General features: G+C 48.7%; 1 protein-coding gene across 1 annotated transcript; it reads right to left on the reverse strand.

Moving 5' to 3' along the window:
• Positions 1-10,935: 10,935 nt before the first annotated feature.
• On the reverse strand, positions 10,936-15,051 carry LOC115082646 (bromodomain adjacent to zinc finger domain protein 2A-like). The gene is made up of 3 exons (XM_029586848.1): positions 14,900-15,051; positions 14,107-14,250; positions 10,936-13,448 (listed from the first exon to the last, which is right to left on the reverse strand). Exons 1-3 carry the CDS (start codon positions 14,995-14,997, stop codon positions 13,280-13,282), a joined length of 411 nt encoding a protein of 136 aa, XP_029442708.1. The 5' UTR covers positions 14,998-15,051; the 3' UTR covers positions 10,936-13,279.
• Positions 15,052-71,732: the final 56,681 nt, after the last annotated feature.

Below are 71,732 nucleotides of genomic sequence, written 5' to 3' on the forward strand. Positions count from 1 at the left end.
GGCCAATTTAGGGGTGGTTGGATGTGCTTGACTCCTTTCAGGAAGCGGGAGACATCCGGGTGAGAGGATATGCTGCCGCTCTCGCTCTTGGTTCCATAGCATGACAAGGCCGCCACCTGTACCTTGATGTAGTTGAGGGACAATCCCTTCTGTAGTCCGTTCTGTAGGAATTCCAAAATTGCAGGAATTTTGACTGTGTGTGGTATGATGTCGTAGTGCTCACACCAGGATTCGAATACTCTCCAAATCCTTATGTATGTTAGGGATGTGGAGAACTTGGGTGCTTGGAGTAGGGTGTCAATTACTACCCCAGAGTATCCTCTCCTCCTTAGGCGAGTCCTCTCAATGGCCAGACCGTAAGAGAGAATCAAGCTGGATCCTCGTGGAGGATCGGTCCCTGTTGGAGCAGGTCTCTGTGTGGAGGTAGCGGCAGGGGGTTCCCTGCCCGCAGTCTTCGCATATCTGCGTACCATGGTCTTCTAGGCCAGTCCAGGGCCATTAGAAGTACTGGCCTCCTGTGGTGTTTTATCTTGTGGATGATTGTGCCCAATAGGGGCCACAGCGGGAAGGTGTATAATAGTCTCCTGTGGCCAGGTCTGTACCAGGGTATCGATTCCCTGGGACTGGGGTTCCCGCCTGCGGCTGAAGAAACTGGGTACCTGGGCGTTGGACCGGCTTGCCAGGAGGTCCATGGTTGGTGTTCCCCAACAGTTTACTATCAATTGGAATGCTGTGGTTGACAGTTTCCATTCTCCTGGATCTAGATTCTCTCTGCTGAAACATTGTCTTTCCCGGCAATGTGGACGGCCGAGATCTCTTGGAAATTCACTTCCGCCGATGACATTAGGGGGTCTACTTCTAGGGACACCTGTTGGCTTCTGGTTCCTCCCTGATGGTTGATGTATGCCACTGTTTTCTGGCATTGTCCGACATTACTCTGACCCCTTTGCCTCAGAGTTTGTGACCGAACCTTAGGCAGGCTAGCCTGACTGCCCGGGCTTCTAGGCGATTGATATTCCATCCAGACTCTTCTTTGTTCCATTGCCCTTGGGCGGTTAGCTCCTGGCAGTGTGCTCCCCATCCTCGTAGGCTGGCATCCGTGGTGAGTAGGATCCAGGTTGGGGAGGATAGTCTCTTTCCCTGGCTCAGATGGGCTTCTTGTAGCCATCGTAGTTGGGCCCGAACTCTGTCCGGGAGATGAAGCCGTACGGTGTAGTTCTGGGACAGTGGATTCCATCGTGATAGTAGTGAGCGTTGTAGGGGTCTCATGTGAGCCCGTGCCCATGGGACTACCTCCAGTGTGGATGCCATGAGGCCAAAAACTTGTAGGTAATCCCATGCTGTGGGGCGAGGTTCACTCAACAGGGTTCATAACTGGGTCATCAGTTTTGATCTCCTTGTCGGTGTCAGGATGACCTTGTCTTGTTTGGTGTCGAACCGGACTCCCAGGTATTCTAGAGATTGGAAAGGCTGCAGGCAGCTCTTGTTTGTGTTGACCACCTACCCGAGGCTCTCCAGTAGAGTTTTGACTCTGTTGGTTGCCTGGTGGCTTTCCTCTGGGGATTTCGCTCTGATCAGCAAATAGTCTAGATAAGGGTGTACGCCGGATTCCTTCCTTCCTCAGGGTTGCTGCCACCACCACTATGATCTTGGTGAACATCCGGGGTGAGTGGCTAACCCGAAAGGTAGTGCCCAGAACTGGTAGTGACGGTCCAGGATCGAGAAGCGTAGAAAACGCCGATGCTCTTGATGGATCGGAATGTATAGGTAGGCTTCCGACAGATCCAGGGAGGTAAGGAACTCTCCCGGTTGTATCGCCCTTATTACCGAACATAGGGTTTCCATGCAGAAGCAGGGAATCTTCAGGTAACGGTTGACCGCCTTGAGGTCCAGGATAGGTCTGAACGTTTCTTCCTTCTTGGGAACGATAAAATAGATGGAATAATGGCCAGTATTTATTTGTTGTGGAGGCACCGGTGTTATAGCCTCTAAGGCTAGTAATCTGATCAGTGTAGCTTCCACTGCCATTCTCTTGGAAGGGTCGTGGCAGGGAGATTCCACAAACTTGTCCGGAGGGAGTTGGTGGAAATCCAGGTAATATCCCTCTCGAATAATGGAGAGGACCCACTTGTCCGAAGTTATCTCAACCCATCTTTGGTAGAATAGGGCCAGTCTGCCCCCTATGGCTTCTTCCTTTGGATGGGTCAGCTGATCTTCATTGTGGGGTATGGCTGGGGCCTGAGCCCAAGCTGGCTCCCCTTTTATGGTGCTTGTTCCGAAAGGACTGGCTCCGGCCTGCGGGGTGGGCCGCTTGATATGAGCTTCTGTATGGGTTGAAGCGCTGTGATCCTCTGCCCCTGGAGGTCCGGGGGAAGGATGGCTGGTTTCTCTTATTCCTGTCCTCTGGTAGCCACGGCAGTGGGGACTCGCCCCACTTGTTGGCTAGTTTCTCTAGTTCGCTTCCGAACAGGAGTGTTCCCTTGAAAGGCATCCTTGTGAGTCTCGTTTTGGAGGATGTGTCGGCTGACCAGTTTCGGAGCCAGATGTCTTCTGGCTGCCACGGTGGATGAGACTCCTCTAGCTGCTGTGTGTACCAGATCTGAAGCGGCATCCGCGAGGAATGATACAGCTGGTTCCAGGGCTTCCCCAGGAGTTTTGTTCCTGGTCTGTGCTAAGCAGGCGCGTGTCACCACGGCACAGCAGGCCACGATCTGTAAAGACATAGCAGAGATGTCAAAGGACTGTTTGCGGATAGATTCCAGATGTCTGTCTTGAGCATCCTTGAGTGCTGCTCCTCCCTCCACTGGGATAGTAGTGCGCTTCGAGACCGCACAGACCATGGCATCCACTTTCGGAAATGCCAGGAGATCTGTGGATCAAATAATACTATCCTGAAATTAGCTGGAAATACTTGTATGAAAACAAAAATAAATAAATTATTCCGCTATATTGAATAGGTTCTTATAAGTAGGTAGAAAGTGACCATCATACAGCACCCTTGCAACAAGTGGCTTATATGTGCAAGCCTTTACAAGCGCTGGGGCATAGGTCACTTTATAAAAATATAGTATTCCCCAGCGGGTTATACAGCATTGCACTTATCTTTGCATGTAAAGTCCACGATGCAGCTGTATTGGAATTTTCCAAACTTGGCTTTTAAAAGTTCAATGGTGCAGCAATGTGTGAGTCATCCAACACTGCAAGTGTTTCGAAGCGCTTTACTTCTTCTTCAGGGAATACAAAAGCTGCAAGCATCTATCTGTGCAATGAAAAATGAAACAAAAACCTTTCACAACAGCAACTAGCTTAAAAAAAGCAACATGGCTGTAAAAGCATGGAACCCTTACTATATTCTAAAATGTGGTCGATGTACCATCCGGAGAAATTTGTCAGCACTGAAACCATAAAATGAACGGGCACGTTTTCCAAAAGTTATGAAAACTTTGCAAAATGAAAATGGACGCTTTAGAAATAAAATTACTCACGTTTAGGTGCCACAAGCTACCTATGATATTAACAACCCAAAGGCAGCCAAATCAAAACTCCATATATGGTGAATGACATTTTCAGCAACCAATTTAAAAACTAATTTGCTATTATTAAAGAGAATGCCAAATGTGAGAAAATAGAGAATAACTATTTAAGATATCTTGGCATTTAAATCACGGAAAAACCATTCCACTCTTTCATTAAGTCCTTTGGGTTCCACTGTATTTAAACGAAAAATCCATTGGTTTTCTTTTAAATTAAGTGCTGCAGTTCTATCTCCACCACGTTTAAGAGGGGGAACATGATCAAGGATGATCCATTTGAGATCTTCAAATTTGTGGGTATGTTCTGCAATGAGAAACTATGGGAGCCTTTTTGCCTGGGTGTTGATACGGCTCCGATGTTCGCCGGACCGAGGAGATCTTTGGCGGCAGGATCCAGAGGGTACATGGCTGCCAGAGCCCGGCCCCCTTTGAACATGGTTTCTGGAGCCTCTCATTCCAGGTCAATTAGTTGCTGGACGGCTTGTAATAGTGGGAAATGGCGGGAGGTCTGACTAAGTCCCTCCAAAAGTGGGTTCGTCTTAGGTTCCCCTGAGGTACTTGTGCCTGGGATGGCAAGCTCTTTTAAGCTGTGCGTGACCAGGTCTGGAAGTTCGTCCTTGGTGAAGAAGTGTCTCATGGTTCGATGGGGTTCTGTTCCCGGAGGGAGTTCCCCTTCCTCCAGGGGTTCTGACTCCTCATCTGAGATGTCTGTGACCCGAAGGTGGGGGCTTCTGGGCGGTGGGATCACTTCCCTGGGCATAGAGGGTCCTGGCATGTTGAGGTCCTCTGGTGGTGCCTGTGACCACATTGTAGGAGGCCCCGGTTGCATGTGGACAAAGGTATGCAGACCTTTGAAGAATTCCACCCAAGAGATAGAAGCTGGGTCTAGACTAGGGGGCGTCGTGTCCCTGGGGAGCCATGTTTGAGGGGGGGGGTGTCCCGCTGTGTGATGCGAGGTCCGGCGTACTGCTCGAGAGGCTGGGGTCCGGTACCAGCTGGGAAGAGCCATGGGTTGGGTCCCTTAGGGCCTCTTCGCATTTTATACACAGGACCGTGGCCTCCTCATGCTGTGCAGCTCTAATGTGGCATGCTGGGCAAAGGCCCTGAGCTTTGAGCTTATTTTCAGGTGGAGCCATGGTTTGTGTGTGTACAATACAGTTGTTCGCTCCGGTGTGCGTCGAAGATGCGCGTGTAGGTTTGGTGCCCGTGTGCCGAGCGATGTGTGCGCTGTTGTGCGCACGGGTCGAAGTTATGCGCCCAGCACAGTGAACGCGTGGCTATGCGCTTTGCTTGTGCGCACAAGGTATTTGTGCGCACGGATCAAGGCGGTGAACAGGGCCAAAATGGTGACGGCGACCACGCGGACAATATGGCAACCACCTCGGAGGGTCTCCATGTGGGAGGACCCTCGGATCTGACCGGGGTCTAGCCCTGCTAGGGCTGATCAACCCGGTGGCACTGGTCCCGGCTGGCGACCTGGGCGTCTTTTCGAGCTTCGGAGACTGGAGACTTTTAAGTAGATTTCTACCTTACCTTGTCCCGGCGCTTCCCGGTTTCATTCCGGGCGGTCTCCGACTGCGGGGGGAGAGTGAAAAATACCTTCACCGCCGTGCTCGAGGTTGCACCCGCTGCCTCTCAGCCTCACCCGATGTCGGGGGCTAGGTCCCCGCCGAGGGTCGGCCGCTGGCCCGAGGCTCACCTCCGAGGGATCACAGAAATCACCTCGGGAATCTTGACTGGGGGAAGGACCCAATGGGTGTCACCGCAGGAGAGTGGGGCTCATTGTAGAGGTAAGATTTCTTCTTAATTTGGATTTCTTTGGTAAAATTACTCTAACGCTGTGCAAGCGTGCATAGAGTCCCTAACTGCTAGGGAGACGGAAAATACTGAAGAGCTGCACTTCCTGCAGGGGTATATGTACTAGGGCTGACATCATATTGAAATCTGATCCATCTCCAACTGCTATCAGGAGTACAATATACCCATTGGTCCTGAGTCCATCTGCTACACGCTAGGAAATGCATACATATATATATTTTTTTACACCTGGCCTTAGAAAACTATCCCAACATCCTAATAAGGAAGCCTACCCCCAGCTTTCTTTAAAAACTGAACCTGTCAAATCTTACATGCATAGTCCATCTAATATTTGCACACTATAATTTGTTTTTCTCTAAAATATTTCTTTGCTAAACTCTTTCAGCTGGCTGTAAACTTGTAGTTTTATCTTGAAAATAAGAAACATGTGTTCCCCAAATTGTGGAACAGGTACGTGGCTTATAACATCATAATGCCCACTCCTTCCATTGGTTAATTTCAGATCAAATTCTGATGTCCTGGCAGCTTGCTCGTTTCTCTTGGAGTTTAGTGTTGGGTAGGAGTAGTGTCAAAATTTAAGATCTGACCTCATAAATGCTACCGGGGAGGCATAAGTAGGTGGACATTTATTTATCCACAAAAAAGCACTTTGTTTTGTAATGTTGTAAGAGCTGGAGCAACCTTCCTTGCTACTACAAGAGATTATTATATTCAGTTGCCTTTATTTTAATTTTTGAGACAGAAATCACATTCCTGCCCTGGTTTTATAGCTGTTTGGCTCTGTAAATCACAGCTGCATTAAGGGGGCCAATGTACTAACTATGTAAAGATTGTTACTGTATGTAAAATAGTTTGTAATAATGCAAATCTATGTTAATGAGATGCACAAGCATCAGAAATTGCTAATAAGCTATTAGCAGGGCAAAAAATGTTAAAAGGTGCAAAATGTAACATGCATTAAGGCAAAAAACAAAGTTGAGGAGGCCCAGTTGAATTACCTATCTGCTTTTAATGCATGTACACATGCAACTGTGGTCCTTATTAATGCTGCTGCACTAACTTGTTAAAGGCAGCCATTAAACATCAGGATAGCAGACTGTGGCAATGCAGTTTAGTACTATGGCCCCAATGGCAGCATCAAGTATTGATAAGGTTGCATTGCCATTGATTGTGCCAGCTGATAGGCAAATGCAGGCTGCCAAGATGGTGGTGGTGGTGGTATAGTCCTCCACCAAAGTTGGCAATCCATTGGGCTGGTTAGCAAGGTCTCTTCCTGCCTAGAGTCTCTAAAGCACAACGTGGTCTCCTTGCATTAGAGTCCATGGCAGCTGTTTTATCTCCTCTCTAACCTTGGGCCAGATCAAGTGCCACCAATCCCAAGCCCATTTCCCCTCCTCCTATCCACCCATCCTTACATTCTTGCCTTTCGTATGCTGTTATTACCACCGTGCTGAAAACTAACCTCACAAGCCAGAGTGGCCTGAATAAAAACACAATGGTGTTGGCCTTACCTTGAATAAGTCAGCAGCTGTTTTATGTTTCATCTTCCTGCAAGTATTTTTTTTTTTTTTAGTTAAACGTTAGCAGCTTTGCTGCTGTGGATGAAGGGTGACTAGAAGTTTTTGTTTTTAGGTTGGACAAGCAGACAGGGTAAGCTGCCAGGGCATAAGCCAGGCTATGGTTAAGAGGTAACATGCATTGGAGGAGAAACACAGCAATTACCGACTACCCCCCCCCTCCCCTTTCTAATAAAAAAAAAAGCTATGCTGCAAGTGGCTGTGCATTTTGTCTTCTGCCATCTTTAGTATGGGCCTTTTGAAAGGGCAGCACTATAAATTTTGTTCTGGGATAGAAGCAGCTAGGAGCTGAGCATTTTCAGTCCCTCCCTTTCCCTTCAACATGTGGTTGGGCGTTCGCTGGGGGTAGAGAGGGGGCCACTTCGGAGAGAAAGCTCTGGCCTTAGATATGTTTCGTCGGTGCAGGGCCATGTAGTCTGCAGTTCTTCCAGAGTTTAGAAATTTGGCTTGGGGTTGTAGTGTTGCAGGTAATGTGGGTGGGTTTTTTTTTTAATGCTCTATAATCCTGTGACTTTACTGCTCAGAGCTGCTGTCTGCATTCCTCTTGGATTTTCTCCTCTCATCTACCTCACCAGCTTTCTGCTGTGTGTATCTTTAGGAATCGGCCTTGCTGCATGGCTGACTTCTTGGAGAACTGGGGCTCGGCTCCCCCTCTTATTCAGAAAGAAGTCTTCCTGTTACATCCCCATCCTTCTATGGATTGGCTCCCCTTGTCTTCAGAGGGGGAAGAGTTTCATGGCTTCCAATACCCATTTGATTGCTGCTATTACTGGAAAGACTGTAAAAAAATGTGGAATTTGTATGTTTCTTTGTTTATGTTTCGGGGAGGGCTTTTTCACCTTTTGGCATAACCACCTGCTGCTGTAGTTGGGGTTTGCTAGAGGTGAGAGAGAGGGCTGGCTAGAAGGGGAACCAGCAGGCACCTTTAAAACAGAGCTGTGCCATAGGAGAAAAGTCATGCAGCTTGGGCAGGCCTGCTCTGTTAACTTGTAGGTTAAACTCGCCGAGTTTAAGAATCTGCTGTGTTTTTCTAAATAAGGGAGATGAGCGAGTACTTACCAATCTGGGCATCAGGCCTCTTTGAAAACAGAAAAAAAAAAAAAAGAAGAAATAAAATCATGCAGGTGCTGCACAGGTGGGTGTGGCAGTCTGCCAGTTTTTACAGAACACCACACCTGTATGACCTTTTTCATACGTTCCTTGCGTAAAAAAATAATATACATTTAAGTAGTTGAGCTAGAACTTACAAGTATGCTAGCAGCAGAAGACTGCACATGCCAGGATGCAATGCAGGGGTTATGGCCCTAGTCCTACTCGCACATATCCTTTATTGAGTATTGCTACTGGCACTAGATTTTTCTTAGCGCTACAGTAGGGATTCTCTGCAGGCCTGAGCTGTTTGGGGCAGGAGGAGATGCTACACATAAGAGGGGCTGTAACGTTACCCAATTTTGAACTGGGCTTGCCTGCTTGCTTAGCTCACCTGGCCATCGCACAGGACCCGTTTCTCTAGCAGCAGCAGCAGCTGCGTAGCTCCTGGCCTGCTGTGGAACCAGCTGGAAAGCTGTGCCTCTGGCGGGGGAAGGGTGCAGGCCCCTCGCGCGTGCCATGGCATTGACGGGGCACCTCTCAGCCTGCCTCGGTCTCCCTCACCTACACACCAGTCAGGAACTAACCGTTTAATTTATACCTAGGAACATTTTGTACAGGTTTGTAAACTGTTTTTTGGTTTTATTTTTTACAAAATGGGTTTTAGTTTTATATTGGCTCCTCCTTCCCTCCCCCAACTCCTGCTAAAGATTCATTCATTCCTGATCTTACCCACCTCCCTTTTGAGCTGACAGTCACAGCTGATCTTATTTTGAGACAAATGTTGATGTTGTTTTTAAATAAAAGATGAAACCTGAAAAAGTTGGGGGATTTGGTTTTTAGTTTTTTGTTTTTTTTTTTGCCGAGGTGCTGCTTTTCTAGAATGCAAGGTGGCTGTACTGACTTAGGACCATGCTTTGGGAGGGGGGAGCAGGGGGAAACCAACACAGACACAGCTGCCCTCCCCAAGCAGCCAGCCTAAGCGTAGCATGCTGATCTGCTCTTCCTCCTCTGCATGGTCTTGTCATGGGGAAGGAGGTCTCAGATACACTTTATGTACCGTATTACATTGGCAATACATGTACTGACACTTAATTACTCTGCTAAATCAGGGTACGGGATGCATAAGTGCCAAGCTCTGGTGGGTTTGGGGGTTGTTTTTTTTTTTAGGTATTATTCCTGGTTGCACCCTATAGGGCTGGTGCCCTGTAGAAAAGAGATTGGAGCAGGGCAGGGCTACTCCACTACTGAATCTGGCCTTGATGGCAGGTGAAGAATTGTTGAAGTATTTCATTAGAGGCCCTTTTGAGATCTGTGCCAGTTTTCACCATGAGCTCACCAGGTTAACACAAGGTGTTGTGCAGCAGGGGCATCCCCCTCTTCCTACCAGTGCAGAGACTGTATAGCAATGTAAAAAGTAATAGCACTCCCCTCCCTCAAAACCAGTCACTCGTAAAAGCACCTTAACAAACGTGGGGTGTTTTTATTCAACTGCCACGCACGGTCTACAGTTGCACTTAAAGAACATCACGTTGCAACATGATTTCTAAACTCTTTTCTTTTAAAAATGAGATTGATCCTAAAAATATAGAAAGAAATAACTTTTAAATTCACAAAAAACTGTACATTATCAAAAATGTCACTAAAACAAACACATTTGGTTATATCAAAAAAAAGGGTAAGAGAATCCCCTTGCTTGGAAAGAGGACCTCTGAACCTGAACCTGGACTTTAATTCTCTCTCACTTGAAAATTGTCAGATAGCAGTGAAGAGGAGGGTAGGGATGAACAAGGACTCTGCTGTGGATCTGCCTGCATAAAAACATTAACTTTTTGCTTTTTTTTTTAGAAATTAAGCGCCACTGAACTTCCAGTGAGGGCTACAGCTTGCTCAAGTTGATCTGCAAATTTAAACTTTTTATATTAGGATTTTGTGTTAAAACTACATCTTCATCACATATCAATTCTGAGAAATGTCCTCACTATTTGCCCAAGAAACATGAGGGATATCAGTTAGTAGGCAGCAGCTGAGCCCTCAACTACTGATACGCAAATCATCATAACCCTTCCCAGCACAAACCTCACCCTCTTCTTCCCAGCACAAACATACAAATCCTGAACTTTTTTTTTGAAACATTAATAAACACATTAATATTTTTTAAATAAAATAGTTTCAGATAACCTTTTAAAAGGGAAACAAAATACTATTTTCATTGTCTACGGGCTAGTGAGCTCCTGCAGCCTCACTAATCAGGCTACCTAGGAGGCCATCACATACAGCGCCTTGACTGGCAGAGAATTTGAGGCCCGCCTCCAAAAATGCTAATGAGCCTGGCTGAGTCACATGTCAGGTACCAGCCACTGGTGTAAATGGAAACATTAAAACAAACTAACAATTTACATAAATAAACTTAATAGATTCCAGAGACAGCTTATAGCAGAAAGTGACATCACAAACATTACGTAACGTTTCCCATGAGAATAGGTCATAATATTACTTTAAAAAAATATATATATTATATAACAACAAACAGATCCATCGCTCGTTACAGTGCAGTTTAGATAAAATATAAATATTTATGCATATTATAAAGTCAATTCAAATAAATCTTCAATCCATTTCTTATTCAAAATGCAAACAGAAGTCCACTGAGGTTAGTTGATAGAATATTAACAACAAAGAAAGGCTAGTTTAAAGAAGAGGCAGGGGAGGAATGGGACGTACGTTTTTAAACCTAGCTCCCCCCCCACTCAAAAAGAAAAACAACCTTTTTATATCCAGTGCTTGTGTGATGAATGGCTGAGACTGAAGGGGAAGACTCCCCCACCCTATCACAAACACACACCTTTCCCTCACCCCATGTTTCCCTTTTTGTTCTCATGGTGGGGGGCATAGGGGGATGTCCCCAGTCGCTCTTGCCCTTACAGGAATGTAATCATCTTTTTTTTTTTTTTTTGCGCAAGGTTGGGTGGGGGAGGGGGTGCGGCCAGTGAATGGAGATCCCAGCACCCAAAGCTAAGAGCTGCTGTGCTCTATCGCGACCCTGCTGGGACAGCTGCCTGCCTTCTCAAAGTCAGTACCCGTAATCTTGACTCCGGCAGCCATCACAGATTCGACGGGGCAGAGACACCGGCCACTCCGTCTGCACCCTCAGCCTGAGATGCAAGTCAGTGAACACGAAATGGCTACTAGGAAACTCAGTGTTGCTACAGAGGGACATGGGGATGGGCTGACTGAAGATACAATACTGGGTCTAGGGTCTTGCAGAAAACAGCAGGGCAAAGTCCATAGTGAATGCACTCTCAGTCAGCCCGTGCAAGACACCACAGGGAAAGACTAGTGTTTTTCTGTTTTTCTTTTTTCAGACAATTGTATCTAGCAGAGCTGTGGCATTTTCTCTTTCAATTCAGTGGGTGCCAGCAGCAATTACAAAGAAAAAATGTTTTTTTTTTTACCCCAATATTTTGACAGCAGCTGACCCCGTGCCACAAAAATATCCACACTGCTAGGTACAGGAATGGCAGTACAGAGGTGCTATAGTAGTGTCAGGAGATAAACAGGTTTCCAGAAAATCAAGGATTAATAAACTGAAATTGCACAGTTAACAAAAAAAAAAGCAAAATATGGAGACTTCTTTGAGCAGGAGAGTGGTCTGGGCCAGAACATCAAAACACCAGAGCAGAGAACTATGATCCCAGAAAGGACACCATATTGGAAATGGACATGGGGGCTGCAGGACCCACAGGAAAACACTCCAGAGATAGGGGCTGCCCTTAAACTGCCTCCATGACCTGGTGCTAACTTGGCAACATGGGAGCTAACCTTTCCAGTGCTGCCGGAAAGTGCTTCCTTACAACACTGAGACGATGAGGAAGGACAGAGTTAATGGCACAGTCGATAGTGGAGGTAAGAAAGAATAGGTGATCCTGAAAACTGCAGCGCACTTTAGTAGGAGGAGGAGCCTGGTCCTCTTATCTCACAGCAGCTCGTAACTCGGCAAACCCGAAGTGAAATCCTGAGAAAGCCAAGGTTGTCTCGAAATATCCGTTCTGTGCCAGATGGGCACGGACTTTCACAGAGGTAACCACTTCGCTGCCCCCAGCCATACACCCTGCTAGCCAGCACCACGTGGCACGCCCCGCAGTAACAAACACGGAGGGAAGCTACCACTGCACAGCACGGTAACGGAGCTTTGATAAAATGGGACCCTATGGGCCGTGTGGCTGTACGACCCAGCTGTTGATTCCTGCTTGTCTGCGTTAGGAACAGGTTTCCGAGGATGATCAGCGAAGAAGCACCTGGACTCAATCAGAGATCCTAGCAATGGGAGCCACCTAAAGCAAAAGGAACTTCCAGTTGAAACAAAAAAAAATCTTGGTACAGATTAAAAAAAAAAAAAAAAAAAAAAAAGAGAAAATCTGCCCTGTTCTTTCTTGGGAGCAATTATATTTTGTTGTTGATACTATTTTAATGATAGAATGCTCAGAACCTAAAAAGAGTTAAAAGGCAAACAGAGGGGGGCATTTCTTTCAAAGCTTGATGAGTATGGGACAGAAGAGAGAGAGAGAAGCAAAATGAAGGCTGTAAGGAGCTCCTTTCTTTCACAGAGGATGGGTTCTTTCCTGGGGGAAACGTTGCAGCAGGGGTTTCTGGCAGGAAAGAGGATAGGAGAGATTTCAGAGGTAGGAAGAGAAGGTGAGAGATGGGTGATTCCCGGATGGCAGCAGTACTAAGCGGTCAGACCCCCCCCCCCCCCTGGCTTTACTGGCCTGTAATGCATCAAATGTTTCAACAGTACAGAGCCGGGTGCCCTGCAGGGGTGTGCACACGTGTGCTGCCTCTAGGTCCCCCCCCCCCCCCAAAACACATTCACTAGTAAACTATTGCTATTATTAAATATTCCCAGCTATTTTTTCCTTTTTTCTTTAATTAAAAAATAAAACAGGGAAAAAAGGTGTCTTTTTTTTTTTTTTTTTTTGGCTTACAGTCCATGGTGGGGAGTTTGTTCCTCGTTTGGTGCATCCGTGAAAGCAAATTTCTCAATTCTTGCCCCTCCTGTTGCAAAAAAAAAACAAACGATTTTCTTCCCGTGCGCCGACATACAAAATGAGGACACGAGGAAAAGGTGGTGGTGGTGGTGGGGGCAAGCGTGCGCCTCCCCCGCTGCACCACGCGAGGATCCTGGGCTCTCTGAGTGATAACCCCCCACCTGTGCTGGGAGGGCTAGTGCAGAGGGGACCATGGCCCACACCCCCCCCTCAGTTAGCGATCGGCCGGTTCTGTTCCCTGATAGAACTCTGCCCAGCGACTCTCATAGAACTTCCTCAGGGAGAGCCCGGCCTTGCCCACCTCCGAGTCGTCTTCGTTGAAGGTCTGACAGTTGTCAAACACCAGCAGAGCATCTGCAGCAAACTCCTCGCAGCTGAAGTACCTGGAGAGACCAGAGACAGAGCAGATCAGCACTCCCCTCATCCTCAGAAAGGGGCTGCCCTAGGCAGCACTGGATTAGCACTCTCATCCTGACGGCACCCTGACCCTAAATCAGGGCAGGAGCTCATCCTCTGGATGTCTCCCCCAGGTTTGCTGGCTACCTGGGATGTCACTGTGCAGATGGGGAAGGGGCACTGTTGAGTAGAAGTGAGAGGGTGATTTCTGATATCTCATTGTGCGCTTTTTGTTTATGGCTGCGTTAAATCTTTCATTACCGACACAAATGAGAATAAAACTCCATGTTCTCAAACTAACTTTCCTTTCAAAGCATCTTGGAAAATTGGTGCTAAACCCGTGTGAGAGTGCAGCCTGGGATCTGCATCTTGGCATTTCCAGCAGTAGGTGCCATCTCCCACCTCTTCCAGTGAAAGACATGCTATCAACTATCACTTAAACTCTGCATGGGAGAAGAAGGGCTCTGGCAAAGCACCACTGCTCGCCTCCTCAGAAGACATTAATCATTCCCCTCTTTTCCAGAGTCCAATGCATTGTGATTACCTACTTGTCCCTCTTGCCATGTCCTACTACCCAAGCCAGCCTCACTTCTAGTCCCTGCCCTTAACTTTGCTACTAATGCAAGAGACAAGCCTGCCTCTTACCCTCCAGTCAGCAGCTTCTCCCGCATGGTAGAGAGGTCCATGGGATTCTTGATGATCTTCCTGTATCCAGGGACCAGCCTGGGATTAACAGGCTCCAAGAAGGGCCAGGCATCCTCATGGGACTCCATCTCCATCAGAATAATCCTAGGAAAGGGACATTCCCAACATAAGCACTCTTAGCTCACTGCTCCCGTCTGCAGTTGCACCATGCAAGCTTCCGCCTCCACGCCCCCCCTGCTCCATGAGCCTAGGCTCAGAATGGAACTCAGGTCTCCAAGCTCAGCAGAACAACCGGACCTTCAGGTCAGGCTCAATGCACGCGCCCAACCAGAGCAATCCTACACGGCAGTTCTGCGCAACGCACTGCAGTCCACCTGATTCAGTGAAGAGCATGCTGTCAGCACCCGAGGAGCAAAGCCCGGAGATCCGAGCACACAAAGCACAGGGGAGGTCTGAACCTTCTCATTTTTGAAAGGCTCCATGCACAAACGTTTTCTTTTGTGCAACTTTTTATAAAGTGAGTTCAAATCTGTGTGCTACAAGCCAGTATAATGCAAATAATATTGGGATTTCGTGTGTGTGCTCACTCACATAGCTTACAAGAAGCAGTGGGCTGCACTGAGGATGGGGAGAGCCTGTCACAGAGCAAGCCAACAGCACCTAACAGGAAGCATTTGACATGGAGCCCGTGTATGATGCCGGGGATGGCAGGGAGCATAGGGATTAGTACCAGGGTGGGAGAGGGAGGGGGGAAGGCGAGGGTCACACCGCAAAATATAGGGCACATGCTCACTCGCAGGAGGTGAGGTCAACGTTGTGGTTTCTCATGGATATTCGCCGTCGCTTCAAGGGAGAAAGTCCTTCACTTGAGTAATGAGACACCACTGCCATGCCGCCATTCTCTCGCCGCCGCGTGCCCAGCGCCTTCTTTGGGCCATCACCCTCCAGGAACTGAATATTCTCCCGCTCTTCCGCTTCTTCTGACGCTGTGGGGTCAGCGAGTGAAAATAATCCTCATCTGCTTGCTGGCAAGAGAAAAGCAGAAGGCATTCTAGGAGGCATTTTTCTTTCCTACCTGCTGTCTGCACCTCCCCAGCTCTCCCGTTACTTACTCTGGAGACACAGATGGGGCAGAACCAGTCTCCCTCGGGGACCTCGGTGATCCTGGGTCGGTGGCAATAGGTGTGGCAACCGCGGTCGCAGCAGTCACACAGCAGCAGATACTCGTCGTCATCTCCCTTCCGGCACACCAGACAAATCTAAAATGGCAAAAAACCAGGAGCTGGTGAGCCCAGGCCTGAAAAGATAACCATCGGCTCCTTTTCAGACCGATTCTGGGAACATACTCTGTCAGGAGTCATGCCTATTTATTCATCATCAAAACGTAACCCCCTACTGACGTTAAGGTAATAGCAGAAAGATCCATTTCTACAGCTGGAAAGCTGTTGTAGCTTTACTTTGCAGGAGTTACATTATGGGTCCTGCTGCACCATCAGCTGGTGCTTATGCATGGTGGGTGACGGTGGTGGTGGTGGGAGGGCGCAAGACACAAACATTGCAACCAGTAGAATAGGATTAATGTTTTTAAATGTTATCACAAAAATGGGCAAGTCACTTTACCCTCCATTGCCTCAGGTACAAACCTAGACTGAGAGCCCTCTGGGGACAGGGAAATACCTACAGTACCTGAATGTAATCCACTTTGAAGCTCTGAAAAAAGTGTGAAAAGCAGAATATAGAAATCTAAATAAATAAAAGCCAAAAATCTAAAGCCTGCTTCATAGATGGGGGCCTATGAAAATAACAAGAAAAAGCTTCAATCAACTGAGAAGGGAACACGCATGATGTGACAACTGTTGCACCCAGTAGCGCAGCTATGAGGAAACCTTTGGACCCCAGCTTTGGTCTGGGTTTCTGGGCAGAAACAAGTATCTTGCTTCCACACATCATCACCTCCTCCCTCTGCTCTGACTAAAGGGCTTGCACAGGGTTGGATTTAACCCTGGGTGCACACATTTCGCACCTGCTGAAATCTTCCCTCAGGGCGGTCACCCCCACCCCCCGACAGCTGCAGCAACCGGAGAAACTGAGTGCGGGAGCCTCCTGCAGCCACCCCACATTGACAGGCCCTGCAGCGCCCCACCCTCTCCTCTCACCCAGGCTTCCTGTTACCATGGAAACACATGCAAGAACTGGGCCATTGCTGGGCCCAATGCTGTGTGACAGCTGCAGGAGGCCCTGTGCTGAATTTCTTCAGTTGGTGCTATGGGGCCAGTGTCACCATGGCGGTAGGCCTGGATACTGGCGAGGGAGCATCGGTGACACTTCAGCATCTATAAAAATTTGGCATCAGAGGCAGTTGCCTATGCCTAAATTCATGCATGCTGTCTTAATATTTAAACTGCTTAGATTGCAGATCAAAATACAATCATGGTTTTCTTTTGCTCTTTTAATCAAACACTTTTATTGCCCAGGGAGAATGTGTTCACAGCTCAGGAAGAGTTATCTCCTATATCGTCATCATTCATTTACTACATTTCTTATCTGCCTATTCAAACAAGTGCTCCAGGCAAGTTACAAAATACAAACCAAAACAGCTTACAACACAAAATACATAACAAAGCATATAAAATAGCATCAGTATGAACTGCTACAAAACAGAATTAAAAAACTCAACTGAAACGCCTGGAAACATGAAAATGTTTGAACAAGTTTCCCAATTTTTGAAAAACCGGCCTCTATGCGAGAGCATCTTGTAGAAGATTACTTCACAGAAACATAGCAATGCAACAAAAAGGAAAATTGGTTCTTACCTGCTAATTTTCATTCGTGTAGTACCACAGATCAGTCCAGATTCCTGGGTTTTGCCTCCTTGCCAGATGGAGACAGAGAAAGTTTTACTGTCACTGCTACTTAACCTAGTGTGCCACCTGCATTCCCCTCTGTATTGACCTGTACCCAAGCCAAGATGATAACCACACTAAAAAACTTGCAAACTCCCCCAAGGAACCAGAGAATGGGGATGCCATAGCCAACTGGAAACTCCATCCCAGAAACTACCGCAAATAAACAGCATGGAGAACTATTAACACCCCTGCATTATATACAAACCATATGAACGAGCAGTCAACTCTCCCACCATCAATGAGCAGGTCTCTGGACCGATTTGTGGTACTACAGGAACGAAAATTGGCAGGTAAGAACCAATCTTTCTTTCCCTATATGTACCCAGATCAGTCCAGACTCCTGGGATGTCCCTAAGCTCCCCTACAATGGGTGAGACCTGCTCGCAGAATACTCTCACCAAAGGCCATGGGAACCGGAACCCCAACATCCCAGTGATAGTGTCCGGCAAAAGTGTGCAGTGACTTCCAAGTAGCCTTTCTACAAATCTGCGGAGACACCTGCTGAGCCTTGGCCCAATAGGTCGCCTGAAAATGTTCCAAGTGAACCTTCAAACTCTCAGGCACTGCCGACCCTCTGATATATAGGTTGATCCAATCGCCTCCTTAAGGCAATGCACAATTTTTAGCCATAGAAGCCTGACATCCCTTTTTTGCATCATTCCACATAAAAAAGAGGTGATTTGATCTATGAAACTCCTTAGTAACCTTCAGATACCTCAATAATGAAAGCCTCACAAACAAGAGCCTAAATTCTCTTGCATGAGGTGTGGAGGGTCAAACACTGTTGAGGCTGGAAGGTCCACAGTCTGACTAAAATGGACCGCCAAAATCACCTTGACCTTGAAATCTGCAGAAACGGGACTCAACACAACAAAGGCTGGAGCTTCGAAAGCCTCCTGGCCGAACAGATAACCAACAGAAACAAGCCACCTTCAGAGTTAAGTCTGCCAAGGTTAACCTGCTCAACACTGGAAATCTGCAGAAGCCAAAATGCCACGAGCATCCCAAACAGCCCTGACACAAGCATAGAGGAAGCGCGGGCTGGACTGCCCTCAGATGGAAAGCCACCGAAGATAGCAAAGTGCTTAGAATTGCTAGTCTCTGGTGTCTAGCTGTTGTGAACTGCGGCTCTAGGCAGCTTCCTGCACGAACACCAGCGCCACCCAGGTGCACACACGCACCTGGGACGACACATGCAAACGAGCTCAAGTCTTAGGTTGTGGATGTACACGCATATATACTCATGCAAATATGTGCCCAAGTCTAGGTTATGGCCAGATGTGCACAAGTGCCAGCATAAATACACGCACAAGTCTAGGTCATGGTTGTACGCGCATATGTACTTGCGTAACTATGCGCTCCAAAAAATATTCCGCAGATTTACGCTCACAATTTCACGTGCCTGTGTGCGCCCACCTCCGGAAACTGCCACGCGATTGCTGGCTCAATTTCCACCATAGTTTAAAAGGAGAGATGAGATGAGGAAGAGAAATTTGTCCCCTGCCAGCCCATGGTGGCTGAGCGAGGAACCTTCTGCAAGGAACTAACTTTCTCTTCCAGGGAAAAACTAGAAGCACTGAACCTGCCCCGCAGACCCTGCCTCCCTGCTTCCACTGGGCGTGAATAGTATGGCTGTGGATCAACTGAGGACCAGAAGCTGGTTCGAGAGTGCCCCTCTCGTGCTGCTTTCATTGCTAAGAAAAGGCTTTGGCACAATGGAGAAATTACTTACCTAATAATTTTGTTTTCCTTAGTGGAGACAGATGGACTCAGGACCAATGGGTTATGCTCCCCTGCCAGCAGATGGAGACGGAGTCAGGTTTCAAAGCTGACGTCATCCTACATATACCCCTGCAGTGACCTCAGCCCTCCAGTATTATCTTCAAAAGCCACTGTGGACATACTAGTGTAAAAAAAAAACTTGATTAAAATATGATTAAAAATGGATAACCGTAACTGTACTTAACCAATCATAAACACTGAATCCCAGTAAGAATATACCCTGATCTAGGGACTGGATGAAGGCTTACCTGTAATGTCTTAGATTCGATATCCACTCCTTGGGCGAATCCTTGGCACTGTTTTTGGGCAGCCGAGGGCGGGATGCTGAGTCCATTTGTTTACACTAAGGAAAGTGAAATTATCAGGTAAGCAATTTCTCCTAGAGTGTAACCAGATAGACTCAGGACCAATGGGATGCACAAAAGTTACTCCCAATCGGGGAGGGAGGCTGCCCACCGTCCAGTTAACACTGCCCTTGCAAAGGCTTGTCCTCCTGGGCCTGAATGTCCAGGCAATAGAACCTGGAGTGGGTGTACAAGGAGGACCACGTCACCCCTCGGCAGATATCGGCAGGAGACAGCAGTCTAACTTCTACCCATGAAACCACCTAAGCCCTAGTAGAATGAGCTTTAACCTGAGACGGTGATGGCTTTCCTGCCTCCACATAGGCTCCCTGCAGCAGTCAAATAAGCTAACAGAATGATAGGAATTATTAGGAAGGGAATGGTTAATAAAACGGAAAATGTCATAATGCCTCTGTATCGCTCTATGGTGAGACCACACCTTGAATACTGTGTACAATTCTGGTTGCCGCATGTCAAAAAAAGATAATAGTTGCGATGGAGAAGGTACAGAGAAGGGTGACCAAAATGATAAAGGAGATGGAACAGCTCCCCTATGAGGAAAGGCTGAAGAGGTTAGGGCTGTTCAGCTTTGAGAAGAGATTTATTTATTTATAAGCTTTTATAAACCGATGCTCATGAAAAATCATATCGCGTCGGTTTACATATAACTACAGTTGGAAGTACAATAAACAGGGTTTATTGTACTTCCTGTTAACCCAATTAACAGCAAAAATGATAACCGTGTTAAATAATGTTGTGAGGTGTAAAGAGTCTGATGACGTGCTTCAGTTCTTCAGGGAAACACTTGGCTGAAGAGCCAAGTCTTAAGCTTTTTCTTGAATGTCTTTTGGCAAGTTTCTTGGCGCAGGTCAGGTGGTAGAGCATTCCATTGTGTGGGCTCTGCTGTGGAGAGGGTGCGTTTTCTGAGTGAGGTCTTGGCGGGGGGTGCATAGAGTGAGCCTTTGTATGCTGATCTTATAGGTCTGGCGGATGTGAGAAGTCAAAGAGGGAAGCTTAAATCAAGTGGGGTTTGCATGTGGATAGACTTGTGGATCAGCATTAGAGCTTTGTGAATGATTCTGAATTTGACAGGGAGCCAGTGTAAATTTTTTAGAACGGGAGAAATATGTTCACCTCTTTTGGTATTCGTCAGAATCCTTGAAGTAGAGTTCTGTAGCATCTGTAAGGGTTTTGTGGTGGAAGCCGGAAGGCCGAGTAGGAGAGAATTGCAGTAGTCAATTTTAGAGAATATGATGGCTTGAAGAACCGAGCAGAAGTCATGTGTGTGCAGGAGGGGTTTAAGCTTTTTTAGAATTTGCAGTTTGTAGAAACCTTCCTTTGTTGTATTGTTGATAAATGTTTTTAGATTCAGACTGTTGTCGAGAGTGACTCCGAGGTCTCTCACATGGGTGATGGAGGTCGAATGAGGAGCAAGTAGGTTGCTGAGAGCCAGATTATTATCGTTCTGCGAGACGAGCAAGAGTTCAGTTTTAGAAGTGTTAAGAACTAAGTTGAGGCTGGATAATAGGCGGTTGATGGAATGTAGACAACTGTTCCAGAAGTCGAGGGTTTTTGACAGAGGTTCGGTAACTGGAATAAGAGTCTGGATGTCGTCCATGTAGATAAAGTGAATTACTTTTAGATTTGAGAGAAGTTGGCAGAGGGGGAGGAGATAGATGTTGAAAAGTGTAGGGGAAAGCGATGACCCTTGTGGGATTCCAAGTGTTGAACTAATAGGATGAGATTCCTTGTTGTTTATTCTGACCTTGAATTTCCTATTGCAGAGGAAGGACTTAAACCAGTTGAGGACAGTTCTTGAGATGCCGATGTCAGAAAGACTTTTTATTAGGATGGAGTGATTCACGGTGTCGAATGCCGCTGAGATATCGAGTAGGGCCAAAAGGAATGTTGTTTTTTTATCTAGGCCTAAGAGAATGTTATCAGTGAGTGAGATTAGAAGGGATTCAGTGTTCAGTGATTTACGGAAACCAAACTGAGCTGGGGTGAGGATTTTGTGTTCCTCAAGGTATTCAGAAAGCTGTTTGTTGACAATTTTCTCCAAGAGTTTGGCGATGAACGGGAGGTTGGCTATGGGTCGAAAGTTTGCCGGGTCGGTTGGATTCAGGTTAGGTTTCTTTAGCAGTGGTTTAATGGAGGCAAGTTTGAGAGAATCTGGAACTGAGCCTTGAGATAGAGAGCAGATGATAATTTCAGTGAGTGGCTTAGCAATTGTATTAGGAATGTTGAGCAGTAGTTTTGAAGGGATGGAATCAGTTGGATGATAGGCAGGTTTCATCTTTTTAGTATATTTTCTATTTCGAGGGAAGAAGTGTGTTCGAATGAATTGAAGTTTGCTTTCTGGGTGAAGGTAGAGGAATGAGAAGGAGGTAGTTGTGTCTTTGAGGCGGCGAGCGGGGCTAGAAGGTTTAAGATTTTTTTCTGAAAGAAGATAGCCAGTTCTGAAGATTTGGATTGGGCTAGGTCATCTGGGATGGTGGGGGAGGCTGGCTGCATAAGATCCTTGACATAAGAGAACAAGGCCTTGGCGTCGAAGAAGAAGTGGTGGATTTTGCGAGCATAGAAGTCTCTTTGTCCGGAGGATTGTATTTCTGTAGTTGTGCATAGCTGATTTGTAGGCTGATGAGGTGGCTGTGGAGAGATTCTTGCGCCATTGGTGTACTTTATGTCGTAGTTCTAGTTTGAGGTTCTTTAATTCTGGTGTGAACCATGGGTTTTTGTTCTTTTTCCATCTGAGGGCATAGATAATCTGCCACCTTGTTGGTAATGCTAAACCAGGAGGCGAGGGCTGAGTTTGCGTCAGTAAAGTTGATGTTCGCAAGTTCAGTGTTGAGGAGGGAACTGAGGTCTTCCGAAGAGCAGGATTTTTTTAAATTGGCTGAGGGGGGATATGTTAGAGGTCTTTAAAATCATGCAAGGTCTTGAACAAGTAGATGTGAATCGGTTATTTACACTTTTGGATAATAGAAGGACTAGGGGGCACTCCATGAAGTTAGCAAGTAGCACATTTAAGACTAATCGGAGAAAAATCTTTTTCATTCAACGCACAATTAAGCTCTGAAATTTGTTGCCAGAGAATATGGTTAGTGCAGTTAGTGTAGCTAGGTTTAAAAAAGGTTTGGATAAGTTTTTGGAGGAGAAGTCCATTAACTGCTATTAATCAAATAGCAGTTAATGACTTAGGGAATGGCCTCTGTTATTTCTGGCATCAGGAGCATGGGCTTTCTTAGTGTTTGGGTAATTGCCAGGTTCTTGTGGCCTGGTTTGGCCTCTGTTGGAAACAGGATGCTGGGCTTGATGGACCCTTGGTCTGACCCAGCATAGCAATTTCTTATGTTCTTATGTTCTCCTTAATCCAGCGAGCTATGGTAGCCCGTGAAGCTGGTTCACCGTGCTTCCTTCCATCTTGAAGGACAAACAGGCGGTCCGTCAAAAAAATCTGTCAGTTTTTTTTTTAAAACATTACCTTTAACTGCTTTGTCTTTCTTACAACTTTAAGGTCCCAGGCAAGCAAGAAATAAAGGGGGATATGTCCCTGAACAACAGGCTTGCATCAGCAGGGCTGCCAGCGGATTCCAGGATGCTGCTTTGTGAAGGGGGAGGGATCTGGACCACCAGAAGTGCAACAATGGATCGCTAGACCAAGTACCAAAAGGGTCACCAACCCCCTGCTTGTCTGCCTTAAACCAGGGGGGATGGCCCCACCAGGATCTAACAACCCCCTGGGTGAATTAGGAAAATCTTCTTCTCCATTTTTTCCTTTTATTTATTTATTTTTCCTCAGGCTGCAGGTTTTACACCATCTACCATCTGTTGGAGACAGAGAAATACTGAAGGACAGCAGGTGGCACAGCAGGTTAAGTAACAGTGTCAGTAAAACTTTCTCTGTCTCCATCTGCTGGCAGGGAGGCAAAACCCAGGAGTCTGGACTGATCTGGTTATGTACAGGGAATGCTTGAATATGTAATCTTGGTATGCTTTAACACCTTCAAACATGGTGAAGCAAACAAAGCACACTGAGAAGGCCTTAGATGCCAATTAGGACAATATCAAGTAAACCGTTCCTTCAAATAACCAGGGCCTTAAAAAACAAACATAAAACCTTAAATTTGATTCCACATAAAACAGGAAACCAGTGCAATCTGGATAAGATCAGCATGATACTTCAAGCATGCTAGCACCAGTAACGACACAAGCAGCAGGATTCTGAATGTATAACTTTAGCAGAACCCCAACTAATGATGCATTGCAATAATCCAGTCCTCTCAGAATGTAATCAAGTACTATAAGAAAATTATTACTTACCTGCTAATTTTCGTTCCTGTAGTACCATGGATCAGTCCAGACAGTGGGTTATGTCCCCAATCCAGCAGATGGAGTCAGCCCAAAGCTTCGAGGGGGCGTCACCATAAATACTACTACCCCCTCTGCAGGAGTTCAGTATCGAGTATATCAAAGCCCGAGTAAACCGAAACCCCCTGCTTGGATCAAGTTGAAAACAGGACGGCAACAATAAGCCGCTGAGAGATAACTGAGTAAACTGAAAAACCGACCCACCAACGGGTGGGCGGACACGAACATAGCGTGTCAACCTCCAAGGGAGTAAACAGTGACAGGGAAAACTGGAAACACGTAAGAACAAACAACAGCAGTAATTGCACTACTGTAAATAGGAGACACAGCTGAACAGACTCAGCATCCACATACAGTCGAGCAGGAGTAGGCCCTAGGACCCAAATGCGGTGGGCGTCTGGACTGATCCATGGTACTACAGGAACGAAAATTAGCAGGTAAGTAATAATTTTCTTTTCCCTGTACGTACCTGGATCAGTCCAGACAGTGGGATGTACCCAAGCTTCCCTAACCCGGGTGGGATCCTGCGAGACCTGCTCGTAGGACCTGTTCGCCAAAATGTCCCTGGACGGACGAGGCGAGATGTAGTCTATAGTGTCTCGAGAACGTGTGCAACGATTTCCAGGTGGCCGCTCTACAGATTTCTTGCGAAGACACCGAGCGGCTCTCTGCCCAGGAGGCCGCCTGAGCGCGTGTCGAGTGTGCTACGATGCCGGGTGGGGGAGTCCGCCCCACCCCAATATAGGAGGCGGCAATGCCGGCCTTCAGCCATCTGGCAATGGTCGTCTTCGAAGCCTGAGATCCCTTGCGGGGACCGGACCAAAGGACGAAGAGATGGTCAGAAGTCCGGAAATCATTCGTAGCCTCCAGGTAGAGCCTCAGGGTGCGCTTGACGTCAAGGAGACGAAGAGATCGCGGCTCCGACGAAGAGAACGATGGAAGTACCACCGTCTGATTCACGTGGAACGCAGACACCACCTTCGGAAGGAAGGAGGGGACAGTGCGAAGTGAAACACCCGAATCGGAGAACCTGAGATAAGGTTCCCTACACGACAGGGCCTGCAACTCCGAATACGCCGAGCGGAGCAGATGGCCACTAGGAACACCGCCTTGAGGGTGAGATCCTTGATCGTCGCATTCCGCAGTGGTTCAAACGGAGGTCCTGACATAGAGCGTAGTACCAGATTGAGACTCCACGAGGGACAAGGATCGCGCAGTGGAGGCCGCAAATGCTTGACCCCCTTGAGGAAACGGGCGATGTCCGGATGTCGCCACAGAGATCCTCCGTCACGCAGGAGAGAGCCAAGGGCGGCCACTTGAACCCGAAGCGAGTTGTAGGCGAGCCCCTTGTCCACCCCTGCTTGCAGGAACTGGAGGATCTGAGGAACAGACGCTTCCGAGGGTCTTGTGTTCAGGCCGGTGCACCACAGCTCGAACACCTTCCAGACCCGCACATAGGCCACCGACGTCGAGGTCTTCCGAGACCGCAGCAGCGTGGATACTACCGCCTCCGGGTATCCCCGTCGTCGGAGGCGACGCCTCTCAAAAGCCAGGCCGCAAGACAGAAGAGTTCTGCCTGGTCGAAAAATACTGGTCCCTGGTGGAGGAGGCGAGGAAGATGTCCCAACCGTATGGGCCCGTCGATTACTAGGTGGAGAAGGTCCGCGAACCAAGGACGTCTCGGCCACTCTGGCGCGACGAAGATGACAGTCCCCCGATGAACCTCTATTCGTCGTAGTAGCCTTCCCACCAGTGGCCACGGGGGGAACGCGTATAGAAGTAGCTCGGCTGGCCACGGGAGCGCTAGGGCATCGACGCCCTCCGCCCCCCGTTCTCTCCGGCGACTGAAGAAACGAGGTGCCTTGGTGTTTTGAGCGGATGCCATCAGATCGAGGTGGGGAGGACCCCACCGCCGAACGATCAGCTGCATGGCCTCGTCGGAGAGGGCCCACTCTCCGGGATCCAGGAGCTGGCGACTGAGGAAATCCGCCTGGACGTTGTCCACTCCCGCTATGTGCGAGGCCGCCAGGCGGGCCAGGTGCCGTTCCGCCCACTGCATCAACATCTCTGCCTCGAGCGCGACCTGCGGACTGCGGGTTCCGCCCTGTCGGTTGATATAGGCCACCGTGGTCGCGTTGTCCGACAAGACTCTGACTTCCCGATTCCGAAGGAGTGGCAGGAAGTGAAGAAGAGCCAGCCTGACCGCTCGGGTCTCCAGACGATTGATGGACCACGTCGACTCCTCCGCGGACCACGTCCCCTGCGTGGCGCTGCGGTCGCAGACTGCCCCCCAGCCTACGAGACTGGCGTCGGTGGTTACCACTACCCAGTTTGGTAGATCGAGGGACACGCCTCGAGCCAGATTCTCCGGGACCATCCACCAGTCCAGGCTGCTCCGTGCAACCTGAGGCAGCGGGAGTATCACCTGGTAGTCCTGCGAAAGTGGTTTCCAGCGGGATAGGAGTGCCCTTTGTAGCGGCCGGAGGCGCGCAAAGGCCCAGGGAACCATGTCGATGGTGGAACCCATCACCCCCAGGAGCTGTAGATAGTCCCAGGAAGTGGGCGCTGGTAATGCAGAGAACCGCTGTATGTGCTCCCGCAGGGCGTGCGCCTTGTCCTGCCGCAGAAAAACCGCCCCCAGGCGGGTGTCGAAGGTCGCCCCCAAGAAATCCAAGCGTTGCGAAGGCACGAGGGAGCTCTTGGAGAAGTTCACCACCCATCCCAGGGACTGCAGAAACTCTATCACCCTGGCCACTGCCGCCTGGCCACGCCGGAAGGACTTCGCCCGTATGAGCCAGTCGTCCAAGTAAGGATGAACTAGAATACCCTCCTTCCGAAGGGCAGCCGCCACAACTACCATGATCTTGGTGAAGGTACGTGGGGCCGTTGCTAGGCCGAACGGAAGCGCCACAAATTGGAAATGTTGGTCCAGGATCTTGAACCGGAGAAGGCAATGGTGTTCTTGGCGAATGGGGATATGAAGGTAGGCCTCCGTCAGATCCAAGGAGGCCAAAAACTCCCCTCGGTGTACCGCCGCGATCACCGAACGCAGCGTTTCCATGCGGAACCGGATCACTCTGAGGGATTTGTTGACTTCCTTCAAGTCCAGTATGGGGCGGAAGGAGCCGTCTTTCTTTGGTACCACGAAGTAGATGGAATAGTGGCCCGAGCCCACCTCTCCGGAGGGTACGGGCACAATGGCGCCTATCTCCCACAGTCTGTCCAGCGTCGCCTGCACCGCCTCTCGCTTGATGGCCGCGCCGCAGGGCGAGAAGATGAATCGACCCTTCGGAGCGCGGACAAGTTCCAAAGCGTAGCCGCGTCCTATGGTGTCCAAGACCCACTGATCCGAGGTGATCCGTGCCCACTCCTCGTAAAAGAACGCCAGCCGCCCCCCAATCTTGGGGACGGCGGAGTGGGCGAGCTGAACATCATTGAGAGGACTTGGGCGAAGGTTGTCCCGCCGTGGAAGCGGGACGGGCGGGGCGGCGCCCGCGAAAGGAGCGAGACCAGGGCTGAGACCTGGGGGCCGAGGGCCGAGCCGCCGCCGGCCTATAACTCCTATAGCGCCTTTGCGCTCTGGCTCTGGTCCGGGAGGACGAAAACGCCCTGCTGGAGCGATATCTGTCTTCCGGCAGGCGATGGACCGCGTTTTCCCCCAGAGACTTGATGATCTGGTCCAGATCCTCGCCGAACAGGAACTTACCCCTGAATGGCAGGGAACCCAGACTTGACTTGGAGGACGTGTCCGCCGCCCAGTTGCGGAGCCATAGCAGTCGACGTGCCGCCACCACCGAGGCCATGGAGCGGGCAAGGACCCGAAACAGATCATAAGAAGCGTCTGCCCCGTATGCCACCGCAGCTTCCAGTCTATCCGCCTGGGCGGCTTCTTCGGGTGGCAACACCTGAGACGTGAGCAGTAGCTGCACCCAGAGAAGACTGGCTCGCTGGGCAAGCGAGCTGCACATCGCAGCCCGCAGCCCCACTGCGGAGACCTCGAAGACCCGCTTGAGGAAGACTTCCAACTTGCGATCCTGCGTATCTCTTAACGCTGCTCCACCTGTCACCGGAATGGTCGTCCTCTTCGTGACCGCTGACACCGCGGAGTCCACTCTGGGTACCTTGATGAGATCCAGAAAATCTTCCGGCAGCGGATATAGCCGTTCCATGGCGCGGCTACCCTTCAGAGCGGCTTCCGGGGCATCCCATTCCCTGGTGAGCAGCTGCAGGAACGACTCATGAATGGGAAAAGCCCGAGCCCTCGGGCGAAGGGCTGCCAGCACCGGGTCTCCCTTCTTCGAGGAGGTGACTACAGCGGGCGCGACGGGAGCTGGCGGGTCCGGCGGAGGATCGAGGTCCAATCCCTGAATGATCTGGGGGATCAGGTCATCCAGCTCTTCCCGCTGGAAGAGACGTAGCGTGCGCGGATCCTCACCTTCCGAAGTGGAGTCCCCTTGACCCGCCGCCGCTGGGTCCGACCCAGGGGAAGCTGGTGCCGACCCAAGGCCCCCCGAGCCCACCGGAAGCCGTGGTTGGCCGGGGGGCTGTGGGGCCCCCACGCCCGCCGGAGCGGGGGGGGGCCGGATAGGAGGGCGAAGGTCGCGGTAGCTTGGGTGGTGGCGGATCCGAGAGCGCAGCCAGGTCCTGCAGGTAAGCCGTATGCATCAGACGGATAAACTCCGGGGAAAATCCCGGTCTAGTCGGGGGGACCTCCGCGGGTGGGGGCCCCTGGGGACCCTGCCCCAGCGGGCCTTCCTCCGGGTCTGACGCAGGTATTAACCTCGGGGGAGAACCCTCCGAAGCTTCCTCGTCCCCCCGCGCTGCCTGGGCCCCTTCAGGGCGCAGCGCATGCAAGATGGCCGCCGTTCCCGCCAGGAATGGGGGAGGGGCCGACCCGCGCCGCCCGGGCAAGGCTGTCATGGAGGACCGAAGAGTGAGGGACCGAGAAGTGCCTTCCCCTCCGGGGAGGCACCGCGCGCAAATTCCCTCCCTGGAGACGCGCGATCCGGGCTCGCCACAGGCCGAGCAACGTGCTGGCCTCGGCATCCGGAGCAAATTTGAAACAGTCCCCGACAGCCCAGAACGCCTGGAAACCCGGGGGGGGGGCCGCGAGACGGATCGCCGCTGCGGGGGGGCCCTGGTGGCCTGCGCTACCCGCCGAAGAGAAAAACGGCGCCGCGGGGGGGCCTTCCTGGCCGCACAACCCGCTGGTGAAGATCAGCCCTCTCCCCGCTGCAGCCCACGAGGAGCCGCAAAATGGCCGCGGGAGAGGGTGAAGACGCTAGCAGGCCGGGGACCGGCAGCCGCGTGCAAGCCTAGCTGTAAAGAAAGAAAAACAGCCCAAAACAAACTCTCACTTACCCCGGAGCAGCAACGACTAGCGCCGGTAGAGAGGAAAGGGAGAGACAGAGAGCAGGAAGAAAGCCACGCCTCTCCAATTACCCAAACTTTTTTTTTTTTTTTTTTTTTTTTAAATACAACTTGATCCAAACAATTTAAAACAAACCTACAGAAAACAGAGCCCCAAACAAGGGACGCAAAAGAAATAGGTGATAGGGAACGGGAGCAAGCCCAGATTCCACTACTCGCATCTGCTGGAGTCAGAAGATACTGAACTCCTGCAGAGGGGGTAGTAGTATTTATGGTGACGCCCCCTCGAAGCTTTGGGCTGACTCCATCTGCTGGATTGGGGACATAACCCACTGTCTGGACTGATCCAGGTACGTACAGGGAACTTAATCAGATCCCTTTCACATAAAGTGAATGGAATCGAAGGCATCAAAGGTGGAAAAAAGTCATATATACAATGTTGCACTAATATGAGCCTGCATAGTCCAACCACTAACAATCCAATAACAGCCCCAGACTCCCCACCTGGAGTTTCACCAGCAGCTGTACATCGGTCAACAACCAGACATCCAATGTTAGTTGGAGTCACAGCCCACAGTAATTTGGTTTTCACCAGGTTCAATTTCAAATAATGCCTACCCATCCAAGCTCTGATACATATCACACAAGATGATAATAATGCCAAAGATTTTCTGCACAAGAGTTCCCCAGCAGAATACACAATTGAATATCATCCGCATAGAAAGAATATTTGATGTTAAAAATCAGACAAATAGGTTGACAATTTTGGTTTACGTTGGTCAATTCTTGTTGTTAGTTCTCCATACCAGTATGGACATGATGGTATTTCTCTGTTCTTTACAGGGTGAGACCAAAGCTGGAAACTAAAGATTCCAGGAAGCTCTACTGCACCCCTAGTCAAGAACTTCCACAGCTTTAACTGAAATAAAAATCAACATATAAAAATCAAAAAAATATCAACTGAACTAAGTGAACATCAGACATGTGTTCGTCCAGACTGGTGTTAAGAATAAATAAAAACCAAATTCCCATTCTAATTTGTTCTTCCCATCAACCTGGACATAAGAGATATACCAATGCTGTACTTTATTGGGTGAGAAGCAGCACAGCATGAATGATCTTTCTTCCAAGCGATGCATCAGCCAATGCGCACTTATCTGTTCCGTAGTTCTTAGTAAAGGTGTGCAGAGAGCTCAGTGTTCAACAGAGGCCTCTGCCTTCTCTGCAACTGACACAGCAACAATGTCGACAAACTCAAAAGGCTCTTTATGAAGCGACCTAGGCCTCTGTAATATGTTTGAGCACCTAGAAATAGGCAGACTTGAGGATGGGAATCTTCCCTTACTGGCAGGGTACAAAACAAACCACTGGTCAGACTTAAGACACACTTTTGTTCTGTTCAATTACAATTTTAATGCTTTCTATACATCCAGAGAATGCAATGGTTTCTCCTTTGCCCGAGGATACAACGAAGGCAGTACAATCTCTTGATTTATGTGAAACTAAGAATTTATCTTTGTAATAAACTTGGAACTGGTATTACCACTACCTCATCATAGTGAAGAAACAAAGGAGATGGAGATAAATCTTTCAGCTCACTGACCCTCCTAGTGGAGCACATTGTCACCAAATATTCTGACTTGACGGGTGAGAAAATATAAAGACAATGTGCCTAGTGGATTAAAAATGTTCCTAGAGGAGCATTTAGAACCAAAGTCATGACCCCAGCTTGGACAAGGGTTGTTAAAACTCAGAGGAGTCAACTTTGTGCTCTTCGACAAACATCATCCAGGTGACATGATAATTCCTTTCCTAAAATGGCAGCCATGTGAACCTTGAGAGTAGAAACTTTGAGACTTATCTGAAGACCTTTCAGCAAGAGAACCAAAATGAAATCCAGAGAGATTCTCAGAGGATTCTCTTAACATTTTCCTCATATGGAATATACTTTAGTCCTGGTCTTCAACAACTCTTATCAGGTGAGAGCAGAATCCTATTTTCCTTAACCAAGACCCTTCAGCTTACAAGCCATCAGCTTCAGTCCTTCTGGATCTGGAGGAGAAGTCCTTCTGACAATGACAGATATAGCAGTTCTGCTACTGCCAGCTCCACAAGTCTCAGAAACCATGATCTCCTTGGCCAGAATGATCATTATGATTTCTGAATTGTGGATCTGCACCTGATCTGGCTCTCTTAATATTGTGCTCCACGGTGAAAATACAAAGAAGATCCAAATCCCAGGTTTATGCCAGTGCATCAGCTGTCACAAGATAGCAAGGGGAATCTGGAGTCTTGATGTAAAACTGGTTATGTCCACATACCATTATATCGAAGCTGAGCATTCTGCATGGTTTGCGAATCCAAGGAAAAATCTGCTGAGTCAGGTCCCATTCCCAGACTCTCCCTACTCAACCAATACGCTTGAACATTGCTCTTCCAGGGGATATCAATTGCCGATATGTTCTTTAGAAACAGCTCTGCTCTTTAGTTTGTCTAATAATAATTTTTAAAGGCTCTAGTGCAAAATTAAAGTGGAGATAGACATCTCTGTCTATCCCTGTATTTTTCATGAACTATAAAAATATTACAAAATAGTCTCTTATCTGTGGAGTGATGACCTTTTTAAAAAAAACCTGATTAATCCATGACTTTGCTTAATCTTTGGGTTAATATCTTAGTATAAACATTTCAGTTCACATTAAAGAGACAAGCTTGAAATTTACAGTAAGCAGCAGGTCTCTATTTGGCTTCTCCAATACTATAATAAGCAACGGTGTCCTCAGTAGCATGGGACCTTCTTAGTGTTTGGGTAATTGCCAGGTTCTTGTGGCCTGGTTTGGCCTCTGTTGGAAACAGGATGCTGGGCTTGAGGGACCCTTGGTCTCACCCAGCATGGCAATTTCTTATGTTCTTAACTTTAATCCAAAAAATGAAATCATAATGGTGGTTCAGGCTTCAGATTGCTATTAAAAGACTTGATAAAAATTCACAATAAAACCATCCAGTCCTGGTGATTTTAATGAGAAGTAAAAACATAATGGTTTCCCGAGTTTCCTTCTTTGTAATTGTAGAGTCCAATTTACTTTTTTTCCTCCAAATTTAACTGAAGATGATCCAAGTTATTGCATTAATGTCCTCAATACTACACATAGTTTCTGACTGATACTCATTGGAACAATTTTCCTTAAATTACAAGGCAACCTCATTATTCTTCCATATTCGCTTAGCATGTAATGTCTGTATAGTTTGAATTCTCTATTTCCTCTTGCTTTCAAATGCTGCATTAATAAGTGACTACTTATCACTCTGAATAATACCTAGCTTTCTGTAAGGAAATTGGATTTGCTAGCTTATTTCCCTGTATGTTGCCATCTAGGACACGTACAAAATTGTCAGATATTATTTGGATATTATTTCCAATACTATGATCTTTGTAGAATAAACAAATGTTGAAGAGCGCCCTCATTTCCAAAACAATTACGTGAAGGAAGATGTCATCCTTTAACCTCTGGCCTTCTCTGACTGGTGCTCTTGTTCAGTACTGCTCCCCATCTTGCACAACTTGCATCTGTTGTCAGACAGGTACCATAAATGATGCTTAAAAGGCTTGTGTATGCAGAAAGTGTCCTTCTGAAGTCCTCAAGTCAAGCACTCTTTTCACCTTCAGTGAGAATTTGTTTTGAATCAAAGTCTTGATTTGGAACTGTCCAGCTCATCAGCAAAAATAATTTATAAAGATTTCATATATGTACTGGTTTATAGGACCACCTCTACTGCTTTCACCATCAGACCCAAGACTCTTGGATGCTGTCCAGATGTCACCATAGGAGATGATCTTCTAAGCATAGAAATACATTTAAAAAAAAAAAAAAAAGCTGGGCACTTACATTAGGGCAGATATTTTCAGGGGCCTTGGTTTTCTGCAAATAGGTACCCAACTTAAGGTCCCTAAAACTGAGGGTCCTGACTAGGCACAAATTAAGCAGCAAGTACTGAAAATCCACACTTAGCACCTTAACTTCACTTCTCTGACTTTTCCCCTGACCTTGCTCACTTTTATTGCACCTAAATTACTGCTCAAAAATTTCAAATTTGTGCTGTTCTATAGGCTGCTGGATCACACCTTCCCCCTCCTGTTCTCCGCACAATAGGATGGGAGGGCGCAGAACAACAGGAGGGGAATGATATTTAGGGAGCAGAAAGCAGAGTTGCTTACCTGTAACAGTTGTTCTCCTAGGACAGCAGAATGTTAGTCCTCACACGTGGGTGACATCATCAGATGGAGCCCTAACACAGAAAACATGTCAAAGTTTCTAGAACTTTGACTTGACACACTGAGCATGCCTGACATGTCCTATACCACGCATATCGGGCATGCTCAGTGTGTCCCTCTCTAGTCATACATAGAATTATATATAAATGAAAAAATAGGAGAAGCCCAACTCCGCAGAGTGGCAGGTGAGTTTCGTGAGGACTAACATCCTGCTGTCCTTGGAGAACAGCTGTTACAGGTAAGCAACTCTACTTTCTCTGAGGACAAGCAGGATGGTAGTTAGTCCTAACACATGGATGAATCCATAGCTACAAGCTATGGATTCCCAACATAAAAGGGGACCAACAGACACCCAACAAGGTGCCAACGGGCATAACTGTGCTGTTGGTAACAGAGGGGGGGAGACAGCCTGAACCCAAACAACAGGCCTAGGCAAGCCGAAGGACAGACTAGCCAAGCCTACTGTAGCATTGGCCGTCCCTATCCAGACAATAGTGAGATATGAATGTGTAGAGAGAACTCCACGTCACAGCTTTACAATCTCCTCCACAGGGACTGCTCACAAGTGGGCCACCGACATTGCCATAGTTCTGACAGAATGGCCCTGACATGATCCCCAAGCCGCAGTCTCGCCTGGGCATAACAGAAGGAGATGTAATCTGCTAGCCAATTGGATAGTCTCTGTTTGGAAACAGCCAGAGGACTCCGAGGTATCATCTCCTAGGGGTCATAGGGACTCTCATCCTCACTGTAAGCCGCAGGGAATGGGGCCCTAGGCGCTCAGCTACCCAGAAGTGCAGGCACCAGCAAAGCTAGTTGGAGGGCTACAGGCCTCAGAGGAACCAGCAATGACCACAGTATCGGTAGAGGGAGGCATTGGTGTCCTGCTGGGCACCGATGCTGTTCTGGGAACCGAAGCCAACTGGGTCAGTAATGCACTGATGAGCGCAATGAGCTTCTCCAGCAGTGGTTCCAGGATGGATGGTACCGGCTCCAGTGCCGTGGGTGCCACAGGACCAATGTCCTGCAGCGCCCATTCCACCACCAGCTGGACTCGTCACTCCAGTTCCTCCTTGAACATTGCCGATGCAGCACTGATTGGGGGAAAGAAGGGGTGGCCAGATCCTCTTCGGACACGTGAGGTGGATTGGTGACTAGCATCAGGACTGGTGGAGACAGTGACTGACCACCAGCACTGATGGAGGATTGGCGCTCCTCACCAAGGTGTCGTTTCGGGAGCATTGAGGCATGAGTTGGGGCATCCCTGTGCCCGGCACCATGCATCGATGGGGACTGCTACCGAGGCTTTTTCGGCTTCCCTCAGTGCTTGGCCTGGTCCTTCCCTATTGTTGAGGCCGATGACAAGGAACCAGACAACCTCGGCCTGGAGATCGATGGTGGTTGGTCTCCAGCACCCCTATCTGCTGACGACACCGCAAGTGTCAATGGCATAGTGTCCATTGGTGCAGCTTTGCGGTCCATCAATGTCAATGCCGCAGATGTCTTGGTTTTCTTCGGCCTGAAGAGCTGCTCCATCTTTTCAAGCTGAAGACAACGTCCCTTCGGGGTCTTTTGTGTGCATAAGCGGCAACCCCAGACGTCATGTGATGCCCCCCAGGTAGAGGACATATATCTCATGGGGGTCCGTAATGGACATGATCCTCAGGCACTGGGGGCATTGCCAAAAACCAGACATGGCCATGACGGGACAAACTAAAAGGGGCCTCAAAATTGATGGCGATGGGCATCAATGGCCAGTGGGCACCGAAGCATTGCCACTGTAGGGAAATAGACCACTAAAGAAAACCAGAAGCGTTGAAAACCCTGACTAGAACATTACAGGGAAGCACCGAGGGGGACCCGGCAAACACTGTGTAGAAAAAAACCTGCTGAAAGCGAGAAAAAAGTAAGTTTTCCAAAAGGTCAAAAAGCCAAAGTAAGCTCACTTACACCGTGATGCTTATAACTCTGCGGAAAAAGAGAGACTGGAGAGACCCTGTGCGGACGCGTTGTTTAGGGCATGCTGGGCACGTTCAGTGTGCCAAGTCAAAATTCTAGAAACTTTGACATAAGTTTTCTGTGTCGGCGCACAATCTGATGATGTCACCCATGTGTGAGGACTACCATCCTGCTTGCCCTCGGAGAACAGATGTTCTTTGTTCTGCTTCTGCATGCTGCCTGGAAGCGAGGGGCTGAAACCCATTCTGTTCTGCCTCTGAAGTCTGAAAAGAAGTGCTGGAACTCAGATCCAGGCAGTGTCCCTACAAATTAAGCCCTGCTTCTACCACGAGAACTGAGAAATCAAGCTCAATAAACCAAATCCTAACATGGATTAAGTGCATTTTTTCCTAGTTGACTATCATGGTGTCTCTGGTTCCATTGGCTTCCTTCAGTGAAGGTGCGCTTACCAGCAAATCATACATGCATATAAAAACAAATATCCCTTGAACTCAGACTAGTGATAGATAGGGCCCAACATCTTCATAAAGATTCCTGATGCACACGCTAGGCTTTATCTTATATTAGCAAACCGCTTCCCCCCCCCAAAACATACTACTAATGCAATTGCCTAATAGGCTGGGCTGGAAAAATATTAGAAAATCCTAAGTACTTGCAAATAGTTTTTAGGAGCCAGGCAGGTATGATGAATTTTGGCCCTTGAGAGCTGCAAGGAAGTCTGGTTTTCAGGACAGTCACATTATACAAATAAACTTGGACTTTGAATCAAATGTATGCAAATCTATCTTAAATATTCATTGTGGAAATCCTGAGAACCAGCCCTGTATGCAGAGCCTGAATGAGGGATAGACAAACTGTAACCCCTCCCCCACATTCCTCTTCTACTCTTCCTCCCCTTCTATCTTTCCTCCACCCCTCTTCCCCATGGGAGGCCTCTTGCCCCCTCCCCATGATGCATCTCTCTCCTACTTCTGTCCTTCATGCCTACGTCCTTTCACCTGTTATCCTAAACTCCTCCTCCCTTACTTCCATATGACCCCCATGGTAAAGAAAATCAAGAACACCTGGCAAACCAGGGACAGACGAAACTAAGTGCTTCTTGTTTAGAAAGGAAATGTAGGGGGGAGGAGAGAAGTAGCTGTGGAGATGCAAGCTTTGTCCTCCGTGCTGCCGACTTCATTTCTGCAGCAGCCTGGTGGGGAGGGAGAGGATCCCATAAGAGTAGTAGGATTTTTTCTTTGGCAGCGAGAACACCATAAGCTGCAGACACTTCTCCTCACCGGGGTGAAATGCTTTGGAAACTGGGTGCCAGCAGTGAACGTTTTGGTGCCTGGATAGTTTCCAGCCCTGCTAATAGTCCAAGTTCAAGAAACAAACAGCTTCTGATCGTATTGCTTTTAATATCACTGGCAGCCTTCCATCCTGCTCCACAAATTCATTCAGGTATTTGAAGCCCAGGCCAGTCAGAAGCCTAGACTTCTTTGAGATACTAAATTAATGAAGAACATTCTTTCGAATCTTCCTTAGTGGTGGCAAATCTGACTGTCTGAGGTAAGACCAGAAACTTTTCTGGATCGTTCATTATTCTATGTCTAATTAAACTTTTTACATACGTTTTATTGTATCCTGCTTCGAATTTGGAAGAATGCGGGTTATAAATCTTTTAAAATAAATAAATAAAAATTTTAAAACAGTCATAGGACAACTCTGGCAGAAAAATAATTTTATGCAATATCTATTTCAGATTACACTGAGGACTTAATCATCCTGAGTTGATTGATCCCAAGTGCCCTGAACATACTGGAGCCTGGGTTTATGGCTCTGGGCAGAGCTCAGATGGGCAGGAATTTCACTTCTCAAACTGTTTTTGTGGTTGGAGAGAATCTGTTTTCTTGCTTTTTGCTGGAAGGATCTGTTGTAGGAGCCTATGTAGCAATTAAACCTGCTGGTTGAACTGCTCCTAAAAGACCTCAGATATTGGAATCATTGCAGGAAAAATCCAATCACAGTATTTTCATTGTTGCAGTGGAAAGGCATTCTTATTTTCCACCAAGCTTTACTAAACTAGACCCAAACAGGTTTTTTGCCATCCAATGGAATACCCAATGTACCTTAAATGGTAGGTCCATTGTTTCAGTCAAACAGCCTTTAGCCAGGATTCGGCATCTAGTGAAATTGAGTCAAAAGCAAAGGCCTCCATCATTCTGGCCACCATGTGAAGCAACAGAATCAGAGTACTTGGCAAAACCTTTTTCTGCATCCTCACCTTCATGCAGCATATGAAGCCACCTTATTGTTGCTCTGGAAGAATAGGATGAAAAAATAACCAGCTGTAATAGCACACCAGATGTTTTATACTGCCTCTTCCAGACAGAGTCCATATATTTAGCAGCAGAGTTTCTCCACTGGAGTGATACTCTTACTCAACATGACTGAATTTACCCCGGAGCTGATGTCCACATCTTCTTGCTCTCCTTAGGTAGCTTCCTCACGCAATGAATCACCTTAAGGAATAACAGTCTTATCTGGATGATCCCATTCTCTGGAATTAACTGTCATGAAAGGACAGACCCCCAAACTTCCATTCTGACTGCTCCCATGACGTGGTGTATGGGCTTCCCCTTCTGTTCGTCGTCAGAAAAATTGAATACTAAGGCTTTGTTACTGTCTCTCACTCTCAGATCGAGAAAACAAGGAAAGTTCTTCTTCTGAATCTGACCGAACGGATTCAGGAACAGATGATGGTCTTGCAATGTTGAGAGGATGGAAGAGGGTATCCCATTCACTGGTCTCCCATTCACTGGTCTCTTCATCAATAGCCCAGATCCACTTGATTCATTTGACAAGTTAGCAATAGCCAGAGAATCTGCCTGTCATTTGAGAGAGGATGAGCTCAGATAGATTTATCCATGAAGTCAGCTGTACCTATCTTACAGGCTTTGTTCAACTTATACACCACCACAGGATTAAGCCCTTCTCCAGAGGGCTACTGATCCCTGAACGTAATGCGAGAGAGGGAGTCAGTCTATCAGTGTTTTGCATTAAGTAGTCCTATTCCAGCAGCCTGCAACTTCATCCCAAAGTTGAGATGTCTGCAGGTGGTCCATCTACATTAGAGACTAATCCAAGGATAAAAAAAAAACATCCTTCACCTTTTTTGATCAGGCAGCAAATGATTCAGTGGTCTGCTACAGAAGAAAAGTGATCTTTGCATGCAGAGATGGCTGTACTTCTTTTTCTAAAATGACTTAAGTGTCTGCATTTCTCTTCTTCCCCAAAATAAGTGTAGGGATTTTTAAAATATATATATATTTTAATCGTAGCTGCCACTCTTTAAGGTTATTTCTATCAAAAGAGATGGGAGCTGCCTAGGGAGCAAGCCTAGAGAAAGTTATAAGAGAATAGAAATAAATGCAGCCAGGCACAAAATGTCAATTTTCCATCCCAAAAAACAGCTTGTGCACCATCTTGCCACTTTTCCACCACAGAAACTGACTACCAAGTATCTTCACAGGCAAGAAAGCATGCTGCACCAAATCAGGTGCTGTGCCAGTTCCAGGAGCACCTCAGGGATTCATCTGCATGTGTCCAGGAACAGTTATGCAGCATCAGCACAATCAAACAGCTCCTGCCACGGGAACTGCAAACACAACTGATGCCAGCAAGCAGTACAGCTGCAGTATGCATGGCACCTGACAAAATCTGACTGCAGCAGGGGAACACAATAGGTAGGCAGATGCTCACAAAAGTCCCAGTCCAAGTCCAACTGCCTTCATGGAGCCTCCACAAACAGAGGAAAGAATTTTTTTTTCTTGCCATTGCACTCTCCTGCTCTTGGGACCCACCTCACATCGCAGTAACTGCAATGGGAACAGCAAAAGGAAAATTGGTTCTTACCTGCTAATTTTCATTCCTGGAATACCACAGATCAGTCCAGACAAGTGGGGTTTTCATCCCTACCGGCAGATGGAGGCAGAGAATAAACACTTTTCAGGCACTGCTACTTAACCGAGAGTGCTACCTGCAGTCCCTCAGTATTGACCTCTACCCAAGCCACGATGATCTCTTCCCAAACTTCCAGGATTTCTCCCTTTAGCTGAGGAATAAGTTGGAACCCCCAACAAAACTGAACCCTCAACTTTGGGTAATGAAAAAACTTCCAAATAGCTTAAACTATGTACCATCTTGTTCAAAATCTGCAGCACTCATTCAAATTCTGCATCACCAACAGCATCCAGAAGTAGGAAAAGTCTTTCAAAATATAAAGGGGACGGGAGTCTGGCCTGATCTGTGGAATTCCAGGAACGAAAATTAGCAAGTAAGAAACAATTTTCCTTTCCTATTCATACCCTAGGTCAGTCCAGGCAAGTGAAATGTACCCAAGCCCCACTACACTGGGTGGGAGCCTGAAAGACCCACATGCAATACACTTTCACCAAATGAGGCCTCATCCGGGGCCCTTATATCCAAACAGTAATGTTTAGTGGAAGTGTGCAAAGAGGACCAAGTCGCTGCTTGACAAATCTGCAGAGAAACCAATTGACACTCTGCCCAGGAGGCTGCCTGAGCCTTGGTAGAATGTGCTTGCAATCTCTCAGGGATTGACCGACCTTTACAAACATAGGCTAAAACAATCGCCTCTTTCAACCACCTTGCAATAGTGCTGTTAGCCGCTTTGCAACCCTTCTTTGGTCCACTGACTAAAACAAAGAGATGGTCTGACCTCCGAAAGCCAATTGTCACCTTGAGATACTGCAATAGAACCCGACGCATGTCCAAAAGGTGAAATCCCCTTGCATGGGGTGAATAAGACGTCAAGCGTGGAAAGCCCGGCAATTCCACCATCTGGCCAAGATGAAATGCCGACATGACTTTGGGCAAAGAAGGCACTGCCCACAATGAAACTCCATCGTCAGAAATCTGCACGATAAGTTTGAAACTCCGAAATTCGTCTTGCCGAACAAATCACCAGGAACATTGTCTTCAGGGTAAGGTCCTTTAAAGAAGTCCTTCTTAATGGTTCAAAAGGAGGTCCACACAATATTCGAAGACCCAAATTAAAATTCCAAGCGAGACAAATTCCACGGACTGGAGGACGCAAATGCTTTGCTCTTTTAAGAAAATGTACTTTGTCCGGATGAGACGCTAGCAGTCGTTCTTGCACCCTCCCTCTGAAACGGCCCAAGCCTGCTACCTGGATTCGGAGAGAATTATAAGTTGAACATTTTGACAAGCCATCCTGCAAAAAAGGCCAAGACCTGGGCACATTCGCCTGCAAAGGGTCAGCATCAGGAACCCCAAACCAGGACTCAAAAACTCTCCAAACTCAGATATAAGCCAAAGAAGTAGAAGATCTTCTTCTCTGAAGAAAAGTAATAATTGCCAGCTCTGAATATCCCTTCAAACGGAAGTGTCACCTCTCAAAAATCAAGCCACTAGACAGAAGCGATTCATCTGTCCCAAAAAGATGAGTCCCTGATGCAGCACTCCCCTCAGGTGGCTTAACCAGACAGGCTCACCAGCTGAACTAAATCTGCAAACCACGGACGGTGAGGCCACTCCGGCACTACCAAGATCACTCTTCCCGGTTGTTGCTTTATTTATTTATTTATTTATTTATTTAACACTTTTATATACCGATATTCATGTAAGAAATTACATATCACTTCGGTTTACAATATAACAATAACTAGCATATACGAGTGCTTTTACATTTAACAAGGAATAAATAACTTGGAGCAATGGAATAGGTATCAAAACAACATTTAAATAGTGAGGTCTTTCATGATGCCAGAAAATAGCTGGCAGAAGATCTGAGGGCATCGCGAAATAACTTAGGGTGAGGGATATGAACACAATAGGAGAATCATCTGCAAGGTTGGGGTGCTGCCCAAAGCGCTATACTGTTGGTATGAAGGAAAAAACATATTAAGAAGAACCCGCACGTAGATGAAAGGCTTGGCCGAACAGCCAAGTTTTGAGTCTCTTTTTGAAGGTCCGGTGGCAATGTTCCTGTCTTAGATCAGGAGGAAGAGAGTTCCATTGGGCCGGGCCTGAGGTGGACAGAGCTCGTTTACTTAAGGAAGTTTTAATGGGTGGGGCCAAGAGGGTATTTTTGTAAGCGGATCTCACTGGTCTGGAGGGTAAATGTGGCTGAAACGGGATGTTGAGCTCCAATGGCATGAGATTGTGAATGATTTTGTGAATAGTTGTTAGTACTTTGTAAGTGATTCTGAATTTAATTGGGAGCCAGTGCAGGTTCATCAGGATGGGAGTAATATGATCTAAAAGAGATCATATTACTCATCATATTACTCCCAAAATCCTGGCCGATGCGTTCTGAAGCATCTGTAATGGTTTAATGGTGTTTGCTGGAAGGCCGAGTAAAAGTGAATTGCAATAGTCAATTTTAGAGAAGATAACTGATTGTAGGACAGAATGGTAGTCTTGGAAGTGGAGTAGTGGTCTCAGCCGTTTTAGTACTTGTAGTTTAAAAAAGCCTTCCTTTGTGGTGTTATTGATGAATCTTTTTAGGTTCAATTGGTTATCCATTATGACTCCGAGGTTTCTGACTTGAGAAGAGAGGGATGTTTGTCTGGTGAGGGGCGAGTTGGAGAGTGCATAATTGCCATCTTGTGCGACGAGGAGTAGTTCTGTTTTATTAGTGTTAAGGATTAAGTTAAGGCTTGTGAGGAGGTTGTTGATATCTTGAAGGCAGTTGTTCCAGAATTCTAGGGTTTTTTGTAGTGATTCCGTCAATGGAATGAGTACTTGTATGTCGTCTGCATATATGTAATGCGTTAGTTTAAGTTTAGAGAGGAGTTGGCAAAGCGGTAAGAGATAAATGTTGAAGAGGGTAGGGGATAAGGATGAGCCCTGAGGGACTCCCAGTGAAGAACTGACAGGGTGAGATTCTTTATTATTGATCTTGACTTTGTAAAATCTGTTTTGGAGGAATGATTTGAACCAACTGTGTACAGTGCCTTTGATACCGATGTCAGTAAGTCGCTCCAAGAGTATTGAGTGGTTCACTGTATCGAAGGCAGCTGAAAGATCGAGGAGAATGAGAAGACAGGGTTGTTTTTTTTCAAGATTCAGAAGTAAGGTGTCAGTTAGAGAGATTAATAGGGCTTCAGTACTTCGAGCTTTCCGGAAGCCAAACTGCAAGTGGGTTAGGATTTTGTTGTCTTCTAGATAGTCCGATAGCTGTTTGTTGACTATTTTTTCTAAGATTTTAGAGATAAATGGGAGGTTGGCTATGGGGCGGAAGTTGGCCGGGTCGTCAGAGGACAGGTTGGGTTTTTTTAGAAGAGGTTTTAGAATTGCGAGTTTCAGGGGGTCTGGAACTATGCCTTGCGTTAATGAGCAGTTAACGATCTCTGAAATTGGTTTGGCGACAGTTTTTGGAATGGAGATGAGCAGGTTAGAAGGGATCGAGTCCGTGGGGTGCGAGGCCGGTTTTAGCTTTTTTAGTATTGTTTCGATCTCAAGGGAGGATGTCAGTTCGAAGTTTTCCAAGCTAGAGGTATGTTGGATAAATGTAGAGAGAGAGGGTAAAGGAATAGGACCAGTATAGGTTTTTACTGGTGTGATCAGATCGGTGATTTTTTTCTTAAAGCCGCAGCACTCAACCTACGAGTGGCCATGTGGGGAACACATCTAGAAAGTTGTCTCACTGGCCCCGGCTGAACCAGAGTTTTGATCCCTGTAGACCCAAACTCCCTCCAGTGGCTGAAAAACCTGCTCGCCTTGGCATTCTTCTGTGATGCCATGAGATCAGAACTGAGGCTTGCCCCACCTGCACCAAATGATGGCAAAGGCTTCCGTTGACAGCTCCTATTCTTCCAGATCCAGCTGTTGTCTGCCAAGATAGTCCGCCTGCACATTGTCCACACCTGCCATATGCAAGGCTGCTAGTGTCGCTAGATGAAGCTTCGCCCAGGCAAAGATTCCTGAACCTTCTGAGCCACCTACCGACTCTTCGTTCTACCCTGTCGATTGTGTCTGATGATACTGTCTGAGAAAACACACACTGCATGTCCCTGAATCCAAGGAAGAAAAAAAGAGTAACATAAGAACATAAGAAAATGCCATACTGGGTCAGACCAAGGGTCCATCAAGCCCAGCATCCTGTTTCCAACAGTGGCCAATCCAGGCCATAAGAACCTGGCAAGTACCCAAAAACTAAGTCTATTCCATGTTACCATTGCTAATGGCAGTGGCTATTCTCTAAGTGAACTTAATAGCAGGTAATGGACTTCTCCTCCAAGAACTTATCCAATCCTTTTTTAAACACAGCTATACTAACTGCATTAACCACATCCTCTGGCAACAAATTCCAGAGTTTAATTGTGCGTTGAGTAAAAAAGAACTTTCTCCGATTAGTTTTAAATGTGCCCCATGCTAACTTCATGGAGTGCCCCCTAGTCTTTCTAGTATCTGAAAGAGTAAATAACCGATTCACATCTACCCATTCTAGACCTCTCATGATTTTAAACACCTCTATCATATCCCCCCTCAGTCGTCTCTTCTCCAAGCTGAAAAGTCCTAACCTCTTTAGTCGTTCCTCATAGGGGAGTTGTTCCATTCCCCTTAGCATTTTGGTAGCCCTTCTCTGTACCTTCTCCATTGTCTGGAAACAGTGTATCGCTGTTTCCAGACAATTGATTGACCAAGATGCCTCCACTGGCAACCACTGTCCTTGGGCTGTAGATACTTGACATATGTCCCAACCGCTGACGCTAGAATCTGTGTTCACAATCACCCCGTCTGGAACTTCTAGATCCACTCCTTTCTCCAAACTGGGATGCAACAGCCACCATGAGAGATTGGTCCTGGATCCTAATGGAGCGGTAATGGTAGCTGGAACTCCTCAGACAACGAATTCCAAAGGAAAAGGAATGCCTTCTGAAGAGGTCGCATGTGAGCAAAGGCCCATGGCACCAAATTCAGTGTAGAGGCCATGGAACCTAGAACTTGGGGTCCGCCAGATCCTGCAGTCAAACCACTTGCGACTGCAACTTGACCACCCTCTCCAGGGTAAGAAAGCAGAGTTGCTTACCTGTAACAGGTTTTCTCCCAGGACAGCAGGATGTAGTCCTCACATATGGGTGATGTCATCAGGTGGAGCCCTATTACAGAACACTTCTGTCAAAGTTTCTAGAAACTTTGACTGGCACACTGAGCATGCTGAGTGTGCCAGCATGCTCAATGTGCCAGTCTGAATTCTGCTATGAGGAAGGCCTGCTTCCTCATAGCAGAATTCAATACAGTCTGCTAACCAGTTGGAGAGAGTTTGTTTGCCCACTAGAACTCACAACTTGTCTTTGTCAAAGAAGCAAAGAGTTAGGTGGATTTCCTATGGAGTGCAGTGCGATCTAGATAGAATGCAAGTGCATGCTTACAGTCCAAGGTGTGCAAAACCCTCTCGCCCTGGTGAGAGTGAGGCCTTGGGAAAGAGTGGACAGACTATAAACTGAGTACGGTGAGAGGCTGTGTCCACTTTAAGAAGAAAGTTAGGGTGAATACGGAGGAACACTCTGTCACGGAGGAACCTAGTGTCGGGTGAGTATGCAACAAGGGCTTGTAACTCACTGACCCTTTTAGCAGAGGTGATGGCTAGGAGGAAAAGAATTTTCCATGTTAGAATTTTAATGTTATAGGAATGCAAAGGCTCGAATGGGGAAACACATGAGCCTTTGTAAGCACTACATTTAGGCCCCATTCCGTAACCAGTGATCATAGAGGAGGCTTAAGTTGTAGAAAACCCATAAGCCGACTCATAAGGGGTTGAGCCGTTAACAGGACATCCCCTACTCCCTGGTGGTACACTGAGATGGAACTGAGGTGTACCCGTGCAGAGGATGTCTAGGGACCAGAATAAGAAAATTATTCCTTACCTGCTAATTTTCGTTCCTGTAGTACCAAGGATCAGTCCAGACGGTGGGTTATGTCCCCCGTCCAGCAGATGGAGTCAGAACAGACTTTGAGGGACGTCACCAGTAAGAGCCAGTGCTCCCTCTGCTGGAGCTCAGTACCACGTATAGCAAAGCCCAAAGACCCAAAGAGGGTTTGAATCAAGTTACATAAACGTAAACATACCTGAAAAACAGGCAGTAACTATAGATAATAATAAACCGCCAACAAGCGGTAAGGCACCCAACTTGTAGGGAGCTGTGAAACAGAGATAAAACACAAAGACTGAATATATAGATATATCGACAAGCATCAGACCCGAGCAGAAGCAAAAGATCCCAAAGAGGTGGGCGTCTGGACTGATCCTTGGTACTACAGGAACGAAAATTAGCAGGTAAGGAATAATTTTCTTTTCCCTGTACGTACCAGGATCAGTCCAGATGGTGGGATGTACCAAAGCTTCCCTAAACCGGGTGGGCCCCTGAAAGCCCTGCTCGGAGAACCTGGCCACCAAAATGTCCCATGGAGGACGATGCCAGGTGTAGTCGATAATGTCGTGAGAAGGTATGCAGCGACTTCCATGTCGCTGCCCGGCAGATCTCCTGTGAAGAGACTGAGCGAGTTTCCGCCCAAGATGCAGCTTGTGAGCGAGTCGAGTGAGCGATGACCCCACTAGGAGGAGGCCGGCCTGCTCCGATGTAGGATACCGAGATAGCCTCCTTAAGCCAACGTGCAATCGTCGTCTTCAAGGCCTGGAACCCCTTCCTCGGACCCGACCAGAGAACGAAGAGATGATCGGAGAGTTGGAAGTCATTGGTCACCTCCAGATAGTGACGCAGCGTGCGTTTGACATCCAAAAGACGAAGAGCCCGGGGCTCGTTGGGTCCAAAGGACGGAAGTTCCACCGTCTGATTCAAGTGAAAAGACGAGACTACCTTCGGAAGAAAAGAAGGTACGGTGCGCAGGGAGACTCCTGAATCTGTGAACCTGAGATAAGGCTCCCTGCAGGACAAAGCTTGTAACTCCGAGACACGACGCGCGGAGCAAATAGCCACAAGGAAGACCGCCTTCAGCGTCAGGTCCTTGAGGGTCGCTCCCCGGATCGGTTCGAAAGGCGCCCCTGACAAGGCTCGAAGCACCAGGTTGAGGCTCCAGGAGGGACAAGGATCCCGTACAGGAGGACGTACATGCTTGACCCCCTTGAGGAATCGGGCGACGTCCGGTTGCAGGAGAAGAGAGCCATCCGCTCGCACGAAAGAGTTCAGGGCCGCCACCTGGACTCGCAAGGAATTATAGGCGAGTCCCTTATCCAGACCATCTTGAAGGAACTGCAGAATCAAGGGAACCGACGCCTCCATGGGTCGGATCCCCCTGGAAGAGCACCAGACGTCGAAGGTTCTCCAAACTCGTACATAAGCAACCGAAGTAGAAGACTTCCGGGCCCGCAGCATAGTAGAAACTACTGCCTCAGGGTAGCCTCTGCGTCGCAGGCGGCGCCGTTCAAAAGCCATGCCGCAAGACAAAAGAGTTCGGCCTGGTCGAAATATACTGGACCCTGGGTGTAGTAGCCGAGGGAGGTGACCGAGCCGAAGCGGACCGTCCACCGCCAGCTGGAGAAGGTCCGCAAACCAAGGCCTGCGCGGCCACTCCGGAGCGACGAGGATCACAGGACTTTGATGATTTTCGATCCTGCGAAGCGTTTTTGCCCACCAAGGGCCATGGAGGAAAGACGTAGAGCAGCCGACGAGCCGGCCACGGTAGGGCTAGGGCATCCACCCCCTCCGCGCCGCGTTCCCTGCGGCGACTGAAGAAGACCGAGGCGCCTTGGCGTTGGTGGCCGTAGCCATCAGATCGAAATGCGGGGCGCCCCACCGCTGAACCAATAACCGCATCGCCTCGTCGGAGAGCGCCCATTAGCCGGGATCCAGTTGTTGACGACTGAGAAAGTCCGCCTGGATATTGTCCACCCCGGCGATGTGAGAGGCTGCGATCCTGACGAGGTGCCGTTCTGCCCATTCCATGAGGAGGGTCGACTCGAGGGAGACATGTTGCTTCTTGTGCCTCCTTGACGATTGATGTAAGCCACCGTGGTGGCGTTGTCGGAGAGGATCCGTACTTCCCTGTTCCGCACCAGGGGGAGGAACCGTTGCAAACGCCAGCCGCACCGTCGGCCACGTCGCCTCTGTTGGGGACCACGTCCCCTGCGTTGCGCTTCGGTCGCAGACGGCGCCCCAGCCCACGAGGCTGGCATCGGTGGTGACTACCACCCAGTTGGGAACCTCGAGGGAAACTCCCTGAGCCAGATTCGCCGGGACCAGCCACCAGTCCAGACTGTCCCTGGCGACCGGAGGGAGCGGGAGGACCACCTGATAATCCTGAGACACTGGTTTCCACTGGAGAGGAGGGACGCCTGCAGGGGGCGCAGATGCGCAAAAGCCCCAGGGCACCATATCGATGGTGGACGCCATCACTCCCAGCAACTGTAGATAATTCCAGGAGGTGGGCTCCAGCAAAGCCGAAAAAACGACAGACATGCTCCCGCAACGACTGAGCCTTGCCCGGACGCAAGAACACCTTGCCCTGCAGCGTGTCGAAGCTGGCGCCCAGGAAGTCCAGTCGCTGGGAAGGAACCAGCGAACTCTTGGAGAAGTTCACAACCCATCCCAGGGATTGGAGAACCTGGACCACCCGGGCTACCGATTCCTGCCTGTGGGCGAAAGACTTCGCTCGAATCAGCCAATCGTCCAGATAGGGATGGACTAGTATTCCCTCCCTGCGGAGAGCCGCCGCCACGACGACCATGATCTTGGTGAAGGTGCGAGGAGCTGTCGCCAAGCCGAACGGGAGGGCCGTGAATTGGAAGTGTTGACCCAGGATCTTGAAGCGGAGAAACGACGATGCGCCGGCAGGATAGGAATGTGCAAGTAGGCCTCCGTCAAGTCCAAGGAGGCCAGGAATTCCCCCCGGTGAACCGCCGCGATCACTGATCGAAGAGTCTCCATGCGGAACCGGCTGACTCGCAGGGACTTGTTGACTTCCTTGAGATCGAGGATGGGCCGCCAGGAACCGTCCTTTTTCGGTACGACGAAGTAGATGGAATAATGTCCCAAGCCCACCTCGCCGAAGGGGACAGTGGAAATGGCTCCTATGCCCTGCAGCCGGTCCAGCATCTGTTGCACCGCCGCTCTCTTGAGATCCGAACCGCAGGGGGAGAAAATGAACCGGTCCCTGGGAGGACGGACAAACTCCAATGCGTAACCTTCTCTTATGGTGTCCAGGACCCACTGGTCTGCGGATATCCTTACCCACTCCTCGTAGAAATCCGCTAGTCGACCCCCTATCCGGGGAGTGGAGGAGTGGGCCCATCTGGCATCATGGGGACGACTTAGGCGGGGGGTTACCCTGCCCAGAGCCGTCCCGTGCGGGCCGCCGCCCCCGAAAGGACCGGGACCAAGGCTGAGGTCGGCGGAGGCAGCACGGGGCCCCGGCTGCCTGTACGATCGATAGCGCCGCTGCGCTCTGGATCTGGTCCGGGTAGCAGCAAACGCCCCTGGAGGTACGATGTCTGTCTTCAGGGAGCCGGTGAAACCGCCATTCTCCCCCAGCGACTTTATGAGCTGGTCCAAGTCATCGCCAAAAAGAAACTTGCCCCGGAAAGGCAAGGAGCCCAAGCTCGACTTAGAGGAAGCATCCGCCGCCCAATTGCGAAGCCAAAGGAGCCGCCTGGCCGCCACCACCGAAACCATGGACCGTGCCTGAACTCGGAACAGGTCGTAGAGGGCATCGGCCCCATAAGCTATGGCAGACTCCAAGCGGTCAGCCTGAGCGGCTTCGTCCGGGGGTAAGGACTGTGAAGTGAGCAGATGTTGCACCCATCGGAGACTGGCCCGCTGGGCCAGGGAGGTACACATCACTGCACGCATGCCCAAGGCAGAAACTTCAAACACCCTCTTCAGGAAGACTTCCAACTTACGGTCCTGGGTGTCCCGGAGCGCCGTACCACCAGTGACTGGAATCGTCGTCCTCTTGGTGACCGCCGAGACGGCCGAATCCACCTTGGGAACCTTTATCAGGTCCAAGAAACCTTCTGGCAGCGGGTATAACTTTTCCATGGCCCGAGTAACCTTTAACGAGGCTTCAGGAGCATCCCACTCCCTGATGAGGAGCTGCAGGAAGGACTCATGGATGGGAAAAGCCCGAGGCCTAGGACGAAGCGCTGCGAGTACCGGATCCCCCTTTCTGGCTGAGGTGGTGACTGCGGGCGCCACCGGGAGCGGTGGATCCAGGGGAGGATCCAGATCCAGTTCCAAGAGAATCTGTTGTATCAGGTCATTCAGTTCATCCTTCTGGAAAATGCGAAGCGCCAGCGGATCGTCCCCCTCGGGAGGCAACTCCGACAGCGAAGGGTCCAAAGGATCGGGGGAAGCCCTCCCCGATGGCGAGATCGCTCCCGAAGTTCCCTGAGCAAACCCGAGGACACGGGAGCGGCCCCGGGGCCCCTGACACCGACCCCACCGGGCCGGGGGGGCGCACCAGGAGGGGCCACGGAGACCCGAGGGGTCTTGGCCGGTGGGGGGTCTGGGGGGGAAGAGGTACCCCCGGGAACCCCCCAGCCCCTGCAAATATGCGCTGTGCATAAGGAGAATAAACTCCGGCGAAAAACGCGGGAAGCTGGGAGGGGGGCCCGAGGAGGGGACCTCCGAAGACTCAGACACTGGCAAGCCCCCCTCCGGGGATAAATTTGGGGGTGAAACCTCCCGAAAATCCCTCCGCTCCAAAACCGCCTCAGCCGCAGCAACATGCTGCGAGAATAAGATGGCCGCCGTTCCCGCCAATGGCGGCGACGTGGCCGGCCCGCGCCGCCCTTGCCGGGGGGAGGGGAGGGCCGAAACAGTATCGAGCGGCTGCGAGGTGCCTTCCCCACCCGGGAGACACCTCGCACAAATCCCCTCCCGCGAAATCCGGGACCCTGGCTTGCCGCAGGCCGCGCATCGGGACGGCCGCGGCATGACACAAAACGCCGGGAAAAAGACGGAAAAAGGGCTCGGGGGGGGGCCTGAAGGCACTACGAGGCGCCGCGGGGGGGCCGGAGGGCCTACACAACCCGCTCCACCAATTCTCTGCAGCGCCGAGAAACGACTCGGCAGACCGAAAAGCCCGCGAAAAAGGCCTGAGCCCCGCGGGATCGAGTGCCACCACGTGGCGGTACCGGGACCCCCGGCAGCCACGGGCCTCCAAACAAAAACTGCAGGATCGAAGAAAAAACCTGCAAAAAGAAACAACAACAGAGAAAAACTGCAAAACTTACCATACGCAAGGAAGCAAACAGAAGCAAGGAAGGCAGAGAGAAAGACACGCCTCCCAAGCTAGGGCACTTTTTTTTTTTTTTTTTTAAACTTTAACTTGATTCAACAATAATACAGAGACAAATCAAACTAGTTGACAGGAAAAGAGAAGAAGAGAGAAAAAACTTGAAACCCTGTCAGTGTGGGGGAGCCGTGATCCCCCCAACTCTCATCTGCTGGAGTCAGAAAGATACTGAGCTCCAGCAGAGGGAGCACTGGCTCTTACTGGTGACGTCCCTCGAAGTCTGTTCTGACTCCATCTGCTGGACGGGGGACATAACCCACCATCTGGACTGATCCTGGTACGTACAGGGAACCGAAAGGTATTCTACATAGCCTAATAGAGATGGAGTGGGGCAGGAAAAAGGGGCCAATACCTTTTTTGTGCACGCCATTTGGTAAATCTTGCCCAATTCGAATGGTAAGATTTACATGTAGAAGGTTTTTGTGAAGCTACAAGTACCTGATAATATCAGTGAGTCTGTGTTATGAGGTTGACCTGTGGGCAGGCAAATTGGTTCCTGGAGTGATAGGTTGAGAAGTATGGGGAAGCATACTCATCGAGGCCAGTACGGGGTTATGAGAATCATTAATAATCTGTCCTGCTGTAGCTTCACGAGAGTTTAGGCTATGAGCAGTATTGGAAGAGATGCATATAGGAAGCTTTTGTTGCAGGGGCGAGTAAAGGCATCCATGGCTAACGCATTTCGAAGCCTGTGTAGGGAGCAGAATCTGTCCACTCTGTGGTTCGATTCGGATGCAAGAGGTCGATGGTTGGTTGACCTCAGCGCTAGAAGATTTTGCTCGCTACACATGGATTCAGAGACCACTTATGGGGATGGAGACATCGATTGAGATGGTCTGTTAGTATGTTCGGTATGCCTGTTGGATAAGTGGCCCGGAGATGCATGGAGTGTGCAAGGGCCCAGGCCCAGAACTGTGCGGCTTCCTGGCAGAGCAGATAAGAGCCTGTGCGTCCCTGTTTGTTCGAGTACCACATTGCCACTGTGTTGTCTGTTTTGTGTGAAAGGCAGTGTTTGAAGGCATAAAGGGCATAACGCATGGCTCGAAGCTCCAGGATGTTGATCTGAAACTACGCATTTTGGGTTTGGAGGGTGTTGATATGAGCTCTCCAACCCAAGTTGGATGCGACCATGGCCAAGATCATCTAAGGATTTGGTTACTGGATCGGTGATATGGATCAGGGACGAAAGCGGTTGAATGACTTAGAGCCACTGAAATTTTAAAATCCACTGAGTTTTTCTCATGGCTAGTCTGGCCATAGGAGTGACGTGGATCGTGGAAACCATGTGGTCCAGCAATGGAAGAACTGATGGGCTAAGGCTATGTTGCATGCGCGCAGAGATGTGGAGAATTTGATAGGATGTCTGCGCGGGTGTTGGGCAGGAAGGCCGTTGCGACTGTAGTGCCCAGAACCAGGGGTCATGATTTAAAACTCCAGGGAGGAAGACTCAGAACCAATGTCAGGAAGTATTTCTTCATGGAGAGGGTGGTGGATGCCTGGAATGACCTTCCAGAGGAAGTGGTGAAGACCAAAACTGTAAAGGACTTCAAAGAGGCATGGGATAAACACTGTGGATCCATAAAGTCTAGAGGATGTGAATGAAGAGTGGGTGGCTCACGGGAACGATGGCTACTACCTGGTGATAATACCCTTATTCAATAAACATACATATACTCCAACATTGCTCTAAGCTTCAGCGGCAATGAGGAAATGTGGAAAAAAGGATTTGCATTCACAAAAGAGCGGGGAGTAGCTTGCTTGTTACGGCAGTTACTACCCCAAACCAAATAAGCCTGATACTTCACTTTCAATGCATATCCAGCATAGCTCTCTGCTTCAACGGCAGGGGAGAAAGTTTGACACTTCACGCATATCCAGCATAGCCCTCTGCTTCAACGGCTGGGGAGAAAGTTTGACACTTCATGCATAGCCAGCATGGCTCTCTGCTTCAACGGCAGGGGGGAATGAAGAAAGGTGGATCTATATTCAGGCAAAAACCAACAAGGACTGAATTACATAGTCTGAATAAACAGGTAAGCATGCGTGTAGCTTGCTTATTGCGGTGGTTAATACCCCCTAACTAATTAAGCTATTTCACTTAGATGCAGAATCCTCCTAGGGTTCTGAAGGAACTCAAAAATGAAATTTCTGATCTATTAGTTAAAATTTGTAACCTAATCATTAAAATCATCCATTGTACCTGAAGACTGGAGGGTGGCCAATGTAACCCCAATATTTAAAAAGGATCCAGGGGCGATCCGGGTAACTATAGACCAGTGAGCCTGACTTCAGTGCCGGGAAAAATAGTAGAAACTATTCTCAAGATCAAAATCGTAGAGCATATAGAAAGACATGATTTAATGGGACACAGTCAACATGGATTTACCCAAGGGAAGTCTTGCCTAACAAATCTGCTTCATTTTTTTGAAGGGGTTAATAAACATGTGGATAAAGGTGAACCGGTAGATGTAGTGTATTTGGATTTTCAGAAGGCGTTTGACAAAGTCCCTCATGAGAGGCTTCTACGAAAACTAAAAGTCATGGGACAGGAGGCGATATCCTTTCGTGGATTACAAACTGGTTAAAAGACAGGAAACAGAGAGTAGGATTAAATGGTCAATTTTCTCAGTGGAAAAGGGTAAACAGTGGAGTGCCTCAGGGATCTGTACTTGGACCGGTGCTTTTCAATATATATATAAATGATCTGGAAAGGAATACGACGAGTGAGGGTTTCAAATTTGCGGATGATACAAAATTATTCACAGTAGTTAAATCACAAGCAGACTGTGATACATTACAGGAAGACCTTGCAAGACTGGAAGATTGGGCATCCAAATGGCAGATGAAATTTAATGTGGACAAGTGCAAGGTGTTGCATATAGGGAAAAATAACCCTTGCCGTAGTTACATGATGTTAGGTTCCATATTAGGAGCTACCACCCAGGAAAAAGATCTAGGCATCATAGTGGATAATACTTTAAATCGTCGGCTCAGTGTGCTGCAGCAGTCAAAAAGCAAATAGACTGTTAAGAATTATTAGGAAGGGAATGGTTTATAGAATAGAAAATGTCATAATGCCTCTGTATCGCTCCATGGTGAGACCGCACCTTGAATACTGTGTACAATTCTGGTCGCCGCATTTCAAAAAAGATATAGTTGCGATGGAGAAGGTACAGAGAAGGGCAACCAAAATGATAAAGAGGATGGAACAGCTCCCCTTATGAGGAAAGGCTGAAGAGGTTAGGGCTGTTCAGCTTGGAGAAGAGACGGCTGAGGGGGGATATGATAGAGGTCTTTAAGATCATGAGAGGTCTTGAACGAGTAGATATAACTCGGTTATTTACACTTTCGAATAATAGAAGGACTAGGGGGCATTGCATGAAGTTAGCAAGTTAACACATTTAAGACTAATCGGAGAAAATTCTTTTTTCACTCAATGCACAATAAAGCTCTGGAATTTGTTGCCAGAGGATGTGGTTAGTGCAGTTATTGTAGCTGGGTTCAAAAAAGGTTTGGATAAATTCTTGGAGGAGAAGTCCATAATGGCCTATTAATCAATTTTACTTAGGGAATAGCCACTGCTATTAATTGCATCAGTAAGCATGGGATCTTCTTAGTGTTTGGGTAATTGCCAGGTTCTTGTGGCCTGGTTTTGGCCTCTGTTGGAAACAGGATGATGGGGCTTGATGGTCCCTTGGTCTGACCCAGCATGGCAATTTCTTATGTTCTTATGCTCTCTACATTAATGGTGGGGGTGGAAGGGAAATAGAATAAAAAAAGGTAACTAAGAGCCAAGAGAAACAGATAAGTATGTGAGAGGAAAAAAAAAGTGCGAAAGCTTGCTGGGCAGACTGGATGGGCTGTTTGGTCTTCTTCTGCTGTCATTTATATGTTTTCTATCTGCTCCATATGGGATTTATGGTAGTTGATCAGAATTCCCAGCCAAAATGTAGTAGATTTATAGTGAGTCTTAGAGAATTTAGAGTTCCTTGTTTGGATTGACTCCTTATTAGGCAGTCGTCCAGGTAAGGAAACGCGTGAATTCTGTTGGTTCTTTGTACATGAGCGGCAGTCCACTGCTAGGCATTTGGTAAAATACACAAGTTGTCGAAGCTAGTTCGAATGCCTAAACTTGGTACTGAAAATGTTGTTGACTCACTATGAAGCATATAGAAAGACCAGAGAATAGAGGGAACCCCCTTGTTGTAGTAAGGGAAGCATGGTGCCGAGACACCATTCTGAACTTTTCTTTCTGAAGAAATTTGTTGAGATTTCTGAGGTCCAGGATGGGTGGAGGTCACCTGTTTTCTTTGAAAGTAAGAAATAGTGGGATTAAAATCCTCTGCGTCCGGGGGAACGGTATCCCGATGGACCATTCTGTTCTCTGGCAAGGTTTGAAAAATCCAGGAGCCTGCCCGACTGGCGGAGCTGGTGTTATCTGGATATCAGTTGGTCTCACTTGGGAGCGTGAGCGGTAAAACTTCCTTTTACCATCCTTCTTTGCTGTGCAAGAAACGTAGAGAGCTGTCGCAGGATCTCGCGGTGGTCTTGCAATTGAGCCATTGTCTGCTGGACCTTGTGCACGAAGAGATTATCTGTGGTGCATGGCAGATCAGTTAGTTTATCTTGGACTCTGGGATGTAAATCAGGGCTGTAAGCCAGGTTACCATCTAGTACAGAGTCCTGTTTGCTGGCAATGGGAGGACTTTTCGAAGCAATCACATGTTGCTCTCGAATTTCATGTGGATAGCAGAGAGGTTCCCTTGGTGTTGTGTCAAATATAGCTGGTAAATAGCAATATGTGACTCCAATATGGTTCTTGGAAGATGTTACGACCTAGATCCTCCCAAAAACTTCTAGTCCTTTTTAGTGACCAGGTCGAAAGGGATGGTTTTCAGGACATGTCCTTTACTTAGGTCTCGATGGGATCGGTGCTGAAGTGGGATTAGAGTGCCCATCGCCCTTCGAGGATCCCGGGATAGGTATAGGGATCCATGGAGGCTCATAAGGACAAGTTGGCGTCGATGACTTAGGCTGTCGTTGGTAGGTGCCACAACGAGGCGGTGCCTCAACGGTTGTGAATATCGATGGCTCCGGTGTTAGTAGATTCCGGAAGGCATCGAGGACAGCCTGATGGACGAGGACATCCAGCTCCTCCCTGGAAGCTGTATAGGTTAGCGCAGCTACAGGGGAAACAGGCTAGGCATTACTGGCATTTCCACATGAATCTGTGGTGGCTCAGTACCCGGCACTGGTGTCGGTGGGGAACACCTCGGTGCCTCGAGTTCAGAGGGCATGGAGACTCTTGTACTCAGGCCCCACTTCGCAACTGGCTCAATGGCCATTGATGCCGATGCGGTGTGTCTTGTCAGTGCCGGCACCGAACGCGGAACCATGTCGGTTGCCGGGTGACAATGTTTCCCTTGATGCTCGGCCTGGTCATTCTCCAGCACCGAGGAAACTGCCATCGCTATCCAGAATGGTGTCAGGTGACGGAGATCACCATGCCGGTGACGATGATTCCCACGGTTGCTCGGTCCGGTCATTTTTCCAGTACTGAAGGAAGATGCCCTTGCTGTCCCGGATGGCATTGGTGACGGACGGTCACCGTGCCTCTACTGCTCCTGGCATTGTTTCTTGCCCAAGGATTGCATGGGCTCTGGTTGATGAACCCGAAGTATGGAGCATTTTCTTTAGTCGAGGGCATTGATGGAGGTATCGATGGTGGCTTCGATAGTATCGACGGAGGCACCAATAGGGGCATCGACGGCGACTGCAACAGGAACCGTGGATGTCCCAATCCCTCTATCCTGATGGGACCCGGTGGAAGATCGCAGCAAGGACACTCGCGGGCATCGTGGGGCGGACCGAGAGTGATAGACATTGGGAGAAAAGAGGGTCGCAATTCGGTTGGTAACCCGGGAGAACCGATAGAGAGGTGACAGGAACCGACCGGAGAACAGGGCATAGTACTCACCGAGCGTCGATGAAATGTATGTGAAGGGAGACCCGTGTAGGGAAATTATTTGTGAATTAAAACTTCAAGTGTTTCTGTGAGGAAAATTGTGAGAAAAATCTCACAGAGCTCCTAACGCGAGGCAAACTGCAGCGCGGAAAAAAAGAGACTGAAGGGAGGCCCCTGAGGGCACAGGGATCATGGCAAGCTGGGCATGCTCAGTGTGCCAGTAAAAGTTTCTAGAATAGTTCCATAATAGGGCTCCGCCTGATAACGTCACCCATATGCGAGGACTACCATCCTGCTTGTCCTGGGAGAAAAACCCTGCCTAACTGGGTGTCGAACTGCGCTCCCAGATAATCCAGCGACTGGGACGGCTCTAGATGGCTCTTCAGTAGGTTTATCACCCAGCCCAAGGTCCTTAGATGCTCAGTCACCCGCCGAATGGAACAGTGACACTCCAGCTCCGACTTTGCCCAAATGAGCCAATCATCCAGGTATGGATGCACTAGTATCCCTTCCCTTCTGAGGGCCACCGCTACCAGCACCATCACTTTTGTGAACATTCTTGGCGCGGTAGCCAGCCCGAAGGGAAGAGCTCAAAATTGAAAATGCTCTCCTAGCACCGTGAAGCGTAGAAACCTTTGGTCTGCTCGGATGGGAATGTGAAGAAGGCAAGAAACTCCCCCTTGCGTACAGTAGCAATCACCGTTCGCAACGTCTCCATCCAAAAATGCAGCACCTGCAAGGCTGCATTTTCCTTTTGCAGATCTAGAATGGGTTGAAACGAGCCCTCCTCCTTGGGGGACCACAAAGTACACAGAATACCTTCCTTGCCCTTGTTCCTCCTGTGGCACCGGGATGATGGCTTCCAATCATTGCAGCCTTAGAAAGATGTCCCGCACTGCACTGTCACACGCTTGATGGGTGAAGCACAACGAGACACCACAAAGGCCTCTTTGATGCGGTGCGAAAATTCTAAGGCATAGCTGTCCTTTATCACTTCCAGAACCCACTCCTTGTAAAAACGAGACAACCTTCCTCTGAAAGCTTCCAGGGAGGAGTGGACCAGCCCGCCCTCACTGGGTGGATTTTCACCTCCAGAATCCTGTCCGAAGCTATCTCTGGCCAGTCTACAGGTCCCTTGAAAGGGCTGCTGCCTTCCCGAACCCTGCTTCTGCGTGATCCAGAAGAACTTCTGTTGGATCAAAATCGCCTCATTTCTTGAAAGCGAGCACATGTCAGAAAGGTCTTCTTACTCCCTTTATCATCTTCGGGCAGTCTATTCCCTTTAGAATCTGCCAAATGCTTCATCAGCTTCTCCCCAAACAACAACTTCCCTTTGAAGGGGAGATTGCAAAGCTGCGCTTTTGACCACACATCCGCCAACCAATTACGCAACCGCAGGATCCTTCGAGCAGCACCGCAGACACCATATTCCTGGTCAAAGTCTGAACCATATCATACAGGGCATCCACCATATAGGTTACCCTTGCCTCCAACTGAGCTTCCTGGCTAGAATCAGCAGAGGCCCCCGATGTCTTCTCCTGCGCCTTTCTGCACCCAGCACAAGCAACTCTCTGCATTAGGCTAGCAAAGACCGCAGCTCTAAGGCTCAGAGCCAAGACCTCAAATAGTCTCTTTAACAAGATCTCTAGCTTCCGGTCCTGGACATCTTTCAATGCCACGGACCCTGTCACGGGGATGGTCGTCTTCTTCATCACCCATGACACCGCCGCATCCAACTTTGGAAACTTCCAAAGCTCCAAAGTGTCCTCCGGTAATGGATACGACCTGGCCATAGCCCTGGCCACTTTCAATCCTGCCTCAGGGAAATCCCATTCCTGGTCAATCAGCTTCTTCGGCAAAGGAAAAGCCTTTGGTGGCCCACGCAGTTTGCCCCCTCGTTGTATGAAACCTCCTGCACCATTCTTCTAGAACCTGGGGGATGAGAGGTCACAACTCCTCCTTATGGAACAATTTTACCACCCTAGGGTCATCTCCTTCTGTGAGAGGAACATACTCTGCATCCGGATCACTACCCACTGGGACAGTCATAGGATCCGCGCTCTGATCAGCACCCTGGTCAATGTGTGGAGCCTCCTGAGGATCGTCTCCTTCCGATTCTTCAGAGGAGTTCTCCACTCCCGATCGTCCCAGGCCCAGCAGGTGAAGAATGCACCCGACCTGGGAGGCGCCCCAGCTTGAGGCTTCTTAGCCATGCACTGGGACTTCTGGGTGGCCGACCACTTACCCACAGCTTCCTTCATGGTGAGGTAGGCTTCATGCAGTAACAAAACAAAATCCGTGGACATTCTGTCATGCTCACGGTCCTCTACACTGCCAGGTCTTCCCCTGGTTCTGCTGCCACTTCTCTACCTTCTCCAGACTCTTGCTGTACTGGAGAAAGTGGGGGAGGGAAGTCCCTGCACTCCCTATCTATTGCAGCCTCCTGCAACATGGAGACAAAATGGCCACTGTCTCCTTCAACCCCACTGGGGCTCCTGGGCTCTACCTAGAATAAGTGCAGCATCCGCTGGCTGAGCCCTCTGCCGAGGCCTCTTCGCCTCCAGAGGCGCAGCTAGTGCAGAACAGGGCTGTTTTGAGCCGCAATTGCTTCCCTCCGCAGACCTGACAGACTTTCCCACACTCTGTGGGAGCTGGCATGAATAGCGACATGGCCCACAGCTAAATATAACTCTGAGCAGAAGAAAAAACAGTTCCGATGCCACTGCCAAGATGTCTCAACCTGGGTGCTGAAATCACAAGAGCCGCGCACACCTCCCTTCTCACCCTGATGCAATCCGACCTCCGACTGCCATTTCAGATAAAGCAGAGTTGCTTACCTGTAACAAGTGTTCTCACAGGACAGCAGGATGTTAGTCCTCACACATGGGTGACATCATCACGATGGAGCCCAATCACGGAACACTTCTGTCAGAGTTTCTAGAACTTTGACTGGCACCTACTGGGCATGCCCAGCAATGCACTGACCCTGATTCCAGCAGGGGTCCCCCTTCAGTCTCGTGTTATAGTAAAAGTACGTGTGAAAAATAAAATAAGAAAATGGAAACGAACCCAACTCCGCGGGGTGGCGGGCGGGTTTCTTGAGGACTAACATCCTGCTGTCCTGTGAGAACACCTGTTACAGGTAAGCAACTCTGCTTTCTCACAGGATAAGCAGGATAGTAGTCCTCACATTTGGGTGAGTACCGAGCTGAGGATGCCTGAGCAAAGCACCAAATGCACCCAAAGACATGCAACAGGCACAACAACAGGGGTGGAAATTTGGTTAGGAAGGCAACCTGAACCCTGAAACGGGTCGGTGGAAGGACGTTGGGAAGTTAAGCTGAAAACAGGTTGCGAGGAATAGACTGGCCAAAGATGGAATCCTGTGTGCCAGCCTTATCTAAGCAATAATGGGCTGTGAAAGTATGGAGAGAACTCCAGGTAGCAGCCTTACAAATATCAGCAAGCGGCACCGAACGGAGATGCACTACTAAGTCGCCATGGCCCTGACCGAGTGTGTGTTTACACGGTCTTCCGGCAGAATGCCTGCTTGCTGGTAGCAAAAAGAAATGCATTCCGCCAACCAGGAGGAGAAAGTCTGCTTTCCCACAGGATTTCCCAATTTGATGGTTTCAAAAAAACAAACAATTGAGTGGATTTCCTGTGGGCCAACGTGCAGTCCAGATAGAAGGCTAGAGCACGTTTGCAGACCAAGGAATGCAGAGCCTGTTCTCCTGGGTTTGAATGGGGCCTGGGAAAAAAGGTAGGTAGGATAATAGATTGGTTAATGTGAAATTCTGACACTACCTTCGGCAAGAATTTAGGGTGAGTGCGGAGCACTACCCTGTCATGCAGAATTTTAGTGTAAGGCGGGTAGGTAACTAATGCTTGTAATTCACTAACTCTGCGAGCGGACGTAATCGCAAGAAGAAAAACTACCTTCCAGGTGAGATAGCGGAGATCACAGGAGTGGAGAGGCTCAAACGGAGATTTCATGAGCCGTCCCAAAACCACATTAAGGTCCCAAGCAAGGGTAGGAGGGCGCAGTGGAGGTTTTAAATGGATCAAGCCTCTCATGAAACGTGATACTAAGGGCTGCGTTGAAATTGAGACATTTCCTATACCCTTATGGTACGCAGACACTGCACTAACATGCACCCTGATAGAGGAAGTTTTTAGGCCTAACTCTGACAGGTGCCAGAGGTAGTCCAGGAACCTCATAGTGGAACAAGTGAAGGGATCTATGGACTTGGAAATACATCAGACCGTAAACCTCTTCCATTTAGAGCAATAACACCTTCTTGTTGAAGGCTTTCGTGAAGCCACAAAGACTTGGGATACCGACTCTGAAAGGTTAAAAGGTTGGAGTATTAACCTTTCAACATCCAGGCCGTCAGAGACAGAGCTTGGAGGTTGGGGTGACGCAGATTCCTTTCGTTCTGAGTGATTAGAAGGGGATCCTTCTCTAGAGGAATGTGTCGTCATACTGATAGGTCCTGGAGGATTGGAAACCACACCTCGTGGGGCCAGTGGGGAGCTATCAGAATCATTAATCCCTTGTCCTGCCGGAGCTTCATGAGGGTCTTTGAAATGAGAGGAAGTGGAGGGTATGCATAAAGGAGACCGCTGGCCCAGGAGAGGGCGAAGGCATCTCTTGGTTGCGAGTGGTGACTGCAAATGAGAAAGCAGAAGTTGTCTACTTTGTGGTTGTGGACCGACGCAAAGAGGTCTATTCGAGGGTAACCCCAACGTTGGATTATTGTGTCCACTACCGTGGGGTTGAGAGACCACTCGTGTGGATGGAAAGTGTGACTCAGTTTGTCCTCCAACACATTGTCCACTCCCGGCAAGTAGGTTGCTTTGAGGCACATCGAGCGGGAAAGGCCCATGCTCATATCTGTGCAGCTTCCTGACACAGGAGGTAGGAGCCCGTTCCCCCCTTGTTTGTTGATGTACCACATCACAATCTGATTGTAGGTTTGAATCAGGATGGCTTTGTTTAATAGGCAATCCTGAAAGGCCTTGAGGGCATACCGGATCGCCTGTAGCTCCAGGAAATTTATCTGGTGTTTGGCTTCTTCTGGAGACCAGCTTCCCTGAGTCTGCAGGCCGTCTACATGTGCACCCCACCCGAGGTTGGATGCGTCTGTTGTTAAGATAATTTGAGGATCTGGAGCCTGAAATGGAAGGCCTTGAATGAGATTGGAGTGGTGCATCCACCAGGCTAGTGACAGACGGAGCTGTTTGGTAACCCGGATAATGCTGGACACTGGCTGACAAGCTTGAATCCATTGGCATTTTAAGGTCCATTGTACTCTTATGGCTAGGCAAGCCATCGGAGTGACATGCACCGAGGACACCATGTGACCCAACAGTATGAGGACGTGCGAGCGGTTGAAGATACTTTAGTCTGTAGTTGATGCGCCAGAGATGTTATGGTGAAAGTGCGATCCTGGGGGAGGAAGGCTTTCGCCTGTATAGTGTTTAGGTCAGCCCCTATAAAGGATAGGGTTTGGGATGGAACTATCTTGAATTTGGGATAGTTGATTAGAAACCCTAAGGAGATCAGAGTGTTGATAGTGAGTCGCAGGGAGGTTAATGCGCCCTGCTGAGTCGGAGCCCTTATCAACCAATCGACGAGATAAGGGTAGACATACACACCCTGATTCCTGAGGAAGGCTGCAATCACCACCAGCACTTGGTGAATACTCGTGGAGCGACGCCAGGCCGAATGGTAGTACACGGTACTGGAAATGACGAGGGCCGACCAGGAATCGCAGGTATTTGCGATGAGATGGAATAATTGAGATGTGTGTGTAAGCGTCTTGGAGATCTAGAGAGCATAGCCAATCTCCTCTTTGTAGAAAAGGAAGTAGAGAGCCCAAGGTTACCATTTTGAATTTTTCTCTGTGCAAAATGTTTTAGTGCGCGGAGGTCCAGTATCGGGCGTACGCCACCTGACTTTTTTGGTATTAGAAAATACCAGGAATAAATCTGGCTGAGACTTGAGGCCGAGTCTGTCTGGATTGACCTTTTTGGTAAGGTCTGGAAGGTGTCCTCTAGAAGCTGGAGGATAAAATTTCCTTGGCTTGTAGGTCGGCCGCTTAGAGTCACGTCTGAAAGTTCTCTTAGGGGCGGAAGGGAACTCAGACGGCACAGAAGAAAGCTGGCGCAGCGTTTCATGGTGGTCCTTCAACTGCGCCACCGTCTCTCGGATCTTTTCCCCGAAGAGATTATCGCCCACACAGGGTAGATCTGCTAACCAGTCTTGGACTTCTGGTCTTAAGTCCAAGGATTTGAGCCAGGCCCATCTTCTTGCACTAATTCCCGCTGCAGACACTCTAGAGGCAGTGTAAAAGATATCATATGCAGTGCGGACCTCGTGCTTTCTGAGCCAGAGTATGAAGCTGAGTCTGGAGTTGCTCTGGTAAAGAATCAGAGAAGTCCTGGATCCTTTTAAAAAGATCTCTGTTATACTGGGTCATGTATAACTGGTAAGAGGCAATGCGAGATATGAGCATTGAGCCATGGAAGACATGCCTGCCAAAAGCATCCAGGGATTTTTGTTCCTTCCCTGGAGGTATGGAGGAATGAGGTTTTGAATGTCATGCCTTCTTCTGGGCTGATTCAACAACCACAGAGTGATGATCCAACTGTGACTTTTGGAACCCAGGAGCTGACTGCACCAGATAGGTGGCATCTGTCTTGCGGTTGACAGGTGGGACCGAACATGGGTGTTCCCAGTTTCTCTTCAGGAGATCAAGCAGGATTTCATGGATAGGCATAGACATGATTTCCTTAGGAGCATCTACAAATTGGAGTACGTCCAGCATCTTGTGCCTAGAGTCCTCTTCCGTCTGAAGTTGAAAGGGAATGGTTTCAGACATTTCCTTGATGAAATTAATAAACACAGATTTTCTGGTGGAGAGCATCGTCTTTCATCTGGGGGAGAGGGCTCTTATGGTAGATCATCTGTATCCTGGGACGAATCATCGGTCCAAGGATTATAGGGCTGATCTCCAGCACCTAGTGGGTCTCCAGCAGGGAGAAATGGTGCTAATCCTGAAGGACCAGGCCTAGGCATCGACGGCATCAGAGGTGGCACTGACGGCATCGAAGGAGGCACCGAAGGGACTAGTGACATTGATGGACGAGTCGGTGGTAAGATCCCAGACGGTGGAATGTGTATCGCTGTTTCCTCCTCGTCATCTGATGATAATGGAATCGGTGTAGAAGGCACTGGACCCACCGGTGCTCTCAGTTCCATCAGAGGTAGGGCACCGATCAATGCATCCAGTCTACCCAGTAGCAGTGCGAGCGCTACAGGAATCGGATCGGTGACCGGCTCGGGGACCGGTACAGGCGTCGATGGAGGTTGGAAGCCCTGAAGTGCTTTACCGATGGCCTCTTGGATCACCCGATCCAATTCCTTGCATGGAACCCTGGCACCGGAGTAGGAAGCAGCACTGGCATAGCCGGAGGGTCCACTGGTCCTTTTCTTAAGCAGGCAATCGATACCTTTGGAATTGTCACGCCGGTCGAACAGCAGCGGTGTCCCGGTGCTGGTGAGAAGTCTATGGCACCTGCTCAGACGACGTCGAAGCTATCGATGGAGTCGGGGTTTTTAATTGAAAGAGAAAATCCATTTTCTCTAAACGAGCCTTACTGCCCTTTGCTGTCATTTGGGCACATTTGGTGCAAGTTAGGACATCGTGGTCGGACCCCAAACACATAACACAGACCCCATGCTGGTCAGTGATGGATATTGTTTGAGTACAGTCGGGGCACCGACGAAAACCCAACGCCATGGCTCCGACAAAAATTTAGCCACGGTGCGGTCGATGGTCAGTAGGCCCCGAAGGGATATCATTAGGGGGATCCTATGAGGTAGAATTTTTTTGAAAATTTTGAAAGAAGTTCCATGAGGAAAATTCCTGTCAGCTATCTCAAGAGAGCTCCTTAACCCGTGTGGCTACTGCTGTGCGGAAAAAAGAAGACTGACGGGGGACCCTGCTGGATGCAGGGTCAGTGCATTGCTGGGCATGCCCAGTAGGTGCCAGTCAAAGTTCTAGAAACTTTGACAAAAGTGTTCCCTGATTGGGCTCCATCCTGATGATGTCACCCATATGTGAGGACTACCATCCTGCTTGTCCTGTAAGAAAAAAGCTTACATTACACTTTTTTTTCTTTTTAATGATATAGCCATCGAGAAATCCAGAGAAAACAAAGGGAAGCTGTACTTTGCTGCTTCTGGATGCTTCCTGGCTGCTGCAGACGACCAGAATGGGAGAGAAGGCCTCAGGGGGAGGAGGGAACCAGGACCTCTGGCTTTCCCTCCCCCTGCAAATCAAGGGTCAAGCCTGGCCAGGGATTTCCAACCTCCTGCTCGCCGTGCTCAACAAAAGGGATGGCCCACAAAGGAAACTAACACCTCTGGGAGCACATTCTTCGCTTCTTCCTTCTTCTCTTTTCTACTCTATTCCATATATATATATATATTTTTTTTTTAAACAAAGTTCAGAATGCAGATTTGCACCCCTATCATCTGCTGGAGACAGAGAAATACTGAGGGACTGCAGGATGCATTCTCGGTTAAGTAGTAGTGCCTGAAAAGTTATTATTCTCTGCCTCCATCTGCTGGTAGGTATGGCAAAACCTACTTGTCTGGACTGATCTGGGGTATGAACAGGAACAAATGCTATAAAGACCAATGAAAAACTGGGGAAGCAGCAGAGCTACTTGGGTGATACAGCGGATATCACTTCCTGCGTTTTTCAGACTCCAGAGTGGCTCTCATCCTGCAAAGGCAGGAAAATACACTCATGTCTACTATAGTGGGGGAAAATGAAATATGACATTGCTACATAATGAGTATCAGCATGGAAAGAAGCTCCAGAATAGATCTCCAGGATGGGCTTCAACATCTGCTCTTCGCTTGCCAAAGGGAGGGGGAGTAGAGCACCCCCCACCAAACTTACCACCTTGGTGATGGACTTCTCCCAGGCAATGGATCTCTCCAGTTGATACAGGCACAAGGAGACCTGCGCAGCACTCCGGCACCTCTCTAGTGTCTGTCTCCAGGTGCGTAACCGGGAGGTGATTAAATACTCTCTGTGGGGAGAGGAAAGAGAATACATTACCCCAGTTCCTTTATCACCCTCCTCCTCGCCCAGCCCATCACAGGAGCATGTGTCACAATTCACCAATAGCAAGGCAAGACCAATATAATTAGGATTTCTGTTATTAGGTGTTAATAAACTGTACAATTCAGGTGTTTATATTCCAACTAATTAGGGTTATTTGAAGATGCTAAATAACGACCTGTGTCCCAATGTCTTTATGGTGCAGGTACTTTTTGTATTATAAGCATGCAACATTTTATGTAATTTTATTTACTCTAAAGTGAAATATTTATCCATTTTTCTGTCCTATAATGGAGAAATTACTTATCTGATAATTTCGCTTTCCTTAGTGTAGACAGATGGACTCAGGACCCCTGCCAGCAGATGGAGATGGAGTCAGGTTTCAAAGCTGACGTCACCCTACATACACCCCTGCAGTGACCTTAGCCCTTCAGAATTCTCTTCAAAAGCCACTGTGGACATACTGGTGAAAAAACTTGATTAAAAACGGATAACCGTAACTGTACTCAACCAAACAAACACTGAACCCCAGTAAGAATAGATGCTCTGATCTAGGGACTGGATGACGGCTTATCCGTAATCTCTTGGAATCGATATCCACTACATGGGCAAATCCTTGGCACTGTTCTTGAGCAGCCGTGGGTGGGATGCTGAGACCATTTGTCTACACAAAGGAAAACAAAATTATCAGGGAAGTGATTTCTCCATTTCCTAGCGTATAGCCAGATGGACTCAGGACCAATGGGATGTACAAAAGCTACACACCCATCGGGGAGGGATGCTGCCCGCGGTCCGGTTAACACTGGCCTTGCAAAGGCTGCGTCCCCCCGGGCCTGAACGTCCAGGCTATAGAACCTGGAGGTGTGCAAGGAGGACCACGTCACCGCTCGGCAGTTGTTGACGGGAGACAGCAGTCTAGCTTCCGCCCATGAGACTGCCTGATCCCTAGTGGAATGAGCTTTAACCTGAAGGGGTAATGGCTTTCCTGCCTCCACATAGGTTCCTGTGACCACCTCCTTAATCCAATGAGCTATGGTAGCCTGCAAAGCTGGTTCGTCCTGCTTCCTTCCATTGTGAAGGACAAACAGGCGGTCCATCTTTCGGACCGGTGCTGAAATTTCCAGATCCTGCATCAAAAGCCTACTGACATTCAAATGGTGGAGGTGGTGGCATCCTTCCACATCCTTGTGTTTATCTAGGGATGGCAACAAAATGGACTGATTCAAATGAAACTCCGAGACTACCTTGGGTGAGAAGGATGGAACTGTACAAAGCTGTAACGTTCCTGGAGTCATCCGGAGGAAGGGTTCCCGGCATGACAATGCCTGTAGTTCAGAGATGCAACGTGCTGAGCATAGAGCCACCAGGAACACCATTTTCAGGGTTAATAAACGCAAGGAAAAACTGCGCAGAGGCCGAAAGGCGAGGCCTGCCAAAAACTCCAATACTACATTAAGATTCCACAAGGGAACCAGCCACCACAGGGGTGGCCGGAGGTGCTTCATCCCTTTCAGAAAATGGGCCATGTCCGGATGAGCCAACAGGCAGATTCCGTTCACCTCGCCAGTGAAACAGGAGATAGCCGCTACCTGGACCTTCAAGGAGTTAAGGGTCAAACCATTATTCAAGCCATCCTGCAATAATTCCAGAATTAGTAGGATTTTGACTGTCTGAGGGGAAACACTGCATTCCTCGCACCAGGCTTCAAATACTCTCCAGACCCGCATATACGCTAGCGACATAGAGAACTTCCGCGCGCAGAGTAAGGTGGCAATTACTGCCACTGAATATCCTCGCTTCATCAGGCGAGCCCTCTCAAGGGCCAGACCATAAGATAGAATCGAGTTGGATCCTCATGAAGGATTGGTCCCTGCTGTAGCAGGTCCCTCTGCGGTGGGAGGCACAGGAGGGTCTCCACCAGAAGTCTCCACATGTCCGCATATCATGGTCACCTGGACCAATATGGAGCTACTAGTAAGTAGGAATAATCCTCTGTGGCGCTCGATTCTGCAAATGATCCTGCCTAGGACGGGCCACGGAGGGAAGGCGTATAGCAACTCCTCTTCTGGTCAGGTCTGAGCGAGAGCGTCGATCCCCAGGCTTTACTGATATCTTCTGCAACTGAAGAATCGGGGAACCTTCGCACTTTGAGATGCGGCCAGCAGACTGATGGATGGGAGACCACAGTGAAATACTACCAGCTGAAAGACTCTGTCCGACAATGCTCACTTTCCTGAATCCAGACGTTCCCTGCTTAGAAAGTCTGTTCTGACGTTGACTTTTCCTGCGATGTGGAAGGCTGAGATCATCTGTAAATGTATTTCTGCCCATTCCATAAGGAGATCTGCGCTTACCAGCTGAGTACAGAGACATTCTCCGGCTGCGGGGGGGGGGGGGGGGGAGGGCTTTGGCTGTCACTGCCACACTCGGCTTCCTGCACCCGCTGCCTTTCAGCTGCATCAGTAGCAAGGTCCACACCAGGAACCAGCTACTGACCAAGGCACAACTCTGAGGGATCTCGGAAATCACCTCAGGAATTCTCAATTGGGGGAGGGACCTTTAGGTATCACTGCAGGATAGTGGGGCTCAATGTTTTCTCCAATGTAAAAGTAGAATTTCTTCTTCCAAAAGGTACAGCGATCCCCATAGGGAAAGCATGTCCGCATCTGCTGGAGATGGAGAAATACGTAAGGGCTGAGGACACTACAGGGGTGTATCTAAGGTGACGTCAGCTTGGAAACCTGACTCCGTCTCTATCTGCTGGCAGGGGAGCATAAACTCATTGGTCCTGTGTCCATCTGGCTACACGCTAGGAAAAGATTTTTAAAACGATAAGCATTTATTTCTGAAATTCAGCTGAGACCTCAATTTCCCTACAGGGAAATTCTGAGAGCTTTTATTTTCTCTGGACTGCCCTTGTGAAGGGTGAAATCAGGGACAACTGCCCCCCAGGCCCCACGCTTTTGGGTCCAAGCACTGCCACTGTAGCCTCATCCTTGTCAATGTAATTTCTATTGGTACACAGTATGGCTGCACATTCTAAGGTCCTGCTAGGGTCAGTCCTGCTCTCACAGTCACATATCTCATTCCGACCCCAGCACTCATGTCCCTCACAGTTTGGCCCTCCAACAGCCTCAGCACTCGTATCCCCCGCCGCCTGTCCCACCTTCCCAACAGTCCTGACACTCACATCCACCGTCCCCCCTTCACCCTCCTCCCTTTCCCTACTGAAATATTCCCCCACAGCTGATTGGTTGGCAGAGGAAGGACAAGAGCAGCTAATCCTTGGTCCACGTCCTCCTCCTTTGTGGCATGACTCGTACTTTGAACTGCAGGGTGACAACAAAGTGCCAGGTGTTCTAAGTGGCAAGTGGGTCCCAGACCACAGAAAGGGGGGACACAGTACAAAACACCATCATTCTCTTCCTCTTTCTGCCAGTCAATCATCAGCAGTAAAAGATATTGGCAGGGGAACGGCCCTGGTCTAAGATCTTTGGCTCCCATTGGTCATATCGGGGAGGTGGAATGCGTGCACTCCATCTGCCATTGGAGGAGAGTCAGATTATGGCATTATTTTTGGTTTAAAACAAACCTTGAGAAAACTCTCCAATGTGAAATCCAGGTCTATCAGTTTAAACTGAAAACCAGAAGCCTTACGTAAAATACCAAGACCTATAAAAATTATCCAAAGATGCTGCAATAGACGGTCTTTCCACACACAGACCCCTTCATCAGAAGGCAACTATACAGTCTCCATCTTCTAAGAGACTGAACTTTAGACAAAATGGGAGGCTGTGTCTAGAGGACACAGCCACTTATGCTGCATGTGGTGCCCCGTCCCTATAAATCTAGCACAAGATCTCTGCTTGTGTTCTTGTTGTAGCAGCAAATCAATCTTTTAGGAGGGGGGGGTGCCACAGATTGTTTCAAAGAAATAGCGAGGGGTTATTCTGATACTCACACTTCTGTTTGGCCAAGCTCCGGGGCATCGGGGGGGTCACAATCACTTTTTCCGTGACAACCTCGCTCTGCACCCAGAGCGGCTCCTTCAGGTACCTGCGCTCCATGTTCTCTTCCAAGGCCAGCAGCCGCAGCACTGCCAGATCCAGTGGATGGGTGGCCTCCCGTTGCACCATCGCCCCCTCCTTCTTCACCCGGATCGTGATGTCCTCCAGGGGGTCCAGCTTGTGCTCATGGTATCTAAGGTCCTCCCGGATGGAGTCCGAGTCGAGGCACATCCATCCCTGCAGAGGGAATGATATAAGCCAGTAAGATCATTGATTCCTGCTTCCATAGCAGGTTCTCTTGCAGAGGAGATGGCAGCAAGCCTATTTCCACTGAGCTAGCCAAATGTATCACATCGTTTTCATAATGATTTATACCCAGAATATATATACATAACCTACAAAGAAGAGCAAGGCCTTAGCACATCTTTAAATAGTTAGCTTGCTGGCTCAGTGGTAGCACTGAGCAATGCTATGCTGAAGGTCTTCAGTTCAATCTCTGCATCAAGTCTTCTGACCCTCAAGTTGGTTGAGGATGCTGCAGAGGCCATGTTTACAGCTCACAACCCCCAACCCCCCACCCTAAGAGGAAAGGAAAACTGGTTTTTACCTGCTAATTTTCGTTCCTTGAATACCACAGATCAGTCCAGACAAGTGAGTTTTGCATCCCTACCAGCAAATGGAGGAAGAGAATAAAACCTTTTCAGGCACTGCTTCTTAACTGAGAGTACCACCTGCAGTCCCTCAATGTTGACCTGTACTGAAGCCAAGATGTCTAACCCCAAACTCCAAGGATCTCTCCCTCTAAAGCAAGCTGGGGAATAAGTTCGAACCCCCAACCAAATTGACCCCTGAACTAGGACCAAGAAAAGGAAAAATTTGGAGTCTCAAAAACTTGAGAACTATGTACAATTTTATTCATAACTCTGCAACACAAAACTTAAATTCTCCATGACCAGCAGGATCCAGAATCAGGAGAGGTCTTTCGAAAACATTACTCATAACCACAATGGGACGAAAGTCTGGACTGATCTGTGGTATTCCAGGAATGAAAATTAGCAGATAAGAACCAATTTTTCTTTCCTGTTCATACCCCAGATCAGTCCAGACAAGTGGGATGTACCCAAACCCATCTACACTGGGTGGGATCCTGAAAGACCTGCATGCAGCATACTTTCAACAAAGGAGGCCTCCTTTGGGGCCGTGGTATCCCAACGGTAATGTCTAGTAAAAATGTGCAAAAAAGACCAAGTTGCAGCTTGACAAATCTCCTGTGGAGACACCAACTGACACTCCACCCAGGAGGCTGCCTGTGCTCTAGTGGAATGCGCCCACAATCCCTCAGGGAGTGACCAACCTTTACAAATACAGGCCGAAACTATCACCTCCTTCAACCAACGAGCAATTGTACTCTCAGTCGCTTTGCAGCCCTTTTTTGGTCCACTGAATAACACAAAGAGATGATCCGATCTCGAAACCCATTAGCCACCTTGAGATATCTTAGGAAAACCTGACACACATCCAAAAGGCGAAGTTCCCTTGCATGGGGAGCATCAGATGCCAATTGTGAAAACCCCAGCAACTCCACCGTGGGGCTAAGATGAAAAGCTGACACAACCTTGGGCAAAAAGGAAGAAACAGCATGCAAGGAAACACCATCATTGGAAATTCTCAAAAAGGGCTCCCTGCATGATAAGGCCTGGAGCTCCAAAATTTGTCTCACCAAACAAATCGCCACTAGGAACACAGTCTTCAGGGTAAGATCCTTCAAAGAAGCCCTTCTCAAAGGCTCAAAGGAAGGTCCACACAACACCCAAAGAACCAAATTAAGATTCCAGGATGGCCTGGACTGGAGGCTGCAAATGCTTCGCTCCCTTAAGGAAATGTACTACACATCTGGATGAGATGCTAAGGGTCATCCCTGCAACCTTCCCCTGAAACAACCCAAGGCTGCCACTTGGACGCGGAGAGAAAGGAAAATTAGTTTCTTACCTGATAATTTTCGTTCCTGTAGTACCAAGGATCAGTCCAGACACCTGGGTTGTGACTCCGCACCAGCAGATGGAGACAGAGCAAAACTTGTCGGGCACCCCTACATATAGTAAGGCGCCACCCACAGCCCGTCAGTCTTACGTAATGTCAAAGCAAATGGAAAAAACTCCAACTAACTAGCTATACCACCCGAAACCAGGGCCGATTCAACGAACCCCCAGCTGGATCAGAA

This window comes from Rhinatrema bivittatum, unplaced genomic scaffold, assembly GCF_901001135.1.
Source record: "Rhinatrema bivittatum unplaced genomic scaffold, aRhiBiv1.1, whole genome shotgun sequence".
In the NCBI taxonomy this organism is placed as follows: domain Eukaryota; kingdom Metazoa; phylum Chordata; class Amphibia; order Gymnophiona; family Rhinatrematidae; genus Rhinatrema; species Rhinatrema bivittatum.

What these genes read in the sequence shown, in the direction of transcription:
- LOC115082646 (XM_029586848.1), bottom strand. Translation starts at nt 14,997, where the DNA reads ATGGCAGTGGTGTCTCATTACTCAAGTGAAGGACTTTCTCCCTTGAAG. An exon ending in GTTGACCTCACCTCCTGCGA is followed by an intron (nt 14,251 to 14,899) that starts GTGAGCATGTGC and finishes TCCCTTTCCTAG; the next exon opens with GATTATTCTGATGGAGATGG. An exon ending in GAGAAGCTGCTGACTGGAGG is followed by an intron (nt 13,449 to 14,106) that starts GTAAGAGGCAGG and finishes TGGTCTCTCCAG; the next exon opens with GTACTTCAGCTGCGAGGAGT.